At 44.7% G+C, this 72,089-nt stretch overlaps 2 protein-coding genes across 2 annotated transcripts in view; both read left to right on the forward strand.

The window, feature by feature from the left end:
* Positions 1-20,383: 20,383 nt before the first annotated feature.
* Positions 20,384-53,929, forward strand: FERMT1 (FERM domain containing kindlin 1). Its single transcript, XM_008703333.2, has 14 exons — positions 20,384-20,603; positions 22,444-22,677; positions 26,178-26,324; positions 27,364-27,577; positions 28,522-28,624; positions 35,216-35,323; positions 35,748-35,879; positions 37,468-37,517; positions 44,837-44,961; positions 45,715-45,821; positions 47,042-47,263; positions 47,846-47,970; positions 49,244-49,385; positions 51,041-53,929. Exons 1-14 carry the CDS (start codon positions 20,450-20,452, stop codon positions 51,212-51,214), a joined length of 2,037 nt encoding a protein of 678 aa, XP_008701555.2. The 5' UTR covers positions 20,384-20,449; the 3' UTR covers positions 51,215-53,929.
* A 17,127-nt stretch (positions 53,930-71,056) lies between these two features.
* LRRN4 (leucine rich repeat neuronal 4) overlaps positions 71,057-72,089 on the forward strand; it is a 9,816-nt gene continuing 8,783 nt past the window's right edge. Inside the window, exon 1 of the mRNA XM_040638657.1 lies at positions 71,057-71,708. Coding sequence (XP_040494591.1) covers positions 71,057-71,708 — 652 coding nt within the window. The remainder of the gene's footprint in view (positions 71,709-72,089) is intronic.

Genomic DNA, 72,089 nt, shown 5'->3' on the forward strand with positions numbered 1-72,089 from the left:
GGTGTTTCCTATCATTAAGCATCTCTACTCCAAGCAACGATTCCCGGGCAGGGGAGAGGTAGGGGTCAGGCATTTTCATCTCTGCCGTCTTCAACATCTAGTCTCTAAAAGTTATTTGGGGGTGGTCACCACTCCAGCCAGTCTACTAGAAAGAAAAAACAAAAAAAAACCATGGTGATACATAAAAGGTGTAGATGGCCTATCTCCGATTTGCTTCCCCATCAAACCCATTTCTAGAAGACCCTAATCTGAGGGACTCCCCTGCTGAAAACCCTTCCATTGCTCCCCATTGTCCCCAGGAAAGAGAAAAGTCCACATTCCCCACCACAGCCTATGAGTCTCTCTGGCCCAGCTCCTGACCATTCATACCTCACACACAGAGCTGCTCGCCTTCTCTAGAGCTCCCCAGCTGACTCACACCATTTCAGCAAGGATCACACCACCACCCTTCTTCCTCAAAATCCTCCTTCCTATCCCGTGGGCCCTTCCTCCACCAACACCCCTCCATTCTTCAAGCCTCAATTCATGTCACTTCTGCAGGAGACATTATAATCATCTCCAAACACTAACGGGGACTCTGCACTTCCCATGCTGTATAGGAAGTGTCTTCTTCTGGGTCAGATTACCTCACAAGATGCTGAGGTAACAATAGTAATGATCGTAACAATAGAAACAGCTCTCCCCAAATGGCTAATGCACCAAGTGTTATCCAAGTGCTTTACATAAATGGATTTGTTTAATTTTCACAACATTCCTATGATGGATCAGCATTCCAGTTTTACAGATGAGGAAACTGAGGTCATGAAGAAAAATTTGATGAGACCATGGGCCAGTAAGTAATAAGGCAAGATTCAAATCCAAGTCCATTTCCAGAATTTCTGTCCTCTTCATCATACCTACTTGTTTCTGTAGCCATTTCCAAAAGGGCTGGTACCAGGAAGATACCAGAGACACATGGGAGAAACCTACACAAAAATGTACTGCTCAGAGAAAAAGGCATTAAGTCAAAACAAAGGAAATCCAAAACAAAAATAAACTATAGACTTTAGTTAATAATAGTATTGAACCAATAGAACCAATATTCATTCATTAGTTGTGATGAATGTACCTCAGTAATGTAAGATATTAACAATAGGGGAAACTGACTGCAGGGTATACAAGATCTCTCTATGCTATCTTGGCAACTTTTCTGTAATCATAGAACTATTCCAAAACAGAAAATTTATTTTTTTAAAAAACATACTATTCCAGGCCAAGTTGGTAATCACAGAATTTCTACAAGGAAGGACACTATTTCTTTGGCTTAAGACTTCAACCATTAGGGGCGCCTGGGTGGCACAGCGGTTAAGCGTCTGCCTTCAGCTCAGGGCATGATCCCGGCGTTATGGGATCGAGCCCCACATCAGGCTCTTCCACTATGAGCCTGCTTCTTCCTCTCCCACTCCCCCTGCTTGTGTTCCCTCTCTCGCTGGCTGTCTCTATCTCTGTCGAATAAATAAATAAAATCTTAAAAAAAAAAAAAAGACTTCAACCATTAATACAATTAAATGAGGGCTTTAATGAATTAAATTAAGAATAAAATTTTCAATACATAGTTTTGTCTGTCATTTACCTTCCTTATCCCAATTTTCTTGGTTTCAGCTCTTGGTACAGATCTGTTCATGGAAGTTGTTTAAAGTTCTTTGCTACTTGAGGTGGAGCTAATTCCTGTCCCTTCACTCCTAACATATAAATGTGACAAGTGTGATGGTGTGACTTCAGAGATCAGGTTGTAAAAGGCATGCAGCTTCTACCTTCCTCTCTCTCTCTCTCTCTCTTAAATGACCCACTCTCAAGGCAGCCAGCCCCCATGTTGGGAGGATACCCCAGAGGCCCCATGAACAGGTCCATGCAGCAAGAGACTGAGGCCTCCCACCCACAGCAATGTGAGTGCACCATCTAGAAGATTCCCAGTTCGGCTTTCAGCCAACTACAGCCCCTGCCAATATCTTGACCACAGTATTCCTGAAAGGCTCAGAGCCAGAACCACCCAGCTAACTCACCCCCAAATTCCTCACCCACAGAAACTATAAGATAATAGATGTTTGTTGTTTAAGCTGCTATGGTTTGGGTAATTTGTTATGTAGCAATAGACAACTCCTTAGTTCACCACCTACCTCCACCAAAGAAAGAACTGTCCTTAACTGATCCTTAGTCTAGACACAGGGTGTCCTAGATTTTTTTGTGCCATAGACCTCTTTGTTACTGTATTCCCATCCTATTCCTGCTGTAACAGATGACTATGAACCTAATCGCTTAAAACAACACAAATGCATTGTCTCAAAGCTCTGGAGGTCAAAAGTTCATATGGAACTCACGAGGCTAAACCCAAGGTGTTGGCAGGGGTGTTTCCTTCTAGAGGCTCCAGGGGAGACTCTGTTTCCTTGACTTTTCCAGTTTCTAGAGGCTATTCACATTCTTCAGCTCGTGGCCCCTTCCATCTTCAAAGCAATCCCTTTAATCTGTTTCAATCGTCACAAAATCATTTCCCCTCTGACTTTGATTCCAACTCTGCCTTCCTCTTTCACTTATAAAGACCTTTGTGATTACATTGGGTCCACCTGGACTCTCCAGGATAATCTCCCTATTTTAAGGTCAGAACATTCGCCACCTTTATTCTACCTGCAACCTTAATTCCCCCTTTGCCATGTAACATGACATTTCACAGGTTCTAGGGAGCAGGTTGTGACTGTCTTTGGGGAGCCATTATTCTGCCTACCATGAGTCAGTCTGGTGAAATCTATGGAGGCCCTCTCGGGATGATGCTTTTAGACATTCAACAATACGCATATGACTACCAAGGAAACTAACCCCACTAAATATGGTTATCAAAATACTTTAAAAACAAATGTGGGATATAGGAATACGTGCGCTTCTCTTCTAACACAGAAGATCTAACGGTGAATCTAGTCACTATCTTAATTTCAAAGTGGAGATGAGGTATATACGCTACTTCAAAATCATCCGCAATCATGTATTATAAAATCTGTGCTTTCTGTTGGTGGCATGGTCCTAGGTGGTACAACTACTACCTACACTTATGCCGACATTTATACTCAAAGGAAAGGCTACTTTTCTGTTAGAGGTGAGTGATTTTTTTTTTCCTACTCAAATTCACACCAAATTTGGCTTGAGCTCTGTTTAAGAACCCGGGTAGGATCAGGAATTTACTTAATTTAAAAGAAATAAATAGGGGGCACCTGGGGGGGCTCAGTTGGTTAAGCATCTGACTCTTGATTTCAGCTCAGGTCATGATTTCAGGGCCCTTGGATCCAGACCCTCTTCAGCTCTGAGCTCAGCAGAGTCTGCTTGTCCCTCTCCCTCTGCTCCTCCCCCACCCCTCATAAATAAATAAATTAAATCTTTTTAATAAATAAATAGTACTTCAGTAAGTTAAAGTAGAAGGACACTCTCTCCTCAAAGTTCTGGAAACTGTCCTTTTCAATTCAATTCAAATTTTATTTAGCACCTACTGTGTACAGAGACCTTCATATACCCAATATAAGCAAGAAAAACAACAAACGTAATGCAAAGTCAGTGACGAGATGCAAATAAAGCAAGGATTCTGGTAATTTATAGAGGAAAATCTGCCTTCTAACTTAAAAATGGGCATATTTGTGTTCTCAATCTAATGAAATCAGACCCGGGTGGGGGAGGGGTAGGAGGAACCCAGAGGGATAGGATTTGCATACATGACAACAGTGACATCTAGTGGGTACCATATGCTAAAGCACCCCAAGTACCTACCAAGAAATGCTGCAGATGGAAGCAAGCAGAGAGCCACACTCATCAAACATTTATTGAGCACCTATTACAGATTACTATCTCATTAGGCCCAGGCCAGCAGCCCACTCGTGTTCTCTTCCCGCCCCCGGCTCTATTCCACACCATAATAGCCTCACATGTACATACCTCAGCCAAGTCCCAGACACAGAGTAGGTAAAGAAAATGATTCTGGCGATTTGAAACCTTCTAAAACATACTGACTGGAGATTCAGTGCCGAAGTAAAAACTCACGCAGGTATGAAACTACCAAATCTAGGCAAGGGATATTTGTTCATGGGGACAAAGAAAAACATGTGCTCTCAGGTAGGTTATGATGTTGACCCTAGGGGTGGGGTCATTCAACACTTCACAAACTACTTCCATGTTCTGTCCCCTGTGATCATTCCTGTTTCCTTCCTCCAACAAACTCAAAGGGCCTTAGAGATAATGCAAGGGCTGTGAAAGAAGAAAGGAAGGGGAAGAAGTAAATAGACAGGGCTTGGAGGAAAGTAAGGTTCTTTGGCCCTTGGACCTAAAGGTACACACACTCATGGCAGATCCACTCTGCAGAGGAAGGGCAGCCCCAGGCACTGTTCCTCTCTGTGCCGAGGTCTATACCGCACGGCGGACTGGAGATCCATTGGAACCCGGGTGTTCAGAGTCCAATGGCTGGAGGAGAGGCCCAAGCAGAGATATGCTTGGGACCATTTGTACAAGGAATTCCTGACTCTCGGGTACCCAAAGCAAGGTCTACAAGGGCAGAGGTGGACTCCAAGTGGACACTCCTCTTAGCCTCCATGGACTCGTCAACCAGTGAGAAGCCAAGGGAGAACCAAGGAGGAGGGAAGGGAGCTCTTGCCAAGATTTAAGGGTACTATTACTCTTACATTCGCATTTCCCAGTTGGGGCCATTATCATGACTGCAGCAACTGTTCAAGCACTCATACAGTCAATGTGGAAGAGGAGTGGGAGAGATCAACCACACCTCTCTTCCTAAAAGCCCTATGGAGTGCAGCTCTTCTCATACTTCACTGTGTGCAGGAATCACCTGGCACCTTGTCAGAATGCAGATTCTGATTCAGTGGGTCTAGAGGGAGAGTAAGAACACGCATCTCTAACAACTCCCAGGGGCTGCTGCTGCTGATGATCTGTGGGCACACTTTGAGGAGCAAGGCTATAGGAGACATAATTTCCATCTGCCTGGTATTGCATTTTCTTGGAGAGCCCATCCCACTCCCGTTTCATAGGAATCCTCCTCATTCCAAGTGATTCACTTGAAGCTGGGTCTACCCTCCCAAGAGCAGGCACATGCCCCAAGCCAGGCCTGGGAAGCCTTCCCAGGACATTGTCAGAACTCTTGGGCATTGCCAAGTGCGCATTTATAATGAACATGGTGAAGGTCATCCTTTCACCATGTTGAGTCAGCTTGAGAATGACACCATCGCAGAAGAAAACATAGCCAAGACATGATGAGAAAGAGGCAGGGCTCTGGTGAAATCCTGCATCTAGCCACACCTCTAGACTTCTCAGTTGCAAAGCCTCCTTCAGATACACAGTCAAGACAAGAGCTAAACTGCCTGAGTTCTAATCCCACCTTCGACACTTCTTAGCTGTATGATATTGGGCCAGTTACTTAGCTTCCCTGTGCTTCCATTTCCTCATCTGTAAAATGGGGATAATTATAGTTCCTGACTCATGGGGCTGCTGTGATGTTTGACTAACATATGTTAAATTCTGACAACAGTGCCCTGCACATGGCAGGATCCACAGAAGCGCCTACTATTACCGTGACTATCATTATTTTTTTTTATTATTTTATCCCCAAGACAATCTCTCAGGGAAGCTATTATTTTTATCTTCATTCCCATTTTGTAGATGAGGAGACAGAAAATGATTGTAAGACAGAATCATTTAATGAACAACAGTACTGAGATAATGTCAACATTCTTCCTCAAACTGTAATGTGGATTCTTCTAATGCTATCTTGTGTTATTTAACTATCTTATTGCTATACCAATACAAAACAGCATATATATGAAATCCTGTTGTTGTCAAAAATAGTTCTCTGTATACATCTTTCTACAGGTAGACAGAAAAAAATGACTGAAGAAATTTATACCCAAATATTAACAAGGTTATCATTTCTGAATGGAAGCCGATGGATAACCTTTGTACGTGTGTCTGGGATTTTAATTGAGACTTCCAAAGACTCAATAGTTGGCAGATGTGAGGCGCGAGGGTTCGCTCGTCTCCATCCTTCCCCACCCCCCATTACTGGAGAGCTGTCAGGCTCCCAGGAATCACCTCAACTGGAAACAGACTGAGGGAATCTTCTCGAATCTAGAATCTACATTTGCTAATACCCCTCGGTGTGGCGCCCTGTCCCAGTGTTCCCCAGTGGGTCCCAAGTTGCTTGAGTGAAGGCTCCCCATGGTGCCGTAAAATTCCCTCTTCCTTCCATCTGGTGTCTTCTCAGTCAAGTATGGTCAGAGGGGCCCTCAAAGGTTAGCGCTCACTTGGCAGCTCTTCCGTGTGGAAGAACTCATGTGGTCCTCTGAGGTGAAAAGGGTGAGGTTCCACGTAGGGGCTCTCCTTTCTACATCTTCTACCACCAACATGCATCTTATAATAGAGAAAAAATGCATTTTTAAAAGCAAATATTTGTTCCATAAAAGCATTAAAACATATGTTGGAAATATACTGGAAGAAGTGGTTTGCATCCTGCCAAGCTTCATAGTGCTGAGAATATTTTTTCCTTAGCATTTGTTTTTGCTCTTTGGGAGTCCTTAAAATTCAATCAACTTTGAATCATCCATTTGGATTCTTTAGTCTACACATCCTCTCAGTTTCCTGGCTGATTTCCTACCTCCACAATGGCTGGCACAGAACAGCAGTGAAATCTATAAAGATATTACTTAAGATCTTCCCTAATTTCTAAAAAAAAAAAAATTTTAAGTCTTTAAACAGTTCAATGGGTAAAAACTCAAATCTGACCCCTCTTTATCATTTAGCAAATATTTGTTCAGTGCCTTATATGTGACAGACCCTGGGGGTAAGGTGATGAATTAAAACATACACTCTTTCTGCCCTACAGGAGCTTAGAATCTAGTGGACTTAAATCCCACTCACCTCTAGAAGTGATTTCCTTTTGCCATCTTTCTATGCTAAATCCTCTGCAAGTTTTCCAAAATCAAAGCTTCCCATGCAAATTGAAGAGAGAGAGGCACCAGGGGGAAAGGCATTAGGAGAAAAGAAGTTGCTTCACATTTTATCTTCCTAATTATTGGTCTAAAATCTGCCTTTGCAATAAGAACAGGGGCTATATCTTTTTTTTTTTTAAAGATTTTACTTATTTATTTGATAGAGAGCACAAGCAGACAGAGTGGCAGGCAGAGGGAGAGGGAGAAGCAGGCTCTCCACTAAGCAGGGAGCTGGACATGGGACTCGATCCTAGGACCCTGAGATCATGACCTGAGCTGAAGGCAGAAGCTAAACCGACTGAGCCACCCAGGCACCCTAGGGCCATATCTTTTTATTCACTGCTTTAACTCCAGCACCTAGGACAATGCCTGGCACCTAGGAGACACTCAACAAATATTAATTTATTGAATGAATGAAGAAATGAATGAACCTAGAAATATTGCCGGGCAAAATTGCCGGCTCATTTGTGGATAGTGAAATGGGTGAACAGGTGGTGGAGTAGATCAGTGGGTAAGCGTATAGGTGAGTTAATGATGGATGGACAGGTAGAAGGTGGGGTAGGTTAATGGGACAGGAACGAGCAGATGAATAGCTGCATGGCTGGGTTAGTGCTTATGTGGGTGCGTGATTTTTAAAATTGCAAGTTTCAGTGCAGTGACCGGGATACTTATGATAATGTTCAGTTTGGAGAGGTTTGAATTTGCTCCAGTCAGGAAGATATCACAGAAACACCACTGGGTTTGGAGCAGCCCATGGCCAGGAAGTGGCCTGCACACTGCTGAATCGTCATCCCACGTCATGACGGTCCAGGCACACATGTGGGCCAGTGCCAGGAACACCTCCTGGTTTTGCTATCTTCACCATTTTCCCTACTCCTGACAATAGCATCTCTTCACCCTTGGAAGAACTACTTCTTCCAAATATCATCTCATGGGTGGGCACATGACATAAGCTGCGCTACCCAGATATTTGCCCCTTGGGATTTGAACCTGGAGCAGAAGAACACTAATCACTTCCTAGAGCTGCCATAATCAAACACTACAAAGTGGTGGCTTAAAACAACAGAAACTTTTTGTCTCACAATTCTGGAAGCTACAATTCCAGAATCAAGTAGCTGGCAGGGCCCACATGCTCTCTCTGAAATCTGTAGGAAAGAACCCTTCCTTGCCTCTCCTGGCATCTGGTGTTTGCTGGCAATCCTCGTCATGCCTTAGGTCTTGGATGCATCAACCCAGTCTCTGCCCCCATCGTCACATCATCTTCCCCTCGTATGTCATTGACTCTCCTCTTCGATGCACACCAGTTATACTGGATCGCCACTGGATGAGCAGGACCTCATCTTGAGTACGTCTGCCAAGATCCTTCTTCCCAGTAAGATCCCATTCACAGGTATGGAAGGCTGAAACTTCAACATATATTTTGGGGGAGGACAGAGTCCAACCCATAATAGACAGGAAGTCTAAAACCATATGGAATTCATTCATCTGAAGAGAGGAGCCTGAAGAGACTCCCAGGATCCCTGGTGTGCTTTGGTCCCTATGTTTTCCAAAGTCTAATGGGGAGATTTTCCTTGATTCAATGAACTATACCTTCATATTCTTACCATAAACTCTTTTTAATTTTTCTTTTTACCCTTTTAAGACAGAATCTATTCATGCTGCCTACAACCAAAGTGTCCTAACAGCTAAACTCAGTCCTTCAACACAAAAGGGCTGAGTGTGGTGCACACACACATGCGCGCGCACACACACACACACACACACACACGCACACACACACACACAGGATCATCTCTCCCATCTCCCTTCCCTTTGGACCTTGAAGAGTGAGCTTGGCAAGACGAGGCCAAGGGGTTCCTTTGTCAACTTAAATGAAAACAAAACATTGGGGCGCCTGGCTGGCTCAGTCAGAGGAGCATGCAACTCTTAATCTTGGGTTGTGAGTTTGAGCCCCACATTGGGTGTAGAGATTACTTAAATAAATTTAAACACTTAAAAAAAAAAGAAAACAGAAAGACTTTTCAAGTGACTTTTTATTTCACAAGGGTACCTCTTCCCTCTGTATTTTAGTTCAAGAAGCTTGGATGGTTCCCCAGCTAGATTATGTTGAATTCTTGCCTAAGCTTATTACAGGGCTATTGTGACAATTAAAAAGGGGAAACAGGGGCGCCTGGGTGGCTCAGTCATTAAGCATCTGCCTTTGGCCCAGGGTGTGATCCCAGGGTCCTGGGATTGAGCCCCGCATCGGGCTCCCTGTTCCACTGGGAGCCTGCTTCTTCCTCTCCCACTCCCCCTGCTTGTGTTCCCTCTCTCGCTGGCTGTCTCTGTCAGATAGATAGATAGATAGATAGATAGATAGATAGATAGATAGATAGATAGATAGATAGATAGAAAGGGGAAACAGATTTGAAAGAAAAACAGGAACTACAAAGTGTGACACCATCATGAAGGCCCATATCTTCAAATGAGGAGTATCAAGCAGTAAACTTCAGATTGAAAAGACTCCATCAGTTAAAAATCAATCCCTTATCCTGCTTTAATTTCCTCTCTAACCTGAAATTATGTTTTATCTGTATGTATTTACGGACCCACTGTCAGTCTTCTCCACTAGAAGACAAGTTCCACAAAGGCCAGGGCTTGGTTTCACTCACTGCTGAATTTATTCAGATGCCATTTGCAAGAATTGTGTCCCCAGGTTACCTATACTCTGTCTGATTTGGCTACAAAGTCAGGGGTTTGCCGAGACTCAAGGCTTGATAATTTGCTAGAACAACTCACAGAACTCAGAATAATGGTGTTTTTACTCTGTCAGCTAATTAGTAAGGATACTAGTGAACAGGCGGATGAAGAAAGTCCTTTTAGAGTGAGGTCCAGAAGGGTCCCAAAGGGTTGTCCCCTTTGGGGTTGTTCCCTTGGGGTTAGGGTGCACCCCCCCTTCTGGCATGTGGATGTGTTCACTAATTCAGAAGTTCTCCAAAACCCACAGTTTAAGGGGTTTTATGGTGATTTCTTAACATAGGCGGGATTATAGCAGTTAGTGATTAACTCAATGACCAGCCCCTCTTCCCTCCCCGGAGATTAGAGAGTGGTGCTGAAAGTTCCAAGATTTTAATCAAGGTCTGGTCCTTCTGGCCACCAACCCCCATCTTGAAGCTATCTAGAGCCCCACCAAGAGTCACCACCTTAGAACAAGAGACACTCCTGTCACTTTTATCATATGAGAAATTCCACGGGTTTTAGGAGATGTGTGTCAGGAGCCAGGTGAAGACCAAGTATCTTCCTTATTATACCACAATGACAATGTTTACATTGTTTCATAACTATAATTCATATTTGCTTTGTTTATAGATTACTTTTTGAAATTGAAAGAGGTATCATTTTATTTCCTTTTCTACAGCCATTTGCTTTCCTGAATTTTCTAACTGACCTTATTTTTTTGCCATATTTTCTTTTCACCATATCCCAGGTTTTTTTCCAAACTTCTCATAATACCAGATTTTCTATGAGGTCTTTATTTGCCACAGAGACCTCTTTCCAGGGCCCTCAATTCTCCCTGTCTAGTCTTTTTGGATTGGATTCGCTGTTTTCTGCATCCTGGGTATTCCCCTTTCTTGATTCATTCGCTTTTGCTTTCTAGAGCTCATCCTTGAAAACATCTCTAAGGCAAGTTATATGAGAATTGAATTATTAACCTGGTTTTTCTTACTAAAAGCTTTTGAATTTTTTTTTCCCATGGTGGTCTTACATTTCATAATGCTGTTCTTTGGTGTAATTACTTATTCATTTGTTAGGTGTCCAGTAGACTCTTTAAAAGAGGTTCACATTCCTTATCTCTGAGCAGTTTCTCATATTATTTCTGTGATAATTAATTCCACTCAATTTTTGCTCTTCCCTTGTATTAATCTTCCAGGTTTCTTATCTTTTTGTTCATTTGTTTCCATGTTAAATTTTGTCATGTTAATTATAGTTCATAAAACTGAAAAAAAAGTAAAACAAAGATTCAAAGGAATTTTTTTGTCTCTCTTGCATATGTGAGGATTTCCTTAAATGGTTGATAATGTTTGAGAATGGGAAGGGTTTTTTTTTTAATCTGTTTGGGAGCTCAGTGTTCAAGGTTCTACTGATAAGGTTTTCTTTAGGGTTGATGAGTGGAGAGTTAGTCTTTAAACCAGGTAACCCTTCAAAAGAGACAGTTAATTTCTACAGAGTAGAGCCCTCTGGATTTGGGCTAGCGCAGTGGAGATCTGGCATTCACACACCTAACCTAAATGCTTCCGAAAATATTCTGGAAAGCCTCGGGGACATCCCCATTTTCACAAACTCCTAGACACAGATTTTACTACCCTTCTTCATTACCAACCACTCCTCCTTCAATTTTCTATCCTATAGAAAATCCTTGAAATCTCTCATTGACTGATGACCTTTCTTCTGTTAACCTTTGTCATGGTAGGTTTATACCTTTTTATTCCGATACTACTATTTTAGCAGGGAGCTCAATAGGGAGAAATGATAAATAGGAGTAGCCAATCAACCACCTTTAACCAAAAATCAATCAGATTAAGTTAGATTCAAAAAAAAGAAAGATGAGCATTCTCACACTCAGCATTCTAGATTTTTTTGAAATCATAGCTGCTACCATAACAGTAACCAGTGCTTATCGAACATCCATTACCAGAAAGTAACACATAGCCATTCCTACGTTTCTGGTGCACCCTGCAACTGCACTGGGATTTGGAAAGAGTTTACTGTGACCCTTTTCCTACTAACCTGGGTGTAAACTGTCACAGTTTTCCTGCGGTGCAGTCTGAGAAAGTCAATAAATTTACATGGGTTCACCTAAATGACTGTTCCTCCCCTTCTTTGATCCCGTACATGTGAGCAGGAAAAGAGGAGAGGTGAGCACAGTCCTACCTCCCTGACATGAGATACAACCCCCCAGGAGTCTCCAGTTCCTCCCCTTTCCCTGAGAACACCCTCACTCTTTCTTATCCACTGACTTCTCTAAATAAACTTATTGAACATATGCCATGTTTCAGGCTCTGTGCTCAGTGCTTTACAAACATTCTCTCATTTCATAGCACCCTCTGAAGTGGGTATTACTACTCCCATTTTACAGAAGCAGAAACTGAGGCTCAGAGAAACAAACTAAAATATGCGCAAGCCCTCTGATCTCTTTAGTGTCAGCAGTGCAAGCAGGTAAACCCAGATTTGTCAGTTTCCAAAAGTCTGATGTCCTCTCTCTCCTCCAGGATTCAGTCCAGGGTCTCACATGGCATTCAGTTCCCACGTCTCTTCAGTTTCCTCTGATCTGAGACAGTTTCTCAGGGTGCCTGCTCTCATGACCCTGATACTCTTGAAGAGTATTAGCAATTTAGTTTGTAGACTGTCCTCCCATTTGAGTCGGTCTGATATTTTCTCATGATTCAACTGAAGTCATAACGTTTGGGGCAAGAATACCGTGGAAGTGATGCTGTGCCCCCCTCCGTGTATCATATCAGGAGGCCTGCGAGATCATTATGCATTATCACCAATCATGTTCATTTTTGATCACTTGGTTAAGGGGATATCTGCCAGTTTTTTCCACACTAATGTTCCTATCTTTCTCTAGGTCATTGACAAATACTTTGCAGGAAGATACTTTGAAACTACAAATATCCTGTTTCTCGTCATATTTTTACTCACTAATTTTTAAATCTATCAATGATTCTGGGCTGCGATGATTTGATGGAAACCCCAAATGCATCCTGTTTCCACATCTCGCTCACTTCCCAATTAAAGTCTGACTGTATCTGAGTGACAGAATCCAGGCTGTAGGCCTGTGCCCCAGCTGCCGGGGAGGTTGAGAATTTGAGTTCCGATTTCTAGACTGGGATACTAACATAAGGATTTCTACAAACAGAAAGAGGACTTTCCAAGAATGGTAGGTAGTCATGATGCCCACTATAATCACCAAGCTATTTTAAGTGAAAAAAAAAAAAACGCAAAAAAAGGACAATATGTATAGGATACAATCATTTGTAAAAAAGCAAAAATAGTCTACATGCATAGACTATCTCTGGAAGGTTCTAGAGGAAATAGGTATCCATTGTCTCTGGGGAAGGGAACTTTATCATCAAAGAGGAGGAAGACTTGATTATCAGTATATAATCTTTTGTACCCTTTGACTGAGATGATGTGAAGGAAGGAGAAAGAAAGAAGGGGGAGGAAGGGAGGGAACGAGGGAGGGAGTGACCATCTTCCTTGCTCCTCTCATCCTTGATGGTGGGCTCTAGTGCGGCCTCCAGCAAGGCCTGCTTATTTTCTTTCTCCATCTTGTGCCTATAGATACATCAGGACACACCCTCTCCACCCTCACAAGGAGAAAATTATAGAACTTGCCTGGGCATAGAAGGTGCTCATTATCCATCCAGCTGGAAAGGAGGGTGTAGCTTTAATAGGCACATTCGGCTTCTTTGCGCTGAACAGAACATATTCACCACAAATATGAACACAGCTCCTGAGTCCCAATGACTGGGTGAAAATAAAAATGCATTTTAGGTGTCTGTTGTCATTTCTTGGTTGCTAGACATTTAATACTTAAATACTTAATAAAGAAGTTTACATTGGACAACATCCTGTCTGGTCAAATAAAACCGTCAATCCAGGGGGGAAAAACCCACCCCTTTCTCCTTCTCTCAGCTTTTTCTCATTCTCTCTCAATTAATTATAGAGAATTTTTTTAAGCTCTGAGGGCTCATCTAGTGGAAGTGGTAAGGTGCTAGAGGAAGGAAGTTGCTAGTTTTTAACAAGACAACCAGGACCTTCAGAGGGCCTCTACTTGTTTACTTCCCCTTCCTGTTCAGTGAGTAAGAATGTGGTCACAGCTCCAACCAGTCCAATCCACTCATATCCCATGCGATAATGCAGACGTGACTAACTTACAACTGGAGGATACTAATCCTCACGTCAGTTTTTCAGCATATGGGTGTCTGATAACAGTTACTGTTTCAATATTTATTTGTACCATGAACACATAACATGTTGAGCCAGGAGATACAGCTCCTCTTTATCCTCCACCTTCTGCCAACTGAAGCTAACAACAACTACTTGCTAATTTAAAAACAACCTAAAACAGGTCGCCTGGGTGGCTCAGTTAAGCGTCTGCCTTCGGTGCATGTCATGGTCCCGGAGTCCCGGGATCGAGCCCCAAGTCAGCTCCCTCTGCCCCTACCACTGCTTGTGTTCTCTCTCACTCGCTCACTCTCACTCTCTCTCAAATAAATAAATAAATAAAATATTTTTAAAAATCTTAAAACAGTTTTCTAGAGACTACAGATTATTATAGGTAACTATCAAGCTCTTACCCAAAGCTTCAAAATCCATCTCAAAAATCATCTGCTTTCCAAAATCTTTTCTCACACTTCTCCCAACTCCGCGAAGTTGGCTGAAGTAAATACCCCACATCTGTATTCCCCAGCATCATAACTATGATCTGAAGATAAAGTCCATACCAAGATAATCTGAGTATTTTCAGCACATATCACAGTGTCTAGCACACAATAATACAATGGCTGAATGAATTAATAAACTAAATCATTACTTGATTGATATGTGTAAATTAATTAAATAACTGATTCAAAATGTTGATTCTGCTTGCTTTTTAAGAGAGAGAAAGGGTGAATATTGCTTGTTTATATATATATGTATATAATATATATATTGACATATGAAATTTTAAAGTCCAGAACACAGTTTTTAATTCATTTCTAACCCAGGATCTTAAGGAATGTGTTAGACCTGTTTCACAAGAATAATAATAACCAGCGGTTCTGGGTGGCTCAGTTGGTTAAGCTGATTCTTGCTTTTCACTCAGGTCATGGCCTCGGGGTCCTGGGATGGGCTCCATGCTGAGCAGGGAGTCTGCTTGGGATTCCCTCTCCCCTGCCCCTCCCCCCTCCCTCTCTCGCCCTCTCTCCCTCTCTCTCACACACACAAAAAAAGAATGATAATAACTAGGTAGTAAAAACAAAAAACCTCAGGACACACAATATGGATGACACTCGAAAACATAATGTTGAACAAAAGAAACCAGACATTAAATAGCACATACCATCTGGTACCTTTTATATACAGTACAGAGATTAACAAAACCCAGGTAAGGAGTTAACAGTCAGGAAGTGTTTATGCTGGTGGGGGTGGTAGTAACTAAAAGGGGGGACTAGGGAACTTCTGGGGACCGATAAGTTCTGTTTCTTGATCTGGATGCTCATTACACAGGTGTGTTCAGTATGTGAAAACTCATCAGCTATATATTCATGATTTGTGCTCTTGCATATAAATTTAAAATATATAATATTTTAATGAAAAGCTGAAAAAACAATGTAGACCAAGCAGAAAGCTTAAAGCCAGTTAAATTCTTCAGCAGAATCCAGATATTTTCAACTACTATGAGACACCAATTTGGTATAAATAAAACCATTACTACTACAAGTTCACACAGGACATATTAAAGAATGTCTATGTTCTAAGCAGTCATGAACAGTCGTCACAAAGCAAGCCTTTAGACACCTTCTGCCCAAGATAACATAATTGTGCCCATAGGGAAGTGGGACCAGATGACAGTTGATGCCATTCCCACAATGCACAAACTTTACCAAATTAGGAAATTCAGTTTCACGTTTCAATTAGTTTCTTTTAATTATAAAATCCCACATTTTAAAAAAGATTTTATTTGAGAGGGAGAGATCGAGAAAGAGAGAGCACACGAGCAGGGGGGAGGGGTAGAGGGAGAAGCAACCCCCCCCCCCCCCCCCCCGCAGAGAGCCCAATGCGGGGGAGGGGGGGGGCTCCATCCCAGACCCTGGGATCATGACCTGCCCTGAAGGCAGATGCTTAAGACCCACTGAGCCACCCAAGCACCCCTCAACTGATCTTTTTAAAGATTTTTTTTTTTAAAGTAATCTCTACACCCAGTAGGGGCTTGAATTTACAGCCCCGAAATCAAAGTCAACTGACCTTTTTAAAATTAAATGTAAAATACTTTCAAAACCATTATAACGGCTGAATATAGTAATGTGCCAGCAAAAACAAGGATCCCACTTCTAAATTCGATAGCATTTTAAATTAAGTTGTTACGAGCCTTATGTACTTGGTGTAAATCGCTAAAGCCTATATTATACCGCATGAAATTCTGCCATGGACTGAATGAAATCCCACCCTGGAATGGTGGCGGACATTCCATCTCTACCCATTTTACAGATGAGGAAACTATCATTGCCTTGACTGTCTCATTAAACCACTGCATCCTTAGAGCTCAGCCCCATATCTGGCATGTAGTAAGCAATAGATGTGTGTAATATGAACCCAGGAGGCTTGGACAAGTTGTGTACATTGCCCAAAGTCACCCACCCTTCCAGGGTGGCCCAGGCTTCCTCCAGAGTAAATCCTACAGGAAGGTGCCCGGCGAGACCAGGTGGTGAATCTGAGGTGAGCCACCCAATTCCGGCCGGCGGCTTGGCCTTGAGTTGCCTCGGGGTCTTGCATCTTGCATACTTTGGGCGCCACGCCCTCGTCGGGGGTTTACATCACCCTATTACTCAGAGATGAGCCGCTCTCATTTCTTCGAGCCGACGGTCGCAGGTCCCCCAGGCTCTTTAAAGCGGAGAAGGGAGTCTCCGGACCTGGACCCACCCCGAGGTGTGAGTGATGGCTACACCTGGAGAGCAGGGCACGTAGCCGGATTTCAAGCACCTGGGCCAGTCCCCGAAGGGCCTCGGGGAACCGGAGAAACTGCAGGCGGCCTCCGAGGGGCCGCCTGAGAGTTCGCCAGAGGGGCGCAGGCGGTGTGCGTCCTCCCCGGTTCTCCCCGCCCTCCCGCCGCGCCGCAGCCCTTCGGCCATCCTCAGCCCTCCCCGCTCTGCGGAGCGCGTCTCCCCTCCCGGAGCGAGACCCGGCAGGCCCCGGGCTGGGCGTGCCCTCACCTGCCCGCCGCGCGCCGGCCTCGGCCGGGCCTCCGGGGGCCGCGCAGGGCGGAGACCACGCACCCCGCGCCCCGCGTCCCGCTGGGGGCGGGCGCCGAGCCTCGTCGGGAGGTCCCGGGCGGCTTCCCCGTAGCGGCCGGCCCAGCCTAGCGGAGCGGCCGCCGCGAGCGCGGACCCCGACACCCCTCTTGCCGCTTCGCGCGCCCGCCCGGCCTGGGGCGCCTCCGCCCGGCCTCGGGGGCGCAGGCGTCCACGTGCGCGTCGGCGAGACTGCACGCCACCCGCGCCGGGAAAGCAGGTGGGTGCCGAGGGCTAGGGCTGGGGGCGGGGAGCGGGGAGGCTGTGATGGGCACCGCCCAGGCTGGAGACCCCTGCCCCTTCCTTTCTTCAGCCCCCTGCACATAAATAGCTGCTGAATTAAAAATAACGCCCCCCGGCGTGTGGCCACTTTCTCCGGCCTTGCCTCTCTGGCCTGGCCAAATAAACTCTCCGTTTAGCCGCGGGGGCTGCCCTATGGGTCAAGGGGCAGGTTTCTTTCCACCCACCCCACTCCCCCTGGTCCCAGGACCCTGCAGGACTGGCAACCGACAGGCGGAGTGGCCTTTGGACAGGCACACTCTCTGATCTTCCAGGGGAAGCGTCAGGGGCTATTTCCCTCATCTTTCTGTCTGGTTGGCTGTCTGCCTGTTTGTACGTTGTTGCATTTTCTGTAGTCAAGGAGGACAGGAGGGGGACAGCTGGGCTTCACCCAGGGAAGGCAGGTCAGCGGCGCGCTTTGCTTTCTGTTCTGGTCTCCTTCGATGTGCTTTCCCGGTTGGAGTTTGCTGCTCCCCTCTGCAAGTAGCAGCTTGCTGCGAATGAGAAGCTCAGTCAAAAATGAAGGTGCAGAAAGATAGGAGAGGAATGCGGGGAAACCAGATTGTCCAGTTTTAGCCTGGATTTCGTTGTGAGGGAATCACCAGAGATTGCCTGTATGAGAAGTGGGTTTTCTTTTTTTGTTTGTTTTTTGAGAAGTGTTTTGATTGCCCAAGTTAGGAAAAGACTAATGTCTGATACTCATGAAACAAGCAGTAAGGAGTCACTTTAAAGTATAAACTTTTAAAACAACTACACCTCTAACCATAGCAGTTTAGAAATTGTGAGGGTCTTAAAGTCAAATAATTCAATGCCATGTTACGGAGTTATCTTTATTGCTTCCTCACTGGGAAAGATGTGACTAGAAATGCTCAGTGAAGCCTCCTGAGAGTTTAGCTAATGTGGTTTTAAGAGTTTTATTTCACGTTGGTGTTGCAACTTTATCAAGGATGGGCCCAAAGTAATGGTTAAGAATTTGGAGTTAGACGTGGATTTCTGTCTGGGCTCCACCATCTAACTTGCTGTGTGGCTTCCAACAAGTTGCCTAACCTCTCTGAGCCCGAGTTTCCTCATTTCTAATGGGACTGCTGAGCAGATGAAGGAGATAACACAAAATAGTGGTTCACACAGAGTATATCACTGGGTTAGGTATATAACAAATGATACTTGAGGCTGATGATGACAGTGAAGCAAGTGGTTAGGCCCAGTATAGTCATTACACAGCATTCACTGCCCACGTGGGAGGTCTCCACGTGTGGCTTTGTGCATGGGGAGGTACAAGCATTATATCCTTCTGGTCATACAGACACAAGGAGCGACTTCTGAACTCTTGAATTTGACTTGAACAAATAAAATTTGCCCTAAACCCGTCCAGATTTGCAGTGTATCTTTTTTGTGTATTTTGAGATTCTCTTATGCTTTCACATGTGGACAGTTTCAAATGCACACAACACTGGTATGTCACTGGTGGTGTAATTATGGATCATTAAAAATAATGTTCCTCAGGTGTCACCACAGCCCCTGGCTTAATATTGACTTGGGTAGACTGAAGGGCAGAACGGAGTCCTGAAGCTAATTTTTCACATAGCTGTTTGGACTCCGAAGTGTGAGCCACAGACCAGTGCTACCTGGAGCTTGTTATCAGTGCAGGGTCTCCACCTCCCCACCCCCCCCACACACACACCTTGCTGAACAGAACCTGGGGTGAATAAGACGCCAGGGGACTCATGCACTTTCCCTTGGAGAAGCCCCTCGCTAGGATTTTTGAGTGCACTGATGTTTCTCAAAAATAGGCCTTATGAAAACATGGACGTCTCATACACTGTCTTTACATAGTGAAGTGAAAAAGATGTGTTAACGTTTAAATGACTGATTTTTCTTTTAAATATTAAAATAGTCAGGAGTGGTAGTGTCATGTGTTTTCTGTTTAAAAGTAAGACAGAGCCATCATTTAAAGTTCTGCCAATTTCAGGTTCCTGTGTTCTTATTACCCCCTGACACATTTCAGCCTCAATAGTGCGTAGCTTACTTAATACTCCTTCCTCCAATAAGAGGAAAACTTGGATTTTGAAGTTCTCACCCCGTCTGTATTTTGAAGAGTGGGCTTTGTATGTCTGTCACTCCTTTTTAAATCTTTTGCCAGAGGTATGTCCGAAAACTTAAACTGATGCATTTAACTTATCAACTTTTATATTAAATGGTAGCTCAAGGAGTCAAATACACGACAGTAATTAACGATGTGTATCTTCATATGCATTCAAGGCAAAACTATATATGACTGAAATAGAAACTATTTTGCTCTACTTCCATTTTTTGAATTTTCATGCCAGAAGATGTCATCAATATTTATGGGAGGAATGTAATAATATAGATAGAGGAAAATTTTAACAGCGTCCTTGTCTAAAACTTTATCAATGAGTAATTTGCATATAACAAAGGCATCAAACTGTATATTTAAAATCTGTGCATTTTTGTGGTGAGCACAGCATGACATATAGAGTTGCTGAACCATCATATTGTACACCTGAAACTAATGTAACATTGCGTGTCAACTATACTCAAAAAAGAATCTATGCAGAGGCGCCTGGGTGGCTCAGTTGGTTGAGCGTCTGACTGTTGATCTCAGCTCAGGTCTTGATCTCAGAGTCGTGAGTTCAAGCCCCATGTTTGGCTCCATGCTGGGCATGGAACCTACTTAAAAAAAGATCTATGCATTTTGTTATATGCAAATTACACTTCAATGAAGTTGGTTTGGTTTTTTTTTAAGATCTCAAGGATTCCCATGATTTGTTGCCTATTGACACAATCGTTCAGAGAAAGTCGAGAGAAGTCAATAGAGACAGAAAGTGAAGATGAATGTATTGGGTAGGCACAGAAAATAAATAGGCAAGTGGCTGTGGAAAGATAAAGTTACATAAGTTTGGAAGGCTCGAGACCATTTTTATAGGACTTTCTGTCTTTAAGTTAAGATGTTGAATTTAATATGGAGCCCTGGGAACCCCGCAGAGTTTTGGAAGAAGAGGCTAAAATGAGGAAACGTTTTGCCCCGCAGGGTCTACTGGCAAGTTCCAGCTTCCTGCTCACATTCTGATCTCTGTCTGCCTTTTTGTGCGGCAGACGCCTGCCTTTGCCATGATGCTCTCATCCAGCGACTTTGCATCTGGTTCTTGGGAGCTTGTCGTCAGAGTTGACCATCCAAACGAGGAGGAGCAGAAAGATGTCACCCTGAGAGTGTCCGGAGACCTGCACATTGGGGGGGTGATGCTCAAGTTAGTAGAACAGATCAGTAAGTTACTGCTTCTTTACGGTTTCCCTGTATTTGAAACCCTGTCTATTGCATTAACAGTAAATGGCTCATCTAGGTTGTCTGCTCATCTAAGTTTTTCTGCTTATTTATCTTGTAATGGCTCAGAGAACAAGCCCCTTCCCACAGGAAGAAGAGAAATTGAGCATCCTGCAAAAGCAATAAACTGAACCCCCTAACCACTCTTGTACAAACTGGAGTCTTTGGTGGCAAGCGAAAGCTCCCCAGTAGGTATGAAACCATGTTTCCACAGGCTCATCCCACTGGTGGCATCTAAGGCGACTTTAGGTGGCATGGCATTAGATTACTGTGTTGATTCTCTTTGTTATTGTTTGCTTGCTCAGTGATGAAGTCAGCTCAGTGCTAATGTGTCTTTTAACACATATCCACCATTTGTGACTCTCCCTGTTTAAGCAAAGAAAGAGAAGTCGTAAGTGTCAGTCTTCATATCAGGAATCAACATGATCAACCTAGAACTTAATAGTGTTCTATTTTCTCTTACTTGTTTTTACCTTCTATCCAAGTTTGGCCAGATGTTGGCTTTTCATTACCCTGATGAGATAGAGACTTTTTAAAGTAAGTCTTCATTAAAGTATATTATGTACACAGAAAAGTGCAATTATCATTAAATGTACTGCTCAACGAATTTTCACTGTCATGTAACTTCCACTCAGATCAAGAAATAGAATGTTACTGACTCCCCCCACCCAAGTATCATGCCTGACCCCCACCCCCGCCCCGTCACTGCCCCACGAAGGGAAACCACTATCCTGACTTCCAACACCATAGGAATAATTTTCCATGTTTTTAAACTGTACATAGGTGCACTCATGTAGGACATACTCTTACGCATGTGCTTTCTTTCACTTAAGGTTGTATCTGTGAGATTTACCCATATTGTTGCATATAGTTTTGGTTAATTTACTCTCATGACTGTCTGATATTCCGTCATATGATGATGCCACAATTTATCCATTTACCTATGGATGGGCATTTGGGTTGTTTCCATTTTCAGCCTCTTACAGATAGGGCTGCTATGGTACATGTATTTCATGAGTACATAGAGGCATTTCTGTTGGAGTATAGCTCAGAGAGGAATTACTGCGTAATAGACTTTCTAAAATAGTTACACCATTTATACTTCTAACAGCGTTGGAAGAAAGGTTTTCTAACATAAAGTGAGAGAATGAGAGAAAAAGAAACATTTTTTAAAAAACAAATGAAAGATTGAATATTGATTCCAACATTGACAAAGGGAAAAGATTCAACTTTGATGTCAGCATGGAAGGAGGGAACAGAGTCCATGTTGACGCTGACATTGGGAGAGAGAAAATATTCAGCTGATCTCAGTGTAGATACTTTGGAAACTGGGAATCTGGTGGTGTTGATAAGAGAGCTGGACATTATAGAGTGGGGGGGGTATGTCGACTTTATAGTCCTTCTGTACAGACTTTGGGAGTAAATGATATTCCTTTGTGATCCAACGGTGTAAAGATTCATTTCTAGTAGGGAAATAATCTTGATTAAAGTCAAATGGTCCTGGCTTTCCCAGAAAGGACCATGGCACTGAAGGGACTTTAGGGAAAAGAACTCCAGCTATTTTATCAAGAACAAAATGTGTGTGATTCTGTTCCTTTCACTGTGTTCAAATATAATCATGATAAGGTTCAGTCTCTGTTTTCTACCTGCCCCACCTTAGAGACTTTGAAGAGAGTCCAAGGCTTGGTGAGCCTTGGGTTGTAAAAGGAGATGCGGAGCTGAAGACCATTTGTATGTTTCCGCTCTCGCTCATTTCACTTCATTGTATTTTCCATTTTTGCAGACATAGCCCAAGACTGGTCAGACTTTGCCCTTTGGTGGGAACAGAAACATTGCTGGCTTCTGAAAACGCACTGGACTCTGGACAAGTATGGAGTCCAGGCAGATGCAAAGCTTCTCTTCACCCCTCAGCACAAAATGCTTCGCCTCCGCCTGCCCAATGTGAAGACGGTGAGATTGCGAGTCAGCTTCTCGGCTGTGGTCTTTAAAGCCGTCAGTGATATCTGCAAAATCCTGAGTGAGTACCCTGGAGGGCCCCGTGCCCTTTGGACTGTTGGTAAAGGAGGACAGGAAAATTATGTGTGCTTTCTGCCTACAAGCGGTTGGCTTTACAGAACACTTCCCTTACTAGGAGGCATACTTTACAAGCTTTTTCTGGGAACTTAAGCCATGTAAGTAGAGTTAAACCAAATGGGACATTATTGTAGTAAATCAGATGCATTTCCACAGAGCTTAACACTATTTCAAATAGAGCTGTAAACAGAAGAAACAAACCCGTTAAGATTCCCCCCCAAAAATCCATTCCTCTAAGCCATACTAATATCATCATTATATTTAAGACAAACAAGAAAGAGTTCCAATCATCATCACCAAAGAGCTGATGTATCTTTATTGTTTTTGACATAATGGTGTTGCAATGTCTTAATTGCTTTACTAACAGTTCACTACAGTAAATATCTGTATTTGTGGAATTTATTTTAAGCAGGAAGGTACACTTAATTATGGATTGAAAACTAATTCTTATGGTATTGACAATCATTAGGGACAACACTGCCCAAACCATGTATTTGGGGAACTTCCATAATGGAAGCGAACTCTGCGTCATGAAGGCTTTATTGTTTTATATTTTTTTGAAAGTGTGTAGTTACATTCTTTGGTTCCAAGGCTAAGATTTGGCATTTGAATACAGTGTTTACAGTATATGATTGAGTGATCTGTCTTCCCCATTAAACTCTATCTTCCTCATTAAACCGTTCATTAATTCCTTCAATAAATATGTACCGATTAGGCAGGCATTGTGGCGAGTACTAGGTTATTATTGGTACCAAGTTATTATTACTATTATTATTAGGTGGTTAGTACTAGGTTATTATTACTAGGTATTATTGGTTAGCAATAAAAATAGTCCAAAACCCCTTCCCTTCTTGAACTTACATTCTGGGATACAGAGACATAAAAGAAAGAGTGAATGTAAAAAGAATTTAAAAATAAGATGTTAAAAGGAGATATTTGGTAGAGAAAAAAAGAAAAGCGCTAACAGTATATGCCCAATGTTGGGCGGTGGGGACTGCTAGGTATTATATAGGGTGAAGAAAAAACCATTACTTGAGCATGCCCGGGTTCCTAAAACATAGCACAACGCCTGGCACATGTTCGCTGCTCATTAACTGTAAAGTGAACAAGTAAATGGAACCTTCCATTACACAGCTCACCAGCAGTTGCCCCTGGTGCATGGAGGGCAAATGGCAAGCACCGAGACACAATTCCAGTAATATTCCAACGAGGATTGGAAAACAAAGGAAACAATTAAATAAAACCCAGTCCACAGTAGACTGGAAACACACAACGTGGCCGGGACCAAAAGCTTGAAGCTACAAAATATATAGAAGCAGTCAGACAGAATTCTTCTCTTTTCCAGATCATATCTTGATAGTTGTTCTAAAGGGCTCAACCTGGCATTTCTAATCATTGTTTTTTTTTTTATATCTGTTCAACTGAAACTAAATCAAATTTAGCAATATGATGGGTTTTCTCACAAAGAAAAGACAAGACACCAATCTTGGACTTGGAAATGGAGGTTTGGTTTGGTTTTGTTGTTTTGTTTCTAAGGCTCCTACTGTAAATTCTGATTCATCTCCTGGTCTCACGTATAAATTATGCATTTGGAATGGGCACAGGTGTGTTTGCAACCTGACAACCAAGCATCCTTGGTTACGGGGAAGAGGATGGAGCTGAACTGCTGGGCTCAGCCTCAGCACGAAGCAGTGTTTGAACTGGAAAATGGCAGCACCTATGGAATCGGTGCATTTGCCTCCAGGAAAGCTGCTTTCAGACTCTAACATCCACATTCCTTGGCTCCTACTTGGAATCACAGAGCAGCTCCGTGTGGTTAATGGTTATCAGGAGTTCTGATCGGCAATGCGGGTTTAATTGTATTTGACTAATAGAGAAAACTGGGAATCACCTTGGTTTAAGTGCTCCAGAGGCAGACCCTGAGATAAGAATTCAAGGACAAACATTTATTTTGGGGGGGGGAGGTGATTCCAGAAAACACTGGTTGGAGGTGAGGAAGTTAAGACTGGAAGGAGAAGGCCACCCATAAGAGAGTGTCACCAATCCAGTTGCATTTGGGGGCTTCTGGGAGACAACGTCAACGTGCCTCAGAACTAGTCCGCCCAAGGGGTGCGGGAGCGGGAGTGTTACTATACCACTCCTGTCAGTCGCTGAGGGCTGCTCTTGGGGAGTGTTAATTCTCTGAACTTGTGTGGCCTGTTACATCGGCATTTGGGCAGTGCGGACTGCGGCAGTCAGAGCAAGCCCTCAGGCAGAGAGACCCTTGTCCTAGCTGCCACGGGAAGTCGCCTCAGAGTGCAAAGAAGTGGTGAGGGCCACGAAGAGTCAGGGTACCGATGCTGTCTGCTGTAGGGATGAAATTAGCGACTGGGCGCAGTGTAAAAGAAAGGCTTTCAGGATCTATGTTCTATAAAGAGAAAAGTGGGGTTCTTGGTTGTTATTTGGAAACAAAACAAAACAAAACAAAACTGAAGGGTGCCTCAGTGGCTCAGTCGGTTAAGCGTCTGCCTTCGGCTCAGGTCACGATCCCAAGAGTTCTAGGATCGATTCCTGCTCAGGGGGAATCTGCTTCTCCCTTTGCCCCTCACCCGACTCTTGTGCTCTTTCTCACTCTCTCTCTCTCTCAAATAAATAAATAAAATCTTTAAAAAAATGTATATATTTTTTAAAAACTGAAAGAAGAGAAAAAGAGAGGGAGGGAAAAATTGGTAGTAAATAGATAACACAGGAACAGCTAGGTGCTGGTAGTGGTTGAAGCTGGCTCATGGAAACATAAGGGGGCCATTATACAATTCTCTTTGCTTTGGATATCTTTGAAATATTTTCATAATAAATTAAAAAAACAATGAGGGGGGCGCCTGGGTGGCACAGCGGTTAAGCGCCTGCCTTCAGCTCAGGGCGTGATCCCGGTGTTATGGGATCGAGCCCCACATCAGGCTCCTCTGCTGGGAGCCTGCTCTTCCTCTCCCACTCCCCCTGCTTGTGTTCCCTCTCTCGCTGGCTGTCTCTATCTCTGTCAAATAAATAAATAAAATCTTTAAAAATAAATAAATAAAAATAAAAAAACAATGAGGAATTTTATTAGACTAAATCTCCCTCCACTCTTTGACACCCCCACACACACACACATACCCATTTTAGGAGTCTCTAGTCCCCTTCTGTTTCTTCCAAACGGGTATAATTTAGTTCTGTTAACTTCTCAGGAATTTCCTGAGAAATGATTTCAGATGCCCAGCATGACTCTGAGTCTTAGAAGGAATTTTCTTTTTACCTTTTTTTTTAAGTTTTATTTTATTTAATTTTTGGTAATCTCTATGCCCAACGTGGGGCTCGAACTCACAACCCTAAGGTCAAGAGTGGCATGCCCCTCCAGCTGAGCCAGCCAGGCGCCCCCTCTTTTTACTCTTTGGTAGTTTTTCATTGCTCTTTATATTTATTTGTTAGATATTAGAAGATCAGAAGAACTTTCCTTGTTAAAGCCTTCTGGTGACTATTTTAAAAAGAAGAAAAAAAAAGACAAAAGTAACAAGGAGCCCATAATTGAAGATATATTAAACCTGGAGGGTTCCCCAACGACTTCAGGTCCACCAGGTATGATTTGTGACAGGCGTTTTATTATTGTGTTTCATTCTTGAATCCAAGGATTTCTTAAATCCCAAGAAATCTCCCTCCTTCTGCTCCTCTTTCCCTTGTCTTCCCTTCCCTCCTCTCCCCTTGCCCCCAAAGGACTAAAATTGCAGGATTCCTGTGATGAAGAAAGGATATGCAATTAATTTTAGGACTCACAGAATTTTTTTAATAAGGTTTGTTTTAGAGCTCATTATTTTTTTTAAGTAGGCTCCATGCCCAGCGTGGGGCTTGAACTCACGACCCTGAGATCAAGAATCACATGTTCTACTGACGTTTTAACTGTGTATATTATGTTGCTGACGAACGCAAAACTTTAGGGGAATCGGCTGTGAATTTGGGAGGAAAAGACATTAGTTGGATCACTCACATAATATTTTTCTCTTCCTGATTCTATCTTCATGTGACTCTTGCCTGAATTCAATTTAAATTTTGCGTCGGGCATGTAACAGGAGGGCAGGTAAAAAATCTGGAAAGACATTATCCTTATCTTTTTATATAAAAGCAAATCAGTCTCTAGCTTACTTGCAACAATGTCTTCTTGCATAGTAGATTCCAGTGCAAAGAATAAAAGGCATTTTTTGCATTTCCTTACACAGACCAGGTGACTTATAAACCAGCAACTAGCTGGGTTCTTAAAATTGGCAAGTATTCTTATTTGTTTAAAGGATTTGCCCCAAAATAGAGTCTGCACATGCACTGTTGTGAGAGCTTCTGTTTTCTGACAGTGCCAAAGCTCACTGCTGAAATAGAATTTTGAATTATTGACAAGGAGATAGTCCCCAACGTTTGTCTGGGTTGGTTTTCGGAGCTTTTGCGGCCTATGAGTTCTCTGCCTTCCCAGGAGCTAAAAACTCCTCTCCCATCAGTCATAACTCATTTAAATGTTACAAATATCTAAATTCAAAATCCATTTTAGTATAAGCAATATTATTACCTATTTTTCCAAAGATCCCTCCCCCTGAATCTCATATCCTAGTGCACGCTTCCCTTTGCCTTGCAGTAAGTCCTGGCTTATACAGTAAAACCATGACCCCCACGTACGACCCCGTCAGCGGAACGCCGGCGTCCTCCACCATGACTTGGTTCAGCGACAGCCCTTTGACGGAACAAAACTGCAGCATCCTCGCATTCAGCCAACCCCCCCAGTCACCAGAAGCGCTGGCTGATATGTACCAGCCTCGGTCTCTGGTTGACAAAGCCAAGCTTAACGCAGGGTAAGGACTTGGCTCTGTTTCGCTTTTCTCTCACCATGTTCCTCTATTATGAGGCTCACTGTCCCCCACGGGACTGTCCAGAGGTTGTATTTCAGCCACCCTTATTTCCCCCCAAGGCCTGGTGTAATAGACATTCAAGCATCTTCACTCCATGGGACTGGATGGCATTCATCCCTGCCTCATTCTGGGGCTCACTTTTATTCTGCACCCCTCCGCCCCTCACCACTGCCCAGCCTTCATTTTTCACCTCTAGAACCGTACCCGCCGGTGCAGGAGTCACTAGCCACAGGTGCACAGTTCCATTTAAATTTGAATTTAATTAAAATTAAAGTGTGGCACTAGCCACATTTCAATCTTCAGTAGCCACGTGTGACTAGGGGGTACTCTGTCGGACAGGGCAGTAGAGAATATTTCCATCGCGACAGAAGTTCTAGCCAATAAGACAGTCCCAGCATTGAGTCAGACCTGCCGGTGGGGAGGAGAGGGGGTGTGGGGAAGTCAGCAAGTACAGGTTTTCATTCTGGTTCCACGACAAAGCACATGACCTTGAACACAGAACTTAATGTCCCTAAGACACCATTTTCTCACCCATAAAACTGAGAAAATACAAACTGCCTTGACTCCTTCACGGGGTTACTTTAAAGTATCAGTGAAAACAAAATATACGTACAAAAAGCACTTGGAAAGTTATAAAAGCTATAAAATAAAATGCAGATATAAGGTATTATCAAGTCCTCTCCCTTACAGGTTTTTGGTTATATTACTTACTCGGACTTTGTTCAAGGAAATACACACACACACACATGTGTACATCTGCATCTATATGTATATAAATGTAAATACATGTATATAAATGTAAATATGTATATGAACATATTAGGTAGTACTATAATATATGTGTGTCAAATTGATTGACTTTTAAAACTCATCCCATTGTTTTCTAGTTGGCTGGACTCCTCACGCTCCCTTATGGAACAGGGCATCCAGGAGGAAGAGCAGCTGCTCTTACGATTTAAATACTACACCTTCTTTGACTTGAATCCCAAAGTAAGATACATTTACTCTTCTTTTTTTTTTAAGATTTTATTTATTTATTAGAGAGAGAGAATGTGCGGGGGGCAGGGGAGCCGGGTAGAGGCAGAGGCTGAGGGAGAAGCAGGCTCCCCACCGAGCAGGGAGCTAGATGCAGGCTCCATCCCAGGACCCCAGGATCATGACCTGAGCCGAAGGCAGACGCTTAACCGACTGAGCCACCAAGGCTCTTCTTTCTCTCCTGTTTTCAATGTGAAGTCCTGGAAGTGGAGAACTGAGTCATTTAGTTCTCAGAATGAGGGTTAATTTATATAATCTGTTTAGCTCCACAGGGTTAGACCAATGAATGTATACTGTCCTTGGATTTTCACCTTTTAGTTTCTAACAAGCATGGTCAGCTGCCCCTGAGTTAGCAGGAGTCTCTCGGGGTCTTCCCGCCCAGCATGGTGTGTGCCGCCCCTCTCCTTTCACACGAATAAGGAACAAGAGGAGAGTGGCTCACAGAGTTGGAATCCTCAATGCTTAGGAAGGAAGGAGCGTCCGAGCCAAGGTTCAGAGCAGGTTCTCATGAATAACCCGGGACCCCAGGATGTTGCACCCCGCACTCCCTACTGCAGGGCTGAATAAGTCTTTGCTGATGAGAAAGAGGGACCATCTGCATAAATAAAGACCCCAGCTGGTCAGCAACTCCCAGTAAGTGCCCATCTGCCACCCGAAGTTTACTGGGACAACTGAGTGGCGAAGTAAGTCCTCTGAATTTCTGCCCCTTCCTTCGCCCTGCTTGGCCTGTTCGTGGAGTTGCGAGTCAGCACTTAACCTGCCAGATGTCGGGAATAGAAACTGAGTCACGGGCCCTCCAAGTGCACAGGGTGATTTTATCCCAGTGTCGTGCTTGTTGCTCTTTTCCATTCATGGGCGGGCACTTGTCGGAGGAGACCGCCTCAGGCCACCTCTTCTGGGTAGACCCCTTTGTCACCCACAGCGGTGATTCTGCCTCTCATGGCCCTGTCTTCTCCTTGATGCTGATGTTAAGTCTGGTCTTCAAAGGTGCATCTCGGGTCCCACTGTTTCCTTAACTGGCATCTTCTTCAAAATAAGCCTTAATTCCTGGGCAGTCTTTGGTTTACATCCAACTTAATGCCCCTGGACCTAGCCTGTGTCTGGAGTGCCTAACTTCCACTGAATTAGGGCAAACGAGCAAATTTTGGTTCTTTGATAAAACCTTCAGTAGAAACTAGAGCTTCTCCCAAAAGGGAGGGGTTTTTTGTTTTCTTTTGATTTTTTTCAAGGGTGCTGTGAATGATCGCATTTGCTTAATTGGTAAGGAGTTCTCTCCACATGGCTCATGAACGAAACCTATCTGAATCTAACAGCCAAAGAGAAGCTGTCAACCCAAAGGTGACCGGAAGACTCAGGCTTTGGGGCACAGAAAAAAATGATCCTCAACCACTTTAGAGCTCCCTTCTCCCCCCTTCAAAAGTATGGAATGCTATAAATAGAACCACGTTTAGTTCCAAGTTTCTACTAGGTGCTGAGTAGATAGGGGGATACAGAAACTTAAGATGCGGTTCATGTTTTCATAGACTCTACAGTCAAATCAAGAAGAGCAAAAATAGCACCCATGAAACCACTGTAAAGCCGACAAGGCATCCTACAGATGGAAACCAGGTTGTAGCGTAGAATCAAGGAGCTTCTCCTCTCCAGCTTTCAGAAGAGAGATGCAGGCAGATGGTGGCACCAGGGTTACAAGTACTGATTAAAATCTCAGATATACAAAAATACTAGAATATACAAAATTTCAAAAATAATATACTTTAAAAATACAAAATCCAGAATCCAAAAAAAAAGATTTGTATATTTTCATAAATTAAAATTTTACGTATGCCAAAAAACTATATAAAAAGTGAAAAAGTCTTTGCAACACATACTACAAACAAAAGGCTAATCTCCCTAAGAGCTCCCAGAAATCAATCAAAAAAAAAAAGACCAACAACCCAGTAACCTAATGAGCAAAGGATATGAACACATAGTTCATGGAAAAGGAACTAGACTGGCTTTTAGCCTTGTATTGGCGAAGATCAAAAAGTTTCACATACTATCTTAGCAAGAGTGCGGGGAAAATGACTCTCTCATACCATGCTTGTAGATCAAAGTACAAATTAATCTGATCCTTCTGGAAGGCCATTTGGCAATTTCTCTCAGAGTTACAATTCTACGTAGCTTTGACCCCGCAAATCTGCTCCTTGGTATTTATGCCACAGTTATACTCAAATATGTGAATTAATATGTCTGCCCACAAGTTATTGCTACATTATTTGAGAAAGAAAATTGGAAACTACCTAAACATCCATCAATAGGGAAGTGGTTAAATACATTATGATACATCCATATTGTGTTGCTAAGAAGAATGAATCAGCTTTCTTTTGATGTAGAACTTATCCAAGGTATATTAGCAAATGAAGAAGAACAAGGTACAAAACAGTCTGTAGAGTAACTACCACTTGTAGGGACAAGGAAGAGAAGGAGACTAACTTTTTATTTCACGTTCTTTTGTCCATTTCGAATTCATTCATATTGAATTCCTTTGGGTTTTTTTTTTTTTTTAAAGATTTTATTTATTTATTCGACAGAGAGAGACAGCCAGCGAGAGAGGGAACACAAGCAGGGGGAGTGGGAGAGGAAGAAGCAGGCCCATAGCGGAAGAGCCTGATGTGGGGCTCGATCCCGTAACGCCGGGATCACGCCCTGAGCCGAAGACAGACGCTTAACCGCTGTGCCACCCAGGCGCCCCTTGAATTCCTTTGTTATCTATTACTTTTCCCCACTTTAATATGTGAATTAAAAAACTGTTACAACTCCAGTAATTCATAGTATTTTTTTTTAACGTTCAGTAGAGAAAAGGCACATCAGTTTTCATAAGAGTCCTAGAGGATACTGAAAGCTGCCTCCCAGCTAATTGGGAATCCTCAGTGATTAGATCTCAATAATCACCCTTTCTTGAGAGAGCGAAACTCCGGGAAGCAGGTCTTGTTATCTGTTTGTATTGGTGGTTGGTGGAAGGAGAGAAGGGTTAACTAAATTGCCTGGATGAGGAGAAACAGGGATTCAGGCAATGGAGGGGCAGACACCATGTGCTCCCCAGTCTGGGATTTTTTTTTTAATAATATTTTTTTATTATATTATGTTAGTTGCCATACAGTACACCCCTAGTTTTTTATGTAAAGTTCCATGATTCATTACTTGCATATAACACCCAGTGCACCAGGCAATACGTGCCCTCCTTAATACTCACCACCAGCCTATCCCAATCCCCCACCCCCCTCCTCTCTGACACCCTCAGTTTGTTTCCCAGAGTCCATAGTCAGTCTCTATGGTTCATTCCCCCTTCTGTTTACCCCCCCTTCATTCTTCCCTTTCTTCTCCTACCGATCTTCCTACTTTTTATGTTCCATAAATGAGTGAAACCATATGATAATTTTCCTTCTCTGTTTGACTTATTTCACTTAGCATTATCTCCTCCAGTCCCGTCCATGTTGCATCAAATGTTGGTTGAGAAATCATTCTTTTTGATGGCTGAGTAATATTCCATTATATATATGGACACACATCTTCTTAATCCAGTCATCTGTTGAAGGGCATCTTGGCTCCTTCCACAATTTAGCTATTGTGGACAATGCTGCTGTGAACATTGGGGTGCATATGGCCCTTCTCTTCACTATGTCTGTATCTTTGGGGTAAATACCCAGTAGTGCAATTGCTGGATCATAGGGTAGCTCAATTTATAACTTTTTAAGGGACCTCCACACTGTTTTCCAGAGTGGCTGTACCAACCTGCATTCCCACCAACAATGTAGGAAGGATCCCCTTTCTCCACATCTTCTCCAACATTTGTTGTTTCTTGCCTTGTCTATTTTTGCCATTCTAACTGGCGTAAGGTGGTATCTCATTGTGGTTTTGATTTGAATTTCCCTGATGGCTAATGATTTTGAACATTTTTTCATGTGTCTGTTAGCCATTTGTATGTCTTCATTGGAAAAGTGTCTGTTCATATCTTCTGGCCATTTTTTGATTTGTTTATTGTTTCTTGTGTATTGAGTTTGCGAAGTTTTTTGTAGATCTTGGATACCAGTCTTTTATCTGTAGTGTCATTTGCAAATATCTTCTCCCATTCCGTGGGCTGCCTCTTAGCTTTTTTGACTGTTTTCTTGGCTGTGCAGAAGCTTTTTATCTTGATGAAGTCCCACAAGTTCATTTTTTCTTTTGTTTCTCTTGCCTTTGGAGATGTGTCATGAAAAAAGTTGCTGTGGCCGATGTCAAAGAGGTTGCTGCCTATGTTCTCCTCTAGGATTTTGATGGATTCCTGTCTCACATCGAGGTCTTTCATCCATTTGGAGTTTATCTTTGTGTATGGTGTGAGAGAGTGGTCAAGTTTCATTCTTGTGCATGTAGCTGTCCAGTGTTCCCAGCACCATTTATTGAAGAAACTGTCTTTTTTCCACCAGATGTTTTTTCCTGCTTTGTCAAAGATTAGTTGCCCAAAGAGCCAAGGGTCCATTTCTGGGTTCTCTATTCTGTTCCATTGGTCTATGGGTTTCTATTTTCAGTAAACTGGAAGACAAAGGAAACCGAGAGCCAAGGAAGGGTAAGAGTAACCAGTCCCCACCAAGGGGAAGAATTTGTCTCTGAGTCGGGGAAACAAACCACTGACAGAGTTCTCAGAGAGAAAAAGACCTCTTGGGCTGTTAATAAATGACCCACAAAAACCTGGGACCTTGTGCTGTTCTAGAGCCTCAGGGGGAATGTGAACAGGACTCCAGAGAAGGAAATCCGGAGCTCTGCTGGCTGCCCCAGAGAAATCCAGTGTTCCTCAGTGGGAGCCAGACCTTATCCCGTCCTTCAGAACATCTTGTACTCGAGCCTGTTCTCCTAATGTCAGTTTGCAAATGGAGGCCAACTTTTGTTTAACCAACGTTCTTTCAAGGAATTGTTCTATTTGGCTTTGAGGGGGTGGCAGGGAATTAGGTTTGTTCAGGTGTGGAAGCTTTGATTAATTTTTGGAAGTCTTTACTGACTGCATTTGAGAGAAAAGCCTTATCGGGTGATTTAACTTTGGCTAAAACTCCTACAGCATTAGGATTGTAGACTCTGTGACTGACTAGTGGACAAAGACAGACAGACAGGACAGTCCAATTCAAATTTTAGTGGTTACACCTACTATTTAGATTTTGTCTTTAAACTGTTCATGAAGCAGGGGTCTTCTTTTTGTGGGGGAGGGGGACGGGTTGCTTGGTTTTCGGTGTGCGTGGTGTGTGTTTTTTTAGTTGTTGTATCTTGATTGCTTTATCATTTACACGCCATAAAATTCTATTATAATGATTGTGGTACATTCATATCATTGTGCAACCATCACCACAATCCAGTTGTAAAGCACTTGCATCACCCAAAAGTTTCCTCATACCCCATCTGTGGTCAGTCCTGGCTCCCAGCCCCAGCGCACCACTGGTCCGCGTTCTGTCTCCAGGTTTGCCTTTTCTAGAAGTTTCCTAGAGATGGACTCACACAGTATGTCATCTTGTGCACCTGGATCTTTCGTTCAGCGTGTTTCTGAGTTTTTGCATGTACTTTTTGTGTGTTTTTGTATGTATCAGAAGCATGTTCCGTCTCACTGCTGAGTGCCATTCCCCTGTGCCCGTGGCCCACGTTTTGTTTATCCATTCACCGAGGACCCTCGAATGCTTCCCTTTCAGAGTTGTTATGAACAACGCTGCTGTGATTATTCTCACATGCGTTCTGTTTTGGTTTGTTTGGGGAGGGTCCTGGGGCTAGCTCCTGAGGTGTGCCCTGCCACCTGGCAAAGTTCACAGAGCACAGACAGACTCTCTTAATGTTCTCAGTCCTCCAGCTTCCCGAGGGCCACACATGCGGGTTCACACTGGTCTGGCCCTGCCAGCAGCTTCAGCACTGCTGAGAAGGAGCATGCCTGGGCGATGGGTTCCCTCTCCCGCTGACCTGATAGCAATGCTGTTCGCTGGTTTGGGCTTGCTGTGGATTTTTACATCCCTTATCCCCTTTTTTTCTAGTGTGTCTAAGATTAATGCAAAAGGAAAAATAAACAAATGCTAATCAACCTGTGATAAATCTGTTTGGGCGCTCTACCTTTCTATTCCTCCTGCATATTTTCCTCACCTTTCTTCTTTAAGGATATAGTAAATTGTACACCCAGGCGGGGAAGGGTAGAAAAATAGGAGTTGTGGTTTAATGGGTACAGAGTTGCAGTTTTGCCAGATGAAGAGAGTCCTGGAGATGGGTGGTGACAGCGGTTTCTCCTAGCAATGGAAATGTGATAAAAGAGAGGGAGAAATAATGGAATCTGAGATGGATCAGTTTGGCCCCTTGAAGAAGCTCTAGAAAATATTTTGACAAAGCAAGTCCTAAGTTCAGAAGTAAAATAAGAGCTGGGGCAGTGGAAAGATAGGTATTTCTTTCATTTACCTGAGCGAAAGTTTATTGCATTAACAACGAATGACCTCCGTGTCTCCAGAGTTTTTGTCCTAAGGAATATGTGCCCCGTCCAACAGATACACACCTACCTGTTTCTTTCTTCAGTACGATGCTGTCCGAATCAACCAGCTCTATGAACAAGCCAGGTGGGCCGTTCTCTTGGAAGAAATCGACTGCACGGAAGAAGAAATGTTGATCTTTGCAGCATTACAGGTATGGGTACTCCAGAACCTTCTCTCTGGAAGAAAACAAAGCAAATTTGTTTCCTTCAAGTGTCATTTTCTTCATACTGTTTCTTTTCTTTGAAGAAAGAACTGAAAGTGGGGGGAGTCCATTTCAACTTAAAATAGTCCTCATAATCCCCACACGTGCCCAACTTACGTAAGGCATTCGTCTCACAATTCCTAGCTCCTCCCCACTGCACGTTCGACCAGTGATGGAGAAGAATCAAGTTTGACTGTGACTAACCATACCTCTCAAAATAATTCAGATTAAAATGTCATTTTTCCTTCAGAGGAGGGAGACCTCTTTCCAGGAGACGTTCGGAACTACAGGGGGGATTGTCTCCAAAAAGAGGAAAGGGCCGATGGATGCCTGTGTGTTTATAACATTTCTAAAACCTCTGTTTGCATCGCAGTATCACATTAGCAAACTGTCGCTGTCAGCTGAGACACAAGATTTTACAAATGAGTCGGAGGTCGACGAGGTAGAAGCTGCGCTCTCTAATTTGGAAGTGACCCTAGAAGGCGGAAAAGCGGACAACACTTTGGTATGAACTTTTCTGGTAACTCAGAACCGTGGCTGTGTTCTGATGAACCGACACATGTAAACGAGCTCTTTTTTATGAGAAAGAAGAGAATCTTGTGTCTGATTTTGAAAAAAGAAAACGTACTTGTCACAAGCTTAAAGCTAGCAAGACCGGACTGGCTTTCCTCAGGTCAGTTCTGGAAGGGACAATGAGATATGTTCCGTGCTGTTAATGGCAGTACTTTTATATGTATTTCTTAAGGAGAAGCTGTGGGGTATGAGGCAAAGACTGCCACCGCTACGAGCTTGTCTTCCCGCACGGGGAGTAGGGAAGAGGTCCCTCCCCTCAGGTCTAGGGAGAACCACCCCGTCTGTTGTAAAGCTATGAGAAGGGAGAAGATGATTTGCAGATAGAAAGCCATTGTCTATTTCCCTAGTCATGCACTGCAAACTGGGCAAGGTTGACACCGTGAGAGCCTTTATTCTGGGACACTCTAAAAAGCCCCTGAACCCTTTTGACTTCAGGAAATAGACAAAAACCTTCCGGTGAGACATAAACTAATACAACTCTTTTATCATCTTCTTTTCCGTGCAATGTGGCCGCGTGGCGGCTTTATAACCGGAATACCTCCCCCGTTTGACTCACCCGTTGAGTGCCACCCTCTTGTTTAACTGACTACTCCAGTCATGGGAGTAATTATTCGTTTAATGCACATTGAATCAGAGAGGTGGATCTATTGTAATTGGATATAAACAGTAAGAGAGAAAAATGAGTCACTATATTCTTATGGATTTAATGCATATCTCCTTATGATTAATTTCCTTAAAATGGGAAGTTGGTATCATGCAAAAGCAAATACTTCATACAAACTTAATGCCAAGATTCTGTCGAGATTCAGAGCCCTGTCTCACATTTATAGGAGACACGGGGCTCATTGAATTAGAGTTCTTTTTTGTCGACTTCCTCTGATCCTTCTCAGAATAAATGAAAAATTCCCTCCTCCCTCCCTCAATATTCTCATGTGATGCTAAACAATAGGGCTTTTCATTTAGAAAGCAGGCACCAGCCTACACCGCAGAATGAACTTTGAACCAGGTTCCTTTCGAGAAATTAATCAGTGAACTAGACGTAGCTAGATTTACCCACTCCAGGTAAAATTTGTAAAATATTTTGTTTGTACATAAAAAATAGCAGTTTCTAACTCAAATTTTTAACTTGAATGGTAGTGCTTGGTTAATTTTTTTAATCTCTTTTTTCATTTGTGTGACACGACACATACAGAAAAGTGGAAAAAAATATACAGCTTAACAAATTTGTACTATCACCCAAGTCACCACCCAGATGAAGAACTAGAACTTTGCCAGCCACCCAGAAGCCCCTGCATGTGCCCCATCCCATCCCCCTCCCTCACCCTCCCTACCTGCTGAGGTCACTACTAGAAATGTGGCTAGTGTGACTGAGGAACTGAGTTTCTCATTTAATTTCATTTTAATTAATTCACATTTGAATAACCCCATGTGGTGAGTGGCTACGGTGTTGGACGGTACAGGTATAGAGTTTGAACACCACCTAATTAACTACTTATGAAATGTTATCTGCTTTTCCTTAGGAGGACATTACTGATATCCCTAAACTTGCAGATAATCTCAGATTATTTAGGTAAGTCACCCTTAAAGGGGAAAAGGATTACTCCTCACAAAGCCTCACAGGTAAAGAGTCCAGGAATTTAAATTGAACCCTCACTAGGCAGGTTCCTGGTTCAAAGGTAAGAGCATGAGCTTTGGCCTCAGACAGACAATGGGCTGAATCCCAGCTCGACAACACATACTAGCTGGGGTACCTCGGGCATTGTCATGTGCCTGAGCCTCAGTTTCCTGTTCTATAAAATGGGGACATACCTCCTCTTGGTTTTATTGGGGGGATTGAATGAGATAACCTGTATGAAGCATGGAACATGATACTTGGCTCATAGTACGTGCCCAATAAACGGTGGTCTGAACACAGCCAGTGTCGACAGTGAGTGAATGTATACGCTAGACTGGTCATCCGCGAGGCTCGGGACTGGACACCATTCGAAGGTTCTTTCATGGTTTAAAAATCCTTTGTCTCTAGAACTTTGGTCCTGGGCTTATGCAGAGTAGTCACCTCGGTTTATCTACCTTTGCCTGTTAAAGTGTTTCTAAATAACTCCCTAGTTACCTCAGATCAATCTGAAACTGTTAAAAAGGCAGAGGAGTTTTTTATTTTGTGGAAAGAAATAAAACATTTATGATGGTGCCAGGGTGTGTTAAGATGAAAAGAATAAGGCCCCTTTGATGTTCTGGCAGTTACTCATGTCACTTTATGGTTCGTTGACTTTTCTTAACACACGGACACTTCACTGGGTCAGTTGGCTTGAAAAGAAACACAAGTTGTTTGGGGAACACATGATGCAAAGACAGACTTAGAAAGAGTGAACAGTGAATCAGAGATAAATGAGAAGCAACCAAAGGTAACAATTTTTGTCACTGGGTTTCTACCGGTTGCTTTTTTTTTTTTTTTTAATGTGGTCTCAAACAATAGGATCATTAATTTAACTTCTGTGGCATAAATGGTTGCAACCACGCATATTGTTATAGTCAGAGCTACAGAAAAAATGTAATAATTTAAATCCATGAATACATCTTTATGATTTGTTAATAATCATTCTGTGAAGAAAGTAAGTTGCCATATTCTCTGTGTAGAGCATATTCAGCTCTTCACAAACCACGTAATGACCCCTCCCTTTCTATAGACGTTTTCAGCGAAGGAGAGGACATTCCAGGGTTAAGCCCTCGATCCAGTTCACTTTAGTGTGAATGCTTTGCTCAAACACACAAAATTGTCTTCACAGCAATCACCATATCTACCAAAGGTCTGAAGATGGTGACTTTAATAGATGAAATAGTTTGTGGAAGGAAGAAATGAAGGAGGAGGAGAAGGAGGGAAGAAGCAAAGGAGAAAGGAGACAGAAAAGGGGGAAGGAGAATGGAGAGTGGAGCTCCACTCCTCCTGTTAGCACGGGTGACCCTTAAAGGCCCTTCATTTCCTTGGGCTTCCTTTCCTTATCAGTAGAAGAGCATTGAGCTAGTCCTGGGGACCATTTTTAATTGTTTTTTTTTTTCTTTTAACAGTGAAGCTCTTTTTTTTCCTAAACAAAATCAACTGAACCCACTATATAAACAGTGGACTTCAGTTTCCAGTAACTAATTTAAATGCATCCGATCTAATGCAAACTGCAGTCTTGCTATAAATATGCGTGAGTGCTGGACAGAGTACAAATAGAAGAACTGCAGTCTTGCTATAAATATGCCTCAGTGCTGGACAGAGTACAAATAGAAGAATTGTAAATACGGCTGAGGTGAGACTGGGGAAGTCCAGCTTGCAGGAAATGCAGAGGGAATCTAGTTCTACAACTGCAGAGAGGGATCTGGGCCACGACATAGATACTCATGGTTTGGGGCTGGGATTGTAATCCCTGTGAGAGACAGGAGATGACGCTGTAGGCCTCTCGTAAGGGACTGACACAGGCAGGAAGCCCGTGCCTAAAGGCAGAAACTTGCAAGGGCGGCCTTCTCTGTTTAACAGGGACGAGAAGAGCTGTCCATCTACCACAGGAAGCAGTGAGGAAGTTCATCCTTGCACGGGGTCCTATGTGGGGAGATGAAAAGTCTCTCTGGAGAAATTGGAGCCGAGTCCTGTGCCACACATGGGTGTAGATCTAAATTTAAATGTCTTCTATGATAAGTGAGTTCTGAAAAAAATAAAATAGAAACTGGCCCAGGACCACAAAGCCTGTGAAGCCCTAGCAAATGTAATTACAGAAATACCTGGAGGGAAATATCCATAATCTAGCATGCATGGGCCTTCCAGAGGAAACGATAACCCCCTAAAAACTGAGCTCCCGATAAAAACTACTAACCATGTGAGTTCATGAACCACCATCAAGGAAAGACAGCAGACCCAACAAACAGGAAGATTAGGAGTTTCAGTAATTTTAGGTAATAGAGCAATCGGAAAAAAACATAAAATGAGGGGCGCCTGGGTGGCACGGCGGTTAAGCGTCTGCCTTCGGCTCAGGGTGTGGTCCCGGCGTTATGGGATCGAGCCCCACATCAGGCTCCTCCGCTATGAGCCTGCTTCTTCCTCTCCCACTCCCCCTGCTTGTGTTCCCTCTCTCGCTGGCTGTCTCTATCTCTGTCGAATAAATAAACAAAATCTTAAAAAAAAAAAACACATAAAATGAGTATGTTTAGAATCCTTAAGGGAACTAAAAGATAAAAATCATCATGAAAGAGAAGAGGCAGTATTGAAAAGGAACCAAATAGAAACTCTGGAAATGAAAAATTTAGTCTTAGAAATTTAAAATTGAATAGGTGCACTGAATGTCGGAAGTTTAAAAACACAGCTGAGGGGCGCCTGAGTGGCTCGGTAGGTTAAGCCTCTGACTCCTGATTTCAGCTCAGGGTTGTGAGATGGAGCCCCACCTCAGGCTACACCCTGAGCCTGGAGCCTGCTTAAGATTCTGTCTCTCCCTCTCTCTCTCTGCCCCTCCCCCGCCACCACTCACACACATGTGCATTCTCTCTCTCTCTCTCTTAAAAAAAAATAATAGTTGAAATAAATAATAAGATAAAAACACAGTTGAATAGAGAACACAGAAAGGTAGAAATGGAAAATTTTATAGGTAGAATGACAAGTTTCAATGTACATCCACTAGGAGTTCTAGAAGAATATATGGGAAAGAGACAAGTATTCAAAAAAGAATGCTTAAGAATGTTCCATAATTGTTGAAGACAAAAATCCTTAAATTCAGGAATCATAAATCCCAAGCAAAATAAATCACTATAAATGCACATCTTAATAAGGCCAATCATTGATAAGAGAATGCCTTTAAATCAGAGAGAAAAGACAGATTTCCTAACAAGAAAAAACAGTTAAGGGGCAGCAGACTTCTCCTTGGCTAGGAAATCTCTTAAAAGTGCTAAGAGGAAATAACAGTCAATCTAGAACTTTCTGCCCAACCAGCCTTTCAAGATTCTACTTTATGCAAACCCCTAAATACAAACCAGACAAGATACAATCCTACTACTAAGTTACATACTTCATAAAAACAGTTATTTAAGTCCAAACTGTAAGGTGTGGCCACTGCTGGAGAGACTACTTTGGAATAAATGTCTCCACTAGAGGATTACAGAGAGAGAAGCCACACATAAAATTCATTCATTGCCTCATTCACAGACAAGTTCTGTAGTCAAGTAGGCAAGTTACTGTAGCAAAGAAGTTCCAGGCTGATTTACACAATGTGCTATGGGAGATTATCAGTGAGATCCAAGTTATAAATATTAAGACCCCTAAAATACAGTGGAATCCTTATAATACTTCATAAAGAGAGAGTGACCATGAAAATCTTTGGTCCCACTAAGACACCCTGTTAACACATGGAAAAATACTTCTAAGTGGAGTTATGCACTCTTGTTTTTTCAAAAGAATGTGTTCTGAATTTATGACCTCTCAGTGATGACAAGTGGCCATCAGTGGTCAGCCTGCAGATGCTTTCAAAATAATAAACACACTTCACGTCTCCTTTAAGAAAAAGGTGATTGTGAAATGAGTGAGAACGCAATTGGCATTTGAAAGAGATTAGTGCTGTGAGGAGAGCATTTTGAAAGCACTAATTTAGAAATGTTTCCACTGTCAGTGTTGCCAATAATGATACTGCCTATTAAAACAATAATCTCTTGCCCTCAATTTTGATCACATCTCTCAGCTAAGTTGAGAGTCTGTTCAGAACAGGGAAACTGTTAAAAAGAAAACCCTAAGCCCAAAACAGCATCACTTAGACCAAGTGCCCAAACTAGGGCTTAACACCTAACCTAATTACAATTGCAGCTTCCCCCAGAAATGAGTCTTAACCAGTCAGAAGGGAATTTTCTGATCAGCACCAATGAGGTCATCTGTCACATGGGCCCTCCCATCTCCCAGAAGATGAGGTAATCGCCTAATAAGACCTCCTGCCCTTCCCCAGAAGGAAGGTGACCTTGCCTGGACCAGTCCTTTCTTTTGCTAATAACTTTCTTGCCCCACCTTCCTTCTTATGACCTTCCATTTTGTCCCCCTCCTCAGAGCTCCCCACTACTTGCCAGGTTGGATGCTGCCCAATTTATGAATCACTTAATAAAGCCAATTAGATCTTCAAAGTTGAAAAAATAATAAAATAAAACAATGTTGTGTGTACACCTTTAAAACTCAGAAACAGAGTTTTTCTGTGTTAAACATCCTCTAAATGAAGATATAGTGTGTTTAAAACCCACTTATTAAAAATCTAAAAATGCAGCCTATTCTGATTAATTTGCATAAGTGAGTGATTGACATCAGGGAAGATGGAACTCAGTAGATTTGTTGTACCAAAAACCTTCAAAACTAGGTAGATGGCACTCTGTTGTGGACATTGTGATTTAGTGAGCACAGCCAATAGTGTATTTCCCCAACTGGGATTTATGTCACTGAGTAACGCCTCCCCTTTTGAAACAAATTGAACTTTTCATGTTCATTTTTAATTTATATATTTGTATAGGTCTTATAATGTATATATATTACAAATATTACACATAAATAATTATAAATATCTTGGGGGTGGGTATTTATTATATTCACATAATGTATATGGGTAACATCATATATTAAAATAGTGAAAATATTTTAAAGATGGAGTGTACCCAGTTTTAGAGTGGAGATTACTGGCCTAGACTCGTTTTTCTCAAACTTAGGAATCACCTTTGGAAAGCTTAGTTGAAATGCAAACCTTGGGCCCTACCTGGACTTGCTGACTATTAGTCTCTGCGACTAGGGCCATGCTTAGGTATCTCTATCTAACAAGTTCCCTTCCAGTTCTGATGAACAGCAGAGTGTGAGGACCATCACTCTAGAAAATAAAGTCTAACCCCTTAGCCGAGCATTCGAAGTCCCACCCTCGCCCCAACCTATCTTGCCTCTCCTGTCTCCATCATCCCCCACCTGTGGAAATGTTGTAGCTACAGAAACCCCCCTCCCCCATTTCCATTGCTCAGCCCAGTGCCCAGCAGGAGGTAGGTATTCAAGAAATGTTTGACCCAACTCTTGTTCACAGAGGGCCCAGCTCTGACTCACCTCTACCTTTGGCCTGTGCAGCTGCCACCTGCTGAAAATGCTCTTCCCTTTCCTCCAGATCCTTATCCAGCCTTCATTCTCTGTTTAACTGCTGTGTCCTCTGTAACTCACCGTGCTACATGTCCTGGTTAAGTGCCTTAGCATACATTACCTATTCATGGGTGCATCTCCCTCTTGACCTTATGGGCTCCCCAAGGATTCAGATAACGGCCTCCTTCTGTGTCTGTCATGCTCCAGCTGGCCACCATCTCCACTTCTTCCCCGACCCTGTCCTGCCCCAGCCTCTGACATAGCATAGGAGCAATAGTCCTTAGCTTTGGGAAGGAATGGAAACAGCCTGAAGGATGAACTCAACTGGTAGACGAGAGCAGAGGGAATCTTTCCATACTCTCGAAGTCCAGTTGAAATGGAGACGCAGAGCTTCATTCTTAATTCTATATAGAAATATTAAATGCCTAGGATTAAACCAAGACCTTACTATCTTTTGGTTTTAGGCTTATCTTTAGACTCTATTTTGAAAATACTATTAATTTTGGAGAATCTGATTCTCAGATAACCTTCTAAATATGTTCCTTAGAATTATAACTGCAACTGTCAACATGACAAATATGATTTTAATGCAGTGGCTTTCTAAATCTTGGAAATGTTAACTGCATATAATGTTTACCAATTTTGTTTTATACTTTGCGTGTAATACCCCGATTTTTAAACGACCATCTTCTCCCTTATCCTTGTGTTAAGGATAACACATTTTTAGCCAAGGAAAGTCTAGGACTGACATGTTAAAAAAAAATTGCCTCAAATTATGTATAAGTGGGGTTAACACCAGGCTTCCTCTCTTTCTCTCATTCTTGAATGCAGAAATCCACTGCTCTAACAGGAGAGACCCTGATTCACCCCCACGGCCAGCACTGTTCCATGGAACCTTGGACAGCTCATATTATCCTTTCTCTGCCCAGCTGTACCCCCTTTCCTACTCCCCAGCTCTTTCTCAGGTTTTCTATTTTGAATGACCCAACTGAGACCTGCCATTGGCACTACCAGCCTTGTCCAGACCAGAGTACAAAGTGTTCTAGCCCCCACACATCTCACTTTTGGAGATCTTCCCCCCAAAACGTGGTTTTTTGTTTTTGTTTGTTTGTTTGTTTTTTTAGTAACAGTAGAGTCTGTATAGATTAGCTGTAGGTTTTTGTGATTTCCATGACTCACTGGGAATTCTTTGGTGGTTTCTCTTAAGGATCAAGAGGAAACTACAGAAAAGGTTGCTTACTTTTAGACCTAGTGTTTATGCCTGATTCCATTAAAAGCTGTGCTGTCCATCTGGACAGCTTTTTCAGTTCCAAGACATATACTGAAATGACAGATGTCCGCAGATTCATGGATGTTTCTCAAATAATAGTAATAATTTATTGAGCACTTGAGTTATGCCAGGTCCTGCAATCAGCGCTCTCAGAGGTAATCTCTTCCCATCGTCACAGAAGCCTCGTGAGTTGGAGGCTGGTACTGTCCCCGTCACACAGAAGCAGTACATGTGGCCCAGGCAGAGGAAGTCTTCCCCAGGGTCACATCTTAGGGCAGTAGCAAGGCCAAAGTGGTCTAAATCCTGGGATTCTGCATTACCTTCTACATCTCCTGCCAAAAACCCCATTTTCAGTTTTTAGAAACGAGTTAGCAATGGGAAAATTGGTTTCAACAATAGAGACTATGTTGTTTGAACAGGTTTTCCAGACCGTCTGGGCCACTTGAAATTTGCAATGTGTCCCTACATTTCTGGATGGCTGTTACAATGCTTACTGTACTTTAATTTGCAGGCCCAAGAAGCTAATATTAAAGGCTTTCAAACAATATTGGTTCATCTTTAAAGACACATCTATAGCCTACTTTAAAAATAAGGAACTTGAGCAAGGAGAACCAGTAGAAAAACTAAATCTCAGAGGTAAGAGGGTCCCACATCTGGGTATGGCTTCTCATGACCCAGCTGTGAAAGCCAAACCCCCCCTCCCGCCCAACAAAGCAGGGCTTACTTCCGGAGGAGCCTGTCTAGGGTAGCCTGCCTGCAGCTCCTCTTCCCCACGGAGCATGGGCCTGCAATGTGGTGCGATAAAGGTGATTATTTGCAGTCTGCTGTCCCTTCTTCCCCTGTGTGTCCAAGTCTAGGAAGTGGTGGTAATTGGTGTCATCCATGTAGTACATGAAGCATTGTAGGGTCCTGAAAAGCTTTCTAAATTCCAGAACGGTTATGTTTAATTCAGTGTCACTTTAGTTTCTGTTCTAATTTCTGAAAGTGGCTGTGAGTGTACTGGCAACTCCATTAACTGAAATATTTAATTAACCAGTGCACTCAGTTCCCTTATCGTTGTGGCAGTAAGAGAATTCCCTCTACTTTGGTTTATTTAAAAGTTCATATTCATAACTCCATGTTACTATGAGTTAGCATAGCCAAATCGACCTGGAAAATGAATTGAATCGATGACATATTTAAGAAAATCCTAACAGAAGATATTTTTTGTTATCCATATGAGTTATTCATGAATCTTCTTTAGTTGCCCTTTAATTAATGTTGTCCACTTGCTCCTCAATTTTTCAAATCTGAAGGGCTTATGTTCAAAGTGTTTTTTTTTAGATGCATGTCTGATTTATAGGACAGATTTCTCCGAACTCAGTTTTGTCCCTGCCTTTTATCATTCAGGCTGTGAAGTTGTGCCAGACGTCAATGTAGCAGGGAGAAAATTTGGAATCAAGTTACTAATCCCTGTTGCCGATGGTATGAATGAAGTGTATCTGAGATGTGACCATGTAAGTAAATCCAAAAAAAAATGCTAAGTCCCTTTACCTTCCCTAAGCCTAAGGACAAAGCAGCTGAGATGTTTAGTTTCCCAATCAGAGCACTCATCAGTCAGTTATTGCTTTGTAACAAACAACCACAAAATCAAATGACATGTACCAATAAACACTTGCCTCTGAAACATCGGCGGGTAGGCTGGGGCTCGGATGATCCAGCCTCGCGTCATCTAGACAGATCTGCTTCTAGCGGTAGGTCTGGCTAGGCTTGGCTCCCGGCTGGAAGGTAAGCTCACTGTATTTATTATGGGTGCCAGGCTGCCTGGGAAGGTTCTGCTTGTAGCGATGGCAGAAAGGCAAGAGAGGCATGACAGACATGGCAGACGTCCGAAAGCTCGGGCCAGCAAGTTGTACACTGTTATTTCCACCCACATTCCATTGGCTAAAGCAAGTCCATGGTGGGGTTCAAAGTCAAGAGGTGGGAAATTACACTCTGGCTCCAATGAGACAGACTGTCAAATTACATGGCAGAAAGTGTGGATACCAGGGGGATGAAGACTGAGGCCAGTAATTCAGTGCACCACACCAACAGTTGCCCCTGAAGAATTCCTCTTCAACCGCATCCCCTCAGCTGCTAGGACCACACCTGTTGGCTCCCTGAGGTAAAAAAAATAAACACCAACATTCAAGAGCAATAGAGGCCACCACTGACTGGTTCAGAGCCCATCAGTGGACCTGATTCCTCCCTTGGGTTGAGAATCTTTACTAAGGATGGGCCAGAGTAGACATAATATGGGAAATCAGTTCATGATCTTTTTCCTCCTTTCCTTCTGTCACAGAAATCAGACATGATATGAAAATGGAAATAGGTATCAAGGAAGGCTGTCAGGTAGCTTGGGTTTTCACCTGTCTGTCCTCCATGGTGCTCAGGTGTCCTTGGTTCATCTTTCAATGCAAAGTTCTCTGCATGGAATGGATCGCAACTGACATTCCTATTCTCTAGCCCCTTAGCGTAGAGAAACTCAACACGGGACTCAAGAGCTCTTGTTGGGTGTTGAATTAGGTGATTGACAGTCACTCAGAACATGTGGCACTTCACATCGTTCAGTTCCTTGCTCGGTGGGTGACAATTTTGTGTATTATAGAGATGAAAGCCCAGCCCACATCCTGTTCTGTTCCCAGCAGGGTGGCTTTGCACTTGAATGTGTGTCTCAGCCCTCTGATGTTTGCTGCAGGAGAAGCAGTATGCCCAGTGGATGGCTGCCTGCATCCTGGCATCGAAGGGCAAAACCATGGCAGACAGCTCCTATCAGCCAGAGGTCCTCAACATCCTTTCATTTCTGAGGATGAAAAACCGGAACTCGGCATCTCAGGTGGCTTCCAATCTTGAAACCATGGACATGAACCCTGAATGTTTTGTGTCACCTCGGTGTGCAAAAAAACACAAGTCAAAGCAGGTACTGCTAATCTTGTGGGTGTGACTGTTTGCAGTAAACTCTGTATTTTCTGGGGTAATATGAGGAAATAAAATGATCGAGGCCATCATCATGAAAAATCGGCTGATGGGGATTTTCGGTATTAGACGATGTTAAGAAATTATTGTTCCTTTTGTTAGAGCTGACTACTGCTAACTGAACATAGAGATATTCCCAGATTTCATTAAAGTTATTTAGTCCCCACAAATTAAAAATTTAAACTATGCTTGCATTAGAGGGAGTTTAAAGTTACACAGATCAACTGATACAAGAGGAATCATTGTCCACGGACACCGTACAGATCCCAGAAAGAGGGACCCAGAACTCTCCATCTCCATGAATCTTAGAGTTTATGTGTTGGCTGCTGTTGTTCCTTCTTCTCCCCAGTGACTGACGTGTTTTACAGAGAGGAACAGAGGATGAATGAACGGGAATGAATTGTCTTTGTAGAGTTGCAATTGGGCCTGGCATTTATTTTTCTCACTGGGGATCTGAGCTAAAGGGATGATTACAGAATACTAAGTGTATGCTAAGGGTGGCTCAATGTTTTCCACTTCTGCTTAGCTGGCAGCCCGGATTCTAGAAGCCCACCAGAATGTGGCCCAGATGCCGCTGGTCGAAGCCAAGCTGCGGTTCATCCAGGCATGGCAATCTCTACCTGAATTTGGCCTCACCTACTACCTTGTCAGGTGATTACGGTGTTCACTTGCCTCTCTCACTTCCTGTTTGTTTCTAAGTGCCTTTCTTGGAGCCCAGTTTATTCTCAGTCTAGAATATAGAACTCTTTTTAATTTTAGAATACTGTCCTCCCGGGCGCCTGGGTGGCTCAGTCGGTTGAGCATCTGCCTTTGGCTCAGGTCATGATCCCAGGGTCCTGGGATCGAGTCCCACATTGGGCTCCCTGCTCAGTGGGGAGCCTGCTTCTCCCTCTCGCTCTGCTCCTCCCTGCAGCTTGTGCTCTGTCTCTCAAATAAATAAATAAAATCTTAAAAAAAAAAAAATACTGTCCTCTCACAAATGGCCCACACATGTTGGCTGTTCACAACAATTTCCATACCTTCTCTTCACAATACTTACCTGGGCTCCCTGCTTCTCCCCTTGTTGCCCCTAAGTTTTCAAGTTGTCTGCTAGAGTGCTCCTTTTAAGATCTGAGTCAAACCATAGCAGGCATCTGCCCAGAGCCATCTGAAGGCCTTCTAGCTCACTCAGTGTATAAGCCAAATCCTTACAATGGCCCTATAAGACCTTAGCTCTGGGATTTCACATCCTCTGCCCCTCCTTCACTGTGCCCAGCCATACTGGCCTCCTGGCAGGTCCTTGAGCATGCCCCCCAAAAAAAGAAAAAAAAAAAAAAAAGAAAGCTGCAGGCTTGCACTGGCTGTGCCCTCTTCCTACAGTACTCTTTCCCCAGAAGCCCATGTGGCTCATTCCCTCACAAACATCTTTAATCAAATGTCTTCTCTCGCTGCTATCTTCCCTACTCTCTTGAAAACTGTAACCACCTCATTGCCAGTATTCCCTGACCCCCTTCTATGCTTTATTTTCCTTCATGATCTTATCTTCCATCTATATTTCACTTACTCATGACCCTGTCCCCCGATCCGCAGAATACAAGCTTCATGAAGTCAGACATTTTCTATCCAATTAGGTCACTAATGTATTCCCTGTGCCTAGAAGGGTGCCTGGCCGACACAGTTTATTTTAAAATCATTGACTTGACCCTCTCTTACTTTGCTTTCCTCTGATGTCAATTTCACATAGGACAGCCTTAAGTCTCTCCTTTCTTCATATTCTCTTCCTATCACAATAAAAATGCCCTTCTGTAGAACAGTTAATCCCTCACTGTCCGTTCTTTGGATATCATTTAGAAATGTTCCTATTCTCTTTTAGAAGTTGTGTATGAATGAACATCATATTCTAGGAAGCAGTTACTTCTTTTAATTCATATTAATTTCTTTTTAGATTTAAAGGAAGCAAGAAAGATGATATTCTGGGAGTTTCATATAATAGGTTGATTAGAATCGAGGCAGCCACTGGGATTCCAATTACAACATGGAGATTCACAAACATGAAACAGTGGAACGTAAACTGGGAAATCCGGCAGGTACGGTAAAAGTTCTTGGTACATTCAGTGTTGAGGCTGTACATGAGTGATCCATCAGAATTGTAGATTACTCCGTTCATATTTTTAGAACTCAGAAACCACAAGCGCGTGCTACTTGTCTGCTAAAATCACACGCAGCTCTGGGCCGTTTACTAACAGGGACAGTCCAAATGGTTTTGAATTAACACCACAAGCTGGCTTCGCCTCCCTCTGGACTTTCCATACAGATTCTAAAATTGCTGAGCACTCTGATTAGCCTCCTCGAATTCAGCATAGGATTACAGAGACACTGATAACTGCTTTGCAGAAATTGCGAAATGAATCCAAAAATGTTTCATCTGCTTGGCTGCCAAGAGGTCTAACTGGCAGAGGCCTCAGAGGCCCAGCTGCCCACCTGGAGAGCATTCCGGTCCCCAAAGGGAAAAACTGCCAGAGAAGGAAGTGATATGAGCAGGGATGACTGAGAAAAGCTTGGCCTCCTGGGTTAGGAGCCCCCAGACCCTCTGTCTCCCATCAATAGTTGCACCCCGGGAGCTAAGTTCAAGCCAAGGCTATAGCATGGGAAATTCTCAATCAAGTCAGAGGCACCTTAGCATTCAGAGGATTTAAAACATCCTGGTGTTGCCAACATAGAATCTTTCCTCCTTCGTTTTCTCATTTTTCCCGTAGAGGAAAAATCTCCACGAGAGGGATGGGAGGAAACCCCCCTTTTTTATTTTAATTTTTTAATTTTTTAAAAAGATTTTATGTATTTATTTGAGAGAGTGTGTGAGTGAGAGAAGCAGGGGGAGCAGCAGAGGGAGAGGGAGAAGCAGACGCCTCACTGAGCAGGAAGCCCGAGGCAGGACTCGATCCCTGAACCTGGGAACATGACCTGAGCTGAAGGCAGCCAGTCAACTGATTGAGCCACCCAGGTGCCCACACACTTTTTTTTTTTAAGAACCATGGATTCCTCTTGGCAGGGCTGTTCACTCATTTATGGAATAAAAGTTTGAGATTAGGTGACCTCTAAGGCAGCGGCTCTAAACCCTTGTTGCATGTTAGGGTCCCCTGGGAGCTCAAACACACCACGGCCCGGGCCACACCCTGGACCCATCAAATCACAGTCTCTGGGAGTGGGAGCCTGGCAGCAATCTGTGAAGGTCCACTGGTGATTCCAAGGGGCAGCTAAGGTTGAGAACCAGTGACGTTTGTTTCTTCTGGTGTTTAGAGTTTATGACTTTCAGCTAGGAAGGGGTGCAGGGCTGTTGGGTGTAGGAGAATTCAGGTAAGCCCTTTTATTCTCCATTAAAAAGTCTGCAAAGCACCCTGCCCCTTGACAGAGGGAGTGCTTAGGAAGTTCTTATACGTAAACAAGAGTGACCCAAAAAACTATGTGCCTTGGAAGTTGGAATGCTTTGCCAGGTGTGTGGCAAAGTTGCTACCACAAGAGGGCGCACAGAGAGCAAAGATTCTGTAAGCATTTAGTGGACGTGGTGATTGGGGTTTTTGTTGTTGTTGTTTGGTTGGGTTTTTTGTGGATTTTGGGGGGAGGAGGGGGAGGGAAATCATCTGTAAGCCACCTAAGCAGTCCTCAGCTCTGGGGCCAATACAAGGCAGTTTTTTCCCCATTTTCCCTGTCAGAGTTTAAGCTTACCTGTGCCTTCCTCTTCCAGGTGGCAATCGAATTTGACCAGAACGTCTCCATTGCGTTCACCTGCCTGAGTGCGGACTGCAAGATCGTGCATGAATACATCGGTGGCTACATTTTCTTGTCCACTCGGTCTAAGGACCAGAATGAGACCCTTGACGAGGACCTGTTCCACAAGCTGACGGGTGGTCAGGAATGAAGCAGAGCTGACCTGCCTACGCACAGAGAGTGAGCCAAGGATGGTCCTCCCTGGACAGATGGGATCCTTGGCTCTCACAGTGTGTTCGCTGCAGACTGACGGACAACCCATACTTCCCCACTGGTCACTCAGATGAGGGTTCTCATCTCATTTCAGACACACTGCCTAGCATGTCCTTTTCCTCTCTTCACCCTGTCCTACCAGTGATGAAGAGGCCTCAGTTGCCTTTTCTGTAAAATGGGTGGGAGGGAGACAGGCTAGTACTCAACGACGACGCTATGGCCCAGCATGTAGCCACAGTTATGCAAGTCTGTGGCTAGAAGTCACCGGTGTGCTTCTCTGCTTCATCGTTAAGTCAGCAAAAGACAGAAAGGTCGAAAGCACAGGTAGCCAAGGAGAGATTTTATTCCATAACTCAGGTATAAAAAGTAATTTGTCTTTCCTAACAGAACCACTTTGAGCTCCCATCCTGTGAAAATGGCAGAGGGAATGCCCACATGCCCATAGACGTTTTCCCTATAGGTCAAGGCCTGGGGGTGGGGAGGGGAGAGGCGGAGCTCCCTGGTACTAGTTGGTGACAAGGGGTCAGAGCAGTGACCTGCAAGGTCATCAGTTCACAGTGACTTCTGCAGAGGTGACTACTGACCCATCTGGTCTCGGACATTGGTCCCCTCAGGTCCCGCTTCTGCCACCTGCAAGTCCTGTTCCATTCCTAGGGATCCCTCAGCCAAAGTGTTTCTCGATGACAGGGGTGACACAGAGGTCCAGGAAAACCCATTCCTCAACCTAGCTGCGGGTCTCAACAGCTGCTCCTCTAAGCTGGGGCTGAGGAAGATGGCTACAGTTCTCTCTGTTTATAAAAACCACCTCCCCACATCCGGGTTTCCCATGGGGACTGCCTCCCAGCTGGTCAGGGAGAGAAGGACAAGCCCATTCTCAAAGACCACCAAGTTCAAGGGCCTATGGCCTCCCCACTGGCTTCTGTGTCCAGTTTGTAAATCAGGAGCCAATAACAGACTTATGTTTCTCTGCTTTTTGCTCTGTCATCTCTGCCTCAAGACATGGACCTGAGCCAGGTCATCGCTGCCTCAGCTGTCACTTTCTGCTTTGGTTTGTCAGCGTTGGGAGGCATGGGTTTTGGAAGGAAAGAAGGGATATCCGGGGTAGGGGGAACTATCAGAAGGTGTTTAATTATGTTTTGATAAATGTTCTGCTGTCACAGAAAGGCCTTGGGCTGCAAGGGTAAAGCAGAGGCTGCGTTTCCTTGTTGAAATTCTTTTAGGATGCAAAACTCTGGGGGCCTGGCCAGAGCTCTGTGGCCCAGAACATCACCTGTCACTTTCTTTTGAGAATAGAGATCTCCATAACTCTAGGAGCCACATTAGGACAGCCTTGTCGAGGCAACCCCAGGCCCTGAGCTGGAAGCTATTGCTGGAAATTCCTCTTTCAGCCTCTTCTTAGAGGTGAAGTTTCATGAACCCTCCTCCACCCCCCCAGTTCACCAGGTGAACTTCCGAGCCCTAGCTTAAAGCTTGGAGGTGGCTTGGGCACTTGGAAGCTCTTGGTCCCCATCATAAAGACCTTGGTTTGAAATGTTTTGTATAGAAACTAGTGCTGAGCTTTACTGTTCAGCTTGGTGGTGGTCATTTCTGTGTCGTCTTGCGCTCTGTTATTTTAGAACCTAAGTCAGGGGGCGCCTGGGTGGCACAGCGGTTAAGCATCTGCCTTCGGCTCAGGGCGTGATCCCGGCGTTATGGGATCGAGCCCCACATCAGGCTCCTCCACTATGAGCCTGCTTCTTCCTCTCCCACTCCCCCTGCTTGTGTTCCCTCTCTTGCTGGCTGTCTCTATCTCTGTCAAATAAATAAAATCTTTAAAAAAAAAAAAAAAAAGAACCTAAGTCAGGTCTTTAAGAGTATGTCAGGCCCTACGTGAAAATAATGCTCCTCGATGCCACATTTTACCCGTCTGCTGCCCAGTACCGTTCTGCATCATTTAACCAAAGCTAGGCCTTCAGTGTGACCCTCTTCCTTAGCTTTTCATGGTTCTGACATTTCCATGAAAACACTTTGTCAAAAGAATTAACTGGTTTCAACCAAACTTTCCAGGGAACGTTTCTTCCCCATCTGCACTACCACATCCCAAAGGAATAAACAAGTGTGACCAGAAAACCATAAATGCTGCTATTCCAAAGAGCAATTTAAGGACTTTTTTTCATATTGGGTGCAAAAGGTCATCTGACTTCCTGTGATGAAATTTTAAATTAATGCGTACCTTTCGGCCTCATATCCTTTCCTATCTACACTCGATGGGGAAATCTGCATTTATTATTATTTTATAGGACTTTTTAAATTAAAAGCTTTATATGGATTTGAGTGTGGTCTGGTTGTGTCCTCTCCACTCTGCTGTCTCTAAAAAGGTGAATATTTTCTCCCCCATGAAAAAGGAATGCAACTTTCAGGTTTAAGGCATACTTTCCCTCACAATTCCAAGATCTGAGCTCATTCTTCCCAGTGAGATTGACTTAGAAACCTCATTTAACCGTTGGCTTCAACTCCTTTCCCATTGAAGGTCCCTAGATTTCCTGACATCATGAGCTCTTTTTCCCCAGGTCTACCTTTTAGAAAAAGCACCAGAGAGCAAAGACATACCCACAGGCGGGGGAGCATCAGAGAGCCTCTGATTCGATGGACGAATGTCTAGAATAGTCCTTTGATTTAGTGGTAGAGGGGCCGTAACAGATAGTGACGTGCAGTTTATAGATGTCCCTTCATACAATTCTCACATCGATCCATTGGGGGCGAGGAATGACTTGCCTTCTCATTTCACAAAGGCGAAAACAGGCTCAGAAGGTGAAGCACTTGTCCAAGGTCACACCACCAGTAAGCAGCAGAACCAGAATTCAAAGCCAGCTTTGGCTTACTAACACTATCCAAAGACACATTGCTGGCATTTGGGGTTGTGGCTTTCCAGCCGTTATACCATCTCGTGTACTGGTTTTTGTTTTTGTATTTTAGTATGATATCTATTAAGTCATTCCATATTCCTCGAAATTGACTAGTACATGAGAGATTCACTGAGCACAAAAAAAAAAAAAAGTACCTATTTAAGTGCTGGCTGAATACAAAGTATGGGGCTATGATCCTGCCCAAAGGCAGCTTAAAACTTCTAATGTGAAATATGATGCCTCCTCTTTTAAGACATTATCTTTCTTTTTCTTTTTTTTTTTCCCACCTTCTTCCATTTCGTCCACCCTCCATCTCCCACATCTGGAAACCATCAATCTATTCTTTTCTAGGAGTTTGTTTCTTTTAGATTTCACATATAAGTAAGATTATACAGTATTTGTCTTTTTCTGCCTGACTTATTTCACTTAGCATAATGCCCTCAAGGTCCATCCATGTTGTTGCAAATGGCAGGGTTTCCCTCTTCTTCATGGCTGAATAGTATTTCATTATGTACATATACATATGTATTTTATCTTTATCCATTTGCCCATCACTAGACAGGTTGTTTCCTTATCTTGGCTATTGTGAATAATGCTGCAGTGAACATGGGGATGCAGATATCTCTTCAAGACAGCGACTGCATTAGCCTGGTCAAAAAGGAAACTGGAAGGGGACCTGGGTGACTCAGTCGGTTAAGCGTCCAACTCTTGGTTTCAGCTCAGGTCATGTTCTTAGGGTTGTGGGATTAAGCCCCCATCAGGTTCCATGCTCAGTGTAGAGTCTGCTTGGGATTCTCTCTCTCTCCCTCTCCCTCTGCCCCTCCTCCACCACGTGTGCACGCACTCTCTCTCTCTCTCAAATAAATAAATAAATCTTTAAAAAAAAAAAAAAAAAGGAAGGGATGCCGGGTGGCTCCGTTAAGCGTCTGCCTTCTGTTCAGGTCATTAACACCGGGGCCTTGGGATCGAGCCCTGCCTAGCAGGGAGTCTGCTTCTCCCTCTCCCTCTGCTTCCCCCCAGTTGTATTCTCTCTCTCTCTCAAGTAAATAAAATCTTAAAAAAATAAAAATAAAAAGGAAACTGGAACAACAATAGCAGAGGAAAATCCAAGCCCCCATCTGAGAGTATATGTCCCCTCATCTGTAGAACAAGGGTTTGGATCTTGTGGTTTCTTACAGCCCTTTGTACTCCAGCATTCTTTGGGTGGGGTCCATTTTCCCCACAATCAGGTTGAAGTACATCCCCCACTCCTATGCACCATGCACATGCTTTTCTTCCGAAACTCTGGCAACACTCTGCCACCACTGGCCCATTATCTGAGTCGGGACACATAGTTCTAGAACTCGAATTTCAGAGCAGGTTGACTGGCTGCCATGACAGTCAAATGAGCCCCAGGGGCAAACAGATACCAGGAGGCTAAATGGTTGTACCAACCATTGTGAGAGCAAGTCAAATCTTGCTTCTGCACCTGCCCCCAAAGAATTTTCTCAACAATAATAGGGCTATTATTACATGGCTAAAGGAATTAGAACGCCAACCTGTATTAAGGGCTCTTACTTGTGCTTCCCATGAGTCCTTTCAGTTCAACCTCTGGGTGCCACAGGTGTGGTCAGCCTCATTGTTCACATTAGGAAACATGAAGCAGTTGTTGGCAAATGTTTAATACTCTGTAAGGGTCAGCAGGAGGAGACCTGATTCGCCGATTTCCCTGGTGTAAAAACTCCCACCATAGCCAGTGTGGCATCAGTGAACACAATTGGGAAGACATGGAAACACCCAGGCCTCTGACAGGGACAAGCCTGCTCCAGCACACACCAGATCTGCAGACAGAGAAGTCAAGTAGTTTGTCAAGGTCACCCAGCGAGAGTGCGTGGGGAAGTCAAGACTTAAACCCAGACCTTCTGACTTGAGCTGTGCTCTTTAGCACGGCTCTTAATAATCCCATGTGAATGGCAAGGCCTCTTGAGCCAAGAGCCCTAGACTGTCTTTATTTCTGATCATTCCGCTGAGGGGATTTCCACCCCTTCCCCCCCACCAACATATCTGGGTAAGGCCTACAAAACTCCACAGACATTTTATCCTTCATTTACAATATACCAGATTTCAAAGGTCAAAATAGTGAAAATTTCTTCTAATTAATCTTCAGACCCCAACTGCTGGCCCACTTGTCCAATAAGACATTTGATTGCAAATCTGTGTCAAAGGTGGCATTCAGGAGGGTGGGGAAGAGTTCTACCTTCTTCCCAGCAGAAAAAACACCAACCTGTGACCCGAGACAACCCCCTCCACCCCCATTCCCACCAGTGGTTGGCCCTGGTCCTGCCATTGTATGTAAGTGATTAATGCCAGTTCCACCAGAGAGAGGCGACTTTCCCTCAGGGACTGAGCTCTGCTTTTAGAGGCTGAGTGAAATGTTTTTATTCTGACCTTTTCCTCCCTTTATAAATGGTTCTTTGAATCAGGTAGACTTCAGAAGAGCAAATGGGACGCCAAACACTTGGCAGGAAGTTGTTGAATCACCCATTCCTTATAAGCTAAGCAAAGTTCATTCTAGGACGAGTGGCTACGAATGCTGACGTGCTTGGGGATAGGTAGTGTACACAGGCATATTCAGTCAGCTGTGAGACCACAGGGCTGTGGGAGGCATGCCCTGCCTAGCAGTCACATATCTTAACATATAGGAACACATAGCCGATATATCAGAGAACCTAATATTGACTATGGGCCTACAGCTGTCAAGCCATGCTAGGTTTCAGCCAACTGTATTTCAATCAATTCAGTTCAAACACATACACAGGGACGCCTGGGCGGCTCAGTCAGTTAAGTGTCTGCCTTTGGCTCAGGTCATGATCCTGGGGTCCTGGGATTGAGCCCTGTGTCGGGGGCTTCCTGCTCAGCGGGGAGTCTACTTCTCCCTCTCCTTCCTGCTCATGCTCTGTCTTGCTATTTCTGTCACTGCCTCTGCCTCTCTCTCCCTCAAATAAATAAATAAAACATGTTTAAAAAATAAATAAAAATAAAAACACATGTATACACAAACACACACATATGTTATATTATGGCAGAGGGAGCTATATAGCTTATATAATATATAGTTTATATAATTTATTACATTTACTGTATATTTATGTACTAGTTACATATATTATATAAATCATATATAATCATATAATATATATATTATAATTATATTTTTATATATTTTATATATTTAATGATTGTATATAATTACATATATGTTAAATATATAAATAATATAAATATATATGATTATAAATATATATATATTTCTACCAGTTAAAATTGCTTAGCTACAAGTGACAGAAAACTGAAAATAATAGTGGCTCAAACAAGAGAGGTCTTTCTCTCTTCCACTGGAAATTCCAAAGGCAAGCCTAGGCCAATAAAAGATTATAGACCATGTCAAGGACCCATGCCCTTTCATCTTTCCCATCCCCTATGCACAACTTCTATTCACAAAGTCATCTCATGACCCAACATGGCTGTTTTAGCTCTAGGCATCATGTCACATGGTTTCAATGAACTACAAGGGAGGTTGAAATATTTGGTCTTTATTCAAAGTCACTATGGGCTCAACTAAAAATCAGAGTTCCTTTACTGATAAAGAGGGTGAGAATAGATGTCAGGAAACAAGTCGCTCCCTCTGCGTAAGCACCTGCCCTGTACTAGGTACTATGCTGGCTGCTAAGGATAACATAATCTAGCAAGAGACAGACATCTGAGCAAATAACTCTGTAATGGTATATAACAGGCATCATTCTTGATACGCTAAAAAGATATATGAGAGGGGCGCCTGGGTGACTCAGTCCGTTAAGCATCTGCCTTCGGCTCAGGTCATGATCCCAGGGTCCCAGGAGCAAGCGCCATGTCAGGCTCTCTGCTCACCTGGGAGCTTCCTTCTTCCTCTCCCACTCTCCCTGCATGTGCTCTCTCTCTCTCTCTCAAATGAATGAATAAAATCTTTTTTAAAAAAGATATATGAGAACAAAAGGAAGGGAGTAGTTTTGTTAGAGTCAAGAGCAAAGAAGGAAGGATTTCCCAGAGAAAGGGACATTTAGACTTGGTCTTGAGGGGTGAGTAGGAGTTTTCCAAGTAGGGAGAAGGAGAGGAATAAAGTCAAGCTTGGAAGAGAGGCCATTAGTAGAGAGAGAGAGCCAGTGAAGGTTCTTATCCATGGGGTGCCATAATCAGACTTGCATTTTCGAAGCGTAAGTCTGGCAGCTGATGGAGAATGGATGGAGGAGTCATACCAGAAGTTGATGGGTCAGTTCAGAGGCTGCCTCCGTTAGCCAAAATAAAAGACCCTGAGGATCAGAGCTCAGCCAGTGGAAAGAGGTAGGGAGAACCAAGAGCCTTTTCAGAAGTAAAATCAGCACACTGCGATTGTGGCCAACACTATTATTTACCTACCAAAACAATTTTCCCTTCTTCCTTGCTAACAGAACCTGATTTTGGCTGAGCCAATGTATCCAGCCCCAGTGATGGATCTTAATGGTCTACACCAATCGTGACAATCCTATTCCCCAACTTCTCAGTTTCCTGCACAGGTAGGGGTGGCCATGTGACCAGTTCTAACCAATGAGGCCTAAGGGAAAGCATGCTGTGGAGATTTCTGGGGGAACTTTTTCTATCCTGAGAGAAGGGAGATGCAGCTGGCTTCACCTCCACCTTCTCCGTTCTACCTGCCTTGAATGTCTGGATACGATGCCTGGAGGTACAGCCATCATCTTGCAACCGGAAGGCAACAAGCTTGAGGATAAAGGAAATGCACTAAACATGGGAGAGCCTAAAAACAGAAGTCTGTGTCATCATGGAGTGGCTGAAGGGATACCAACAGCTGCCTAATTCTGGACTCTGTTATATAAGAAAAATAAACAGATGTGTTTAAGCCACTATTAAGTGAGTTTTCTATAACTTGCCACTGAATCTATTCCTGATTGTGGTGAACAGTAAAGAAGTGAATTTATAGAGTAATGGAAAAGAGGGTCAACCCTGGCCTACAGTGGTTGGAAATCCAACTGGTAAATAAATATAAAGGATAACAGAGAGAGGCGATGTCAGTGGGCACAGCTAATAAGTTTGGTTTGGAGGACCTTAAGATCTCAATCTCTCCTGAAACACTATAATTCTATGAAGTATGTGTGTGAACCTTTCCAACGGTGCTGCTCCAAACATCCTCAAACTCCCCTTTGGAAATTTTCAGCAAAGCCTTGTTCACCTTATCTGAGTTATCCTTACTGTTGATGAATCTTCATTACTTTCATAGGGGTTCAATTTTTGGAAATAGCCAAGACAAAATAAGGTGAATTAGGAGATTGTGACTAATAAAATATTTTGGTGAACAATTTAACAAACAAAAGTAACCCTGGTGATTAGTGTGTGTGTGTGTGTGTGTGTGTGTGTGTGTGTGTGTGTGTGTAAAAAACTCATTCTGAAAGCAATTTCAGAGCAAGAATTACAAATATACTTTCAACACTTGAAAGCATCATTGGCAAAGCGACATCATCTGCAATGTAACTTTGCTCAACACCAACCCTTGCCAGATGATTTTTTTAAATCACTCTCAGGAGCTGATGACTCAAATATCCTCTTCAAGTGAAATAAACAGGTATGTTCCACATTCTCGATTCTCCTAAAAAAGGAAACAATCTCAGAGTTCTAATCGTGGTTTCTTTCTCAGACTTACTTTATGAAATTAATGCTAGTTCTTCCAGCAACAAAATGGAAATATAATATCATGTGGCTCATTCCTAAGTTGGTCAGCAACTTCCTAGTATTTAGAGTATCTCAGATAGGTTCCATAAATACTTAGCATAATTAATAATCACCAAAAAAGTAATTTTGTTATTAATATATTATTAAGGATTAATAATCATGTACACAATCTATACTATTTTCCATGAAGACAAAAAGCCATCATTGTTAAAATCTGCCTTTCAAAAGAATACTTAACATTTCCAAGTCTCTGAAATTACTATTTTGTACCTTCTTCTCAACCTGTCTCAACACCTTCCCTTGGCTGATGATTTGTAATATAATGACCTGTACATTATTGAGCACGTGATGTCATCAGATGGGAAGGGCCTCATCTTTTCACTCTTCATCTGTCCTCACAATGTCTTTCTTTCCTCCTGCCCTAGTTGGAAAAGCACCCAATCCCCAGCCTATTGAGTATTGTCCCCTCATGACCTCTAAAGGACTTGATTCCTGCAGTTTTTCTTCTCTCTTTGGCATCATTCACCTCTCCCTATCTCTTTGTACATTCCCATCCAGACTGCAAACATGTTCTCGATCTGTGGGGCTTTTAAAACATAGCTACACATTCTCTGAGTGTCCTCCCACTGAGAGATGGGATCTATGTCCCCTCCCCTTAAATCTGAGTAAGCTTGTGGCTAGATTGGCCAATAGAGTACAGCAAAGGTAATGCTATGTGACTTCTAACTGTAGGTCATAAAAGGCCATGTAGCTTCTGTTTTGTTCACAGGATACTCCCTCTTGGAGCCCTGAGGCCACCATGCTAGGGAGGCCACACGTAGGCACTCCAACTGACAGTCTCAGCAGAGCCCAGTCCTTTGTCAGCCCCACCCAGGTGCCAGACCCATGAGTAAAGTCATCTTGAAGCCTCAAAACCAGCCCATTCAACAGCTAAATACTACCAGTGACTCCAGTCAATGCATATGGAACAAAAGAATCAACCAGCCACATTATGACCAAATTCCTGATCCTCAAAAATCATGGAATAGACTATAATAACTGTTGCTTTGAGCCACTAAGTTTTGGGGGTACTTACTGGGTAGCCATAGATAGCTACAACAATATTTTCCACCTTATAAAAGGTTCAAACTCTATTTTGCCCCATTTTTCTGCTCCCACTCACATCAAAAGTTCTCCAAATAGTTAAGAAGACTAATACATACTTTCTCATGCCCTTAATTCACTCCTCTCTGGCTTCCGTCCCTTCCCCTACTAAAGCCTACTCTTGTTCAGGTCATAAATGTCCTCCACTACTCAGTCTGTCAAAACCTGACTGGTTGTGCCCTCCTTAATGAAACATTGTTCTCTCTCAACTTTCATGATTCCAAATTTTCCTGATTTTTCTCCCACCTCCCTGGCTGCTCCTTCTCAGCCTGCTAGGCTGATTCCTCTTCCTCTGCTCCACCTTCAAATGTTGGCTTGGTCCTCTTCTCTTCTCTCTCTACACGCTTGCCTTAGGTAGCCTCAACCAGTATGCGGGCTTTAAGCATCATCTATATGGTGATGCCTCCCAAATGTAATTGTCTAGCTCTGACCTCTCCCCAGAATTCCACAGTTGGATGTCCTATTATCCTCCTCAGCATCTCCATAGGTCCAACAGACATCTCAAACTTAATATGACCAAGACAGAGCCTGTGATTTTCCTACCCCAAATCTATTGCTCTATTAGACTTCTCTTTCCCAGTAAATAGCATCTCTATCCATCCAGTCCTCAGCTCCAAGAGCCTAGGGATCATCTCTGGTCTCTTCTCTCTCATCCCACACGTATTCGTTTCCTATGGCTGCATAACTAATCACCACAAATCTGGTGGCTTGAAACAACATACAATATTATTCAGCCATAAAAGGAATAAAACTTTGATAAATGCTACAACATGTTGGACCTCGGCATAAACATCACGCCTCGTGAAGTAAGCCCAACACAGGACAAATATCATACAATTCCACTGATAGGAAGTATCTAGACGAATATAGAGACGGAGAGTAGAAAAGAGGTTACCAGGAGTTGAGGAGGGGGAGAGGGGAGTTATTATTTAATGGGTAGAGTTTTTGTTGCGATGACGAAAATGTTTCAGGCATAGATAGCAGTGATGCTTACACAACATTATGAATGTATTTAATGCCCTGAATAGTACACCTAAGGAGTCGTTAAAATATGTGTTGTTATGTATATTTTACCACAATAAAAACACCAACAACCTACGCATTTATTCTCTCAGAGTTCTGGAGGTGAGAATTCTGAAATCAGTTTCCCTGAGCCAACTACAAAGTGCCAGAAGGACCACACTAACTTGGAAAGGGTTGGGGACAATCCATTTCCCTGCCTTTCCAGCTTCCACGCTGCATTCCTCCCATTCCTAGACCCCTTCCTCTACTTTCAAAGCCAGTAGCATAGCACCTTCCCTCGGTCTCCACATGGCCTTCTTCTCTGTAGTAAACTCTCCCTCTGCCTCCATCTTACAAAGACACCTGTGAGTCCATTCGGCACCCATCCAGATAAACCAGGATAATCTCCCCCTCTCAAGATCCCTCCTTAATCTCATATGCAAATTCCTTTTGCTGTATTAGTAATATCTACAGGTTCCAGGAACTGAGAGTCGTGTATCTCTGGGGGCCATGATTCAGCCTACCACACCTCCCTTCCAATCCATTAACAAGTCTTGTGGATTCCACTTTCACAACGTATTTCAAATGTGATCACTTATTTCCACTTTCACTGTCATCACTCCTGAACCAGCATCATCTCCTCCTCCATAGACACTTTCCACACCCCCGTCACGGAGCAGTCTAGCTTTGCTCTTGCCTACAACAGACAAAGCAACTCGACCAACATTCAACACAACCTACTCGCATAATCACATCCCTGCCCGCCTCTCCCATCTCCCGCTATCCTCCAGCCACGAAGATCTGCTTTCCGTGATTCATACGCAGCAGGCTCTTTCCTGCTTCTGCATCTTTGCTCATGCTGTTCCCTGGAACATTATTCCCATGGCCCTTTACATGTCAGCTCCCTCTCATTCCCAGGCCTCAGTGCAAACAAAGCAATCCTTCCCCATGACCGCCCCCATTTTCCTCCCCAATTCCTTTCTATCACATCAGCCTGCTGATTTCATTTATGATCCTTAACGGCAATCTGTAATTATCGTATTCACTTACTTACATCTTGTCTATTCCCCAATACAGGCACAGCAGCAGCAGGGGAGCTCCGGTCTTCCCAGGGACCCAGGCTGATATAGCCCCCGCCTTCCCAAATACTGCCAAAGCCAGAGGGGAAGAGAGAGCCCTGGAGGGTCTCACACCAGCAGTTAAGTGCATTGTCTGGACGTGACACCCATAGCTTCCTGTTACCACTCATTGGCCAGAACAAAATATGGAAACTTTCAACCACGGGGGCCAGGAAGCACAATCTTACTGAGTGATCAGACGGAGAAAAGCTGACATATGTGGCAAATAGCTCTAAAGACCACCACAGGGCCTTTTACAAAATGACCCCAAATAACGTTTCCAATGTCTTCTCCCTACACTCCTCCACCATGGCCCCCACTAGCCTCCTACCATATTGAACTGCCCGTTCCCTCAACACACCATGTCTTGTCATACCTCCAGTTCACACCGACTGGCTCTTCAAAAATCACTACTAGTCTGACCATGGAGTAGTTTTCCCTGCTCTTGAACTTCACATAAATGGGACCATACAGTAGGTACTCTCGTGCCTGGCTTCTGTTGTTCAACACAGTGTCTGTGAGTCTCATCTGGGTTACTGTTGTTCTGTGACTGTGTAGTAGCCCACTGTATGACTATACCCTACTGTACCGTGATTATGCACTCATTTTCCTATGTATAGCCTTTTGGGGGATCTTCAGTTTGGGGCTTCCATGAATAAAGTTGTTACAAATATTCTTTTGGAGGCAATACATGCTCATTTTCCTTGAGTATAAGGAGCACATCTGCTGGGTCCTTACGTAGATGTATGCTTAGCAGTCATCGAAGCTGCCAGTTTCCAAAGTAGTTGTACCATTTGACACTCCCACCAGCAGTGTATAAGGGTTCCAGTGCTCCACATCCTTCCCAAAACTTATTACTGTCAGTCTTTTTATATCTGACCCTTCTGGTGGGTGCAGAGTTGTGTGTCATGGGGGCTTGAATTTGCATTTCCGTGTAAGTAGCACACACTCATATGCTTACTGGATAGCATGTGTCTTTCCTTTCAACAAAGTCTTCCTGTGTGTGCAAGTCACTGCGGCAACGGGAAATAAACAACATCCAAGCTCTCGAAGATTCTAAATCACTGTCTTGTTTGTGCAACTTGCATGCTTTTGCTTTGGGAAGGATTTTCTTTAACATACTAAAAATCGAAATAAATATACAGGCAAACCACCACTGCTCTGTGGAAAATCCCGAATAAGGAAATATAACGGATCAGACACCAAAGAAGGGGTGGACACAGTTCAGGAACACTCATTCACTCAGCAAGTATTTCTTAAAAACACACGTAGGCAGGGACTGCCAGACGCTGAGATTCAGCAGAGAACAAGCTAGACACCTGCCCTGGCCTAACAGAGCTTTGCATTTCAGCCTCCTGTGACAAGATAGCACGCTCACACTGTTGGTGACTGTTCTCTGTCTTCCACCCCTTCTAGACTGGGAACTGCATGAAGGGCATGGTCCAGGTCTTGTCCATCTCTGAGTCCCCATGTCATATACTGAGCACCTGGGGCATGCGCAGATGAAGGATGTGTGTGCTCAACCACTTTGTTGACTTTATAGATGAAAAATAGGAGATAGAAGCTTAAGAATACAGATATTGCACCCAATTTAAAACGTCGCAGCATTAAAATGCCAACCCAATATCTTGTCCCCGTTTCAGGACCTTTCCACTCATGTGCTGCCTCACGTTGTAGTAAGTTCCAGAATGTGCTTTATAAAAAAGCCCACGTCCTGTCTTGTCCCACTTCCTACACGCCAAACAAAGTGGCAGATTAAAGTCTGACCTCTCACTTCAATTTGAATCTTACCCATCATAGATTTTCACAGAATCTCACACGGTATTTTTTTAAAATTCTAAGCATTCTACAAATCGTGATGCTGAAAACTTAACTGCTACTGAAGGATGCCTCAATAGGAAAATAACACGAGTCTCAACCCATGACTATTTCATTCCCTGAAGATCACTTCCTCACAGGCAGGTCGGCCACGTCCGCGCAGTCCACTCAGACATCTTGGTCCCCACCACCTGAAGGCCTCTTCTCCGCATTCCATTCCCTGACAGCTGGCTGCCCGGAGACTTGACAACCTGGTACCGACTCCTCCCTCAACCCCCCTCCCATTTCTCCAGCTTATCTCAGCTGTCAGAGAAGAATGCAGCCTCCGGCTTGTACATTCCGGCTCCAGCACTTAGGGGAAGAACCCTCAGCAGAGCTGTCTGGCATCTGGAAAGCAGGGCAAGGGCAGCCGGCTGAACAGTCACCTGCCGCCCGGGCCAGCCCCCCTCGGCCCATCCCAGGCTGTTGCAACTGTGAATAGGGCTGGACAGGACCCCTGGGGAAGCACTAATTCTGGATCTCAGGGGCAACCTATATTAGGGGTATTTATTTCTGGAGTTCTGGGGATAGGATGGGGGATCAGAAGCCAGAACCCCCAGAAACTCTGCCCAGGGACCTGATGCTCATCAGGTGTGTTCACTTAGCCATACCTGTGGGGAAAGACCTACAATGCTGATGCCAGGGCAGGTGAGACTGGTCCACTATGCAAATGAGCCCAGAGCCCAGAATAGAATAACTAGAATCAGGTCACCCTTCCTTCTCACTGGATTACTGGGATTCACCCCTGTGACCTTGGACAAGCCAATTTCCCTCCCTAGGGCCCAGTTTTCTCCCTCGAAAGTGGGCAGGGAAGGGTGGAACCAGACAGGTTGTAGAGGCGCTTTTAAGGCCAAGAATCCACAAGTTGGATTTTGCTCTAAGTCCAGAAAACAAGTGTGGCCAAGCGTATAATTAATTGCTGGCTCTTTTTTTTTTTTCCCTGCAGGCTTTGGTTTTACTAACACTCTGACCTTGTGATCTACTTCCATGACATCTTTCCTCCCCAAATCCATGAGAGTGTTGGGAATCGGGGCTGGAAATTTCTTTGTGACTCAATTCTCTCCTTCCACGTCCACCCCCACCCGCACCCCCCATACCCCCTGTCCACCCTCCCCTGAGCTCTTTCGATGCTGAGATGCTGGGGGGCCTGGGAATTCGATGTTTACCGTTTTGAGTCCTGCCCCATCCACTCCCGGGCACTGCAGAGGACATTGTGACTTGCTGAGTACTCTTCCCACTCATTTGTTGAACGTTTCTCCCGAGTGCCACATTCACTCCCGGGCCCCAGGGCTACTGAGAATAACAACGTGGCCCCATTCTCAGGAAGTTTAATGCACGTATTAAGGAGAAGCCTTGCCAAACCACCTGATGGCGGTTAGCCTGGGGCACCTGGGAGAGAACACCAAGGGAGGGCCTGCCTGGGCAAAATCTTGAAGGGTTGCTGATGCTGTCGATGCCCACTCATATCAGAGCTGCTCAATCCATGCTCAGGACAAGCCAGGAGTGTCAGGGAGTTAAAGCCACAAGACGAAGCCTCAAGTCAACAAGAAGCAGAAGCCAGTGGGTAAATACCCCCAATTCCTCACCACTTCATCCTGAGGTGTGCTTCACACAGTCTCTCAGGGGGTCCCGCTCATTAACACAGCCGCAGTGCCTCCCCTTCCCTGTCTCACTTCCTCCCCCCTCTCTGTGTTCCTCAGGGGCGCCTCCCAAACTACCTGCACCCAAGCCCTTATCTCAAGGTCAGCTCTTTTCTTTTTTTCTTAAGATTGTATTTATTTATTTATTTGATAGAGAGAGAGCACAAGCAGGGGGAGCGGCAGGCTGAGGGAGAGGGAGAAGCAGGCTCCCTGCTGAGCAGAGAGCCCCATGTGGGGCTCGATCCCAGGACCCTGGGATCATGACCTGAGCCAAAGGCAGACATTTAACTGGCTGAGCCACCCAGGCGTCCCTCAAGGTCAACTCTTAAGGTGTGGAAGAGTGAGTTTAAATGGAGAGTCAGATGGTCAAGGCAGAGAGCATCTCGGCAGAGGGAACCATCTGGGTAAAGTGATAGAGAACAGGACATGGCGTGGCATTTGGCGTGGCATGGCAAAGTGGTTGGTCGCAGGGCTTTGTTGTGGGGCCTTAGCACCCTTGTCCAGAGGGGACAAACACTTCGGTTACCTTTTCCTGACCTCCCAGAGGTGCTGGAAGAGAAGAGGTTGAAGAAAAAGGCCAGGGGCTTCCTGAGAGGAGCCCAGTGTCCCTGCCCAGGTGTCTGCCTCTGTCCTGGGCATCAGGGGTGCAAGAAGTTGGCTCTGTTCCTTCTGAAAATGAGCTGCTCAACTATGAAAAGAAATTTCCCAACCGTCCCGGCTGCTTGCATGATTTGGGTCTATCTAAATATTTGGAAAATGTTCTCTTGTGCTTATAGGGAGTATTACATGGTCAAATGCTGAGGCCTGTGGGAGGCAGTAGAAGGCATGGTTAAGCCAGACAGACTAGCTAGTTGTGTGCTCCAGAACCTAGGCAGCCCCTGTGAACCTCAGTTTCCCTCTCTGTACAATGGGAATAATAGTACATGCATATGGCGTTAGGCTCTGACTATAGTAGACATCCGATTTTAAAAAGGTGGCAGTGCCGACAAGCTGAGTGTCCCCACTGGGGCAAAGCCAACCAGCCACCTGGGCAAAACCAGTAAGCAAGCTCTGCCTTGAAGGTCTACCACCAGCCTCCCCAACTCAAAAGCCCAACTGGGCAGCCCACCAAGGGTGTGTCTGCTTGGGTTGGCTATGACAAGAGCAAACCAGATGGCTGAGCTCAGCCATCGGGTCATCCTGCCCAGGCCAGGCCTTGGCCACCACTGGTGAGCTAGCCAGCAAGCCGCAGGGACAAGACGTCGGCTCAGAAGGCCTGGGGCTCTGGGCAAGTGCAGGGAAATGACCTCAGTGGGGTTTCTCAGCCCCCTTGCCCCACTGGTGTGCAGACGAGCACCCAACATTGCTCCCTGGGATCCTCTTTATAGGCTTCCCTGGGGGGCCAGCTTCCTTCCTCTTCAGGGCTCTGTTTCAGATTTGACCCCTCTCATCTGAGAGCCCCGCCTGTACTCCCCAAACCCCTGCTGGCCTAGAGGGTAGACCTGGCTGGATTAACTCTAAGAGGAGGTTGGCAGGAAGGGGCTCTGGGGCCTGGGCCCTGGGCTTTCTGGACAGTGACTGCATTGCCCCAGACAGGGCTGTACAGAACACGCCTCTCCCTGCCCCCACCCGGGGCAGATGAAGGAATGCTGAGCAGCAAGGTCCCAGGCCGGCACTTAGACTGTTATTTTGAGGCTTTGGGTAGAGAAGGCCTCAAAGAAGATCCCAGTGGGACTTGCAATTATCCAATTAACACAACATGCCAGTTACGAGGTGTCCTGGGGTTCCTCAGGGCTGCTCAGATAAGGACTGACAGGAGGAAAGATCCACGAAGTTCTGGTCCTTGTCTGTATACACAATGCTGGGGACGATTAACCCCTGGCAGTGGCGGGAAGGCGATGGGGGTGGGAGATGCAGATCAAAGGCTCTCAGACAAAACGACCCGTCTTGGAACTCTGGGGGAGGAGGGCTCTGTCTGTGCTAAACAAAGCACATTTAACATCAGTGCAGCTTCGGGGAGACCTGGGCTCTTGGTAGGCGGCATCAATAGCCCCAGCCATGGGGCAGCAATGTTCTTTCTGCATTTCCGCCCTCTTTATCTTCACAAGATAAACAGAGAGACACATAGCCACACTGTCACCAAACTGGGTCCCAGAGAAACCAATCTAATCATTCCTGGGAACGCCTGGATCTGGTTTTGTTGCAGGATTTCTCTGCCTACGGTTCTTGGTCAGGCCGCTTCGAAGAATGCAGGGGTAGACCAGATGCAGAGTGGTGGGCAGCAAAGCAAAGCTTATTGAGTGATATAAAGCTCCCAGAGAGGGAGGAGGGCCCAAGCAGGTTGCCTTCAGTGTTTCTAAGGTGAGGGGTTTTTATGAGCTGTTTTGTGGAACTATCCTAAGCAATCAGGGTGCGCTGAGTTGTGCCAATCGGGGCTTTGGTCACGTACCTGTCTACCTATTGGTTCATGCTCACCTGCTGATGGGTTTTTTTTGCTGACATCTGGGGGCTTATGTCTTAATTGTCGCTTGCCCGTGACAGGGACAAATGCCTTGTGATTGTCTTATTTTAGGACAGAAGTCATTTCTGCAAAGGCTGCAAAATGGAATGTTAATGCTGTTTTCTTTTAGCTGTCCTGACTCCATATTTTCTTGTTGATGACCCTGGCCCTGACTACCTATCTGTCCAACTAACTCCTGACACTTTGAGCCTGCCCCTGCTCCCAGACTCTTCTGCGGAACCACTCTCCCGCCACTTTTTCCTCTAAAACTCTGCAAGCTTTCCTCTGGACTGGAGTGCTTTCCTCCTTTGGGAAAGGGGGCTTCCTCCTCATACCAGCTCATCATGCAGCCTTCAACCATCCCAGGAAGTGGGAACCACCCAGCAGGAGGATCAGATTCCTGGGACGTGACAGTGCCGCCTCTCCCTCACTGCACCCATTAGCCCTCAGGACTCTCCTTGGCCAGGGAGAGCTGACTCCCTCCCTTTGTCAGGCCCTGGAAAGGCAGTGCAGGGAGAGGTAAAGACGGGGGAGGGCGGGATGGAGGTGCCAGGCCTAGAAAGAGGCAGGCCTAGGCCCAGTCCCAGAGCAGGGGAGGAAGGAAACAGGCAGTGAGAGTGTTGGCTAAGGACCACAAAGTCTTGGTGGGGAAGGAGGGGCTGCAGGGACTGGAGTATCTCAGGCCCTCTCGGTGGGTGGGGCCAGGAGCAGGGATACCTAGGAAACAGGCCTCCCTCTGGAATTCAGAGTTGAGCGGCTAAATCACGGAGCTCTGGAACCTATAAGATAGTGGACTGTAAAGGCCCATCCAGGGGTTGCCACACTCCAAAAGGACAGCTTAGGGTGAGTATGACATACTGCCAGACGCCTGGACTCCTGGCCTCAGTTTCCAGGATCCTTCTCATTGCCTTGACCCCCAACTAGCAGGAGAGAAGCCCTTCCCCTGGAGCCTGGGTGCTTGCTCAGAAACCTGGTGGTCAGCAGAGACAGTGGGGTAGAGGAATACACACCTGCAGAGATGGGGCCCACAGGAAGCAGTGACCTCGAGGCCAGGCCTGGTTGGAAGTAGCTTTGCAGCTCCCAAACTAGCCCATGGCTTTGTGATCTACCCCTACCTGATCTCCCAGCTGCCCTAAGAAATTCTGGGGACTCTAGAAACTCCATACCTAGAGCCTTCGGCCACCCCTCCAGGGCCGGGCTGACCTCAGGGGCCCTGCCTTTTGTTGGAACCAGCCTGTGACCAGGAAACGCTGGATTCCAGGTTTCCAAGTCTCACAGCTTTCTGGGGGCTCTTTTCTTCCCAAAAGGCAACCCTGAGGGCCCTCTCAAGAAAGCCCTCTGAAGAGAAAGTTCAGCCCTCAGAACTCATTTTAAAATATGACCTGCAAACCAGGTCAAATGCAAATCGGACTCACCTGTGGCTGGGCAGGTCTAAGGGGAAAAACTGAGGCAACTGAGTTTTGTTGGAATTGACAGAATCTTCCGGAAGCCCCATGTTTCTATTCCAGCAGAGCTTCTCCTGCCTGAGGTCATTCACTGGCTCATTATTAATAGACGTTTCTGGAGCCGCGTCTGTGCACCTGGGGAAAGTTTACAGCAATAAAGGACACAGTCTCTTCCCTCCAGAAGCTCATGCAGTGGGGACAAGGGAGGAGGTTACTTGGAGGTTCAGGCTGGAGGGGACAGATGAGGGACGCCTTCTGCAAGAAGCCACCTGTGGATGCTAATCCGCAAGTGAACTAGAGGGAAAGGCATGGCTGGGGGCAGGAACGGCAGGAGGTGCCACAGGAACGTCCCCCCCACCCCCACCCCGCCCTTCAGGAAACATCTAGGGTCTGTGCTTCTCACATTTGCCCCTTCGTTCCAGGGTTGCTGCGGACTGAAGGGGCTGTCCCGCTGTTCTCTCCCCAGCCACGCACCATGTGGTGGGTTCTGCTGCCGCTGCCCCTGCTGCTGCCCACCGCGCTGCGCCCCGGCTGGGCAAGGCCCCACCAGGAGAGGGGGCCTCTTTTCCGGCTGACTCGGCAGGACCCCTGGGAGAGCGGCACCGGCAATGCCACGGGCTCGCCCTGCGAGGGGCTGCCCGCCGCGGGAGCCTCGACCTTGAGCCTCGCGAACCGCAGCCTGGAGCGCCTGCCCGGCTGCCTGCCGCCCGCGCTGCGCAGCCTGGACTGCAGCCACAACCTGCTGCGCGCCCTGAGCGCCGCCGAGCTCGCGCCCCTGGCGCAGCTGCAGGTGCTGACGCTGCGCCACAACCGCATCGCCGCGCTGCGCTGGGGCCCCGGCGGGCCGGCCGCGCTGCACACGCTGGACCTCAGCCACAACCTGCTGGCCGCGCTGCCGCCGTGCGCCGGGCCCGCGCTGCCCGGCCTCCGCTCGCTCGCGCTCGCCGGGAACCCGCTGCGGGCGCTGCAGCCCCGGGCCTTCGCCTGCCTCCCCGCGCTGCGCCTCCTCAACCTCTCCGGCACGGCGCTGGGCCGCGACCCCGGCGCGGGCATCGCCGACGCGGCCTTCGCGGGAGCGGGCGGCGCGCTCGAGGTCCTGGACCTCAGCGGCACGTTCCTGGAGCGGGGTGAGTCCGGGCCTCGCGGGCAGTTCGGAGCCGGGCTGGACCGGCGCTCCCGGGGCGGGGCCGTGAACTTCCTCCGGGGCGGCGACCCGGGCGCCTAGCTTGCGCCTCGAAAATAACCCCACCTTCCATTTCCAGAGCCCAGGGGGCCCGGGTCCGAAGGGCCACATTGGGGTTAACTCCTGGAGGCGCAAGAGGTGGGGACTGTTATTACGCAGCTCTGCTTTACTTAGGAGGGAGCCAAGGCACCCACAGGTGAATGTCTGGCCCGCGGTCTCCCAGCTCATTAAGGGGTGGCTGCAAATCTGAACCCAGGCCCTCGGGGCCCAGAGCCCAACCTTAGCCACTCTGTTCTGCTACCCAGCAGAGCTGGCAAGTGCTTAT

This window comes from Ursus maritimus, unplaced genomic scaffold (genome assembly GCF_017311325.1).
Source record: "Ursus maritimus isolate PB19 unplaced genomic scaffold, ASM1731132v1 scaffold_22, whole genome shotgun sequence".
Lineage (NCBI taxonomy): Eukaryota > Metazoa > Chordata > Mammalia > Carnivora > Ursidae > Ursus > Ursus maritimus.

Coding starts and splice junctions, on each gene's coding strand:
- FERMT1 (XM_008703333.2), top strand. CDS start 20,450: ATGATGCTCTCATCCAGCGACTTTGCATCTGGTTCTTGGGAGCTTGTC. Junction 28,625..35,215: donor TCTTTGACTTGAATCCCAAA/GTAAGATACATT, acceptor TTCTTTCTTCAG/TACGATGCTGTCCGAATCAA. Junction 47,264..47,845: donor AAAAACACAAGTCAAAGCAG/GTACTGCTAATC, acceptor ACTTCTGCTTAG/CTGGCAGCCCGGATTCTAGA.